General features: G+C 40.0%; 2 protein-coding genes across 2 annotated transcripts; one reads left to right on the forward strand and one right to left on the reverse strand.

The window, feature by feature from the left end:
* The first annotated feature begins 1,776 nt into the window (after positions 1-1,776).
* On the forward strand, positions 1,777-22,291 carry LOC143650545 (uncharacterized). The gene is made up of 13 exons (XM_077121443.1): positions 1,777-1,883; positions 2,484-2,597; positions 4,896-4,917; positions 5,643-5,731; positions 5,998-6,075; positions 6,511-6,580; positions 6,748-6,865; positions 12,456-12,516; positions 12,629-12,664; positions 12,744-12,811; positions 12,910-13,007; positions 14,642-14,715; positions 16,959-22,291. The coding sequence occupies exons 1-13, from the start codon at positions 1,806-1,808 to the stop codon at positions 19,509-19,511; spliced, it is 3,459 nt and encodes a 1,152-aa protein (XP_076977558.1). The 5' UTR covers positions 1,777-1,805; the 3' UTR covers positions 19,512-22,291.
* A 16,653-nt stretch (positions 22,292-38,944) lies between these two features.
* On the reverse strand, positions 38,945-39,885 carry LOC143649177 (olfactory receptor 7G3-like). Its single transcript, XM_077119377.1, is given in 2 exon segments — positions 38,945-39,366; positions 39,369-39,885. Coding segments are annotated over 2 exon segments (930 nt in total). The 5' UTR covers positions 39,877-39,885.
* Between the last annotated feature and the right edge of the window lie 32,204 nt (positions 39,886-72,089).

A 72,089-nucleotide genomic window follows, 5' to 3' on the forward strand; every position in this document is an offset into this window, starting at 1 on the left:
GTAACCCTAGGACACAAATGCACAGAGGCACTAGTTCAGAATTATTCTAGCAGATCAGCTCTCCTGGCCCACATAACCCAGACTTAGAATGATTTCTGGATGAGAGAAGCGTTGTGAAAGGAGTTAGAAAGGCAGGCGATGCTACTGTCGTTCTCCTGGAGATTATGCAACAAAGTCTCAACCTTCTGGACCCTCGCACAAGGGGCTGAACTCAGTGGCCTCTCTAGGGGTGTAGCATTAGCAGCTGGGAAGAATGTTAATCTGTCTCGCAAGTTTCAAACAGATGTTGCAAACGACCACAGTGTGCCAAGCCCAAACCAACAGTAGTTTTAAAAACCTTATGGAGTGCTCTAGGCTCTAAGTCTGTATAAAAGCTTTTCTTAGTAAATGACTTTTTTCCTGAAGATTGACAGGATGATCAAATGAGAGGGAGCAGATGTAAATAGAAGTTAGGATGTAACAAATAACTGTGACTCTGACTTATTATGTAGATATTTATTTTTAGTGTCTAGTGTTTTAGAATAGCCAGAAAGAAATACTTGAAATGATTTAACCCTAACCAGTACTGGACTTTGATATTGATTATAAAACTACATAGCAAAAACAAACAAACAATAAAAGTTGGCTGCCCTTATTGTTTGGAGTTACTTCTGGAGGTTTTATTACTTTTAACAGATTCAAATGTATTTCTGACAATACTAAACTGTCTTAAAGAAACTTAGGTAACCTACCTCTATGGCAAGTCTTAAAATTTCATAGAGTCCATATATATATGTAATAATACTACACTCTCTTAGGTAGCCTTAGGTAACCAATCTCTATTTTCATTGATGGATATTTGCCTTATTTCCAGATTTTGGCCAATCCCAACGAGGCTGCTATAAACTTCGGGTCTGTGCTTTCCAGCGCTCATAAGCACTGATATCTGAATAACATATCTTACTGAGTTCAAGTTTAAAGGGGAACCACCAACTTATCCCCCTAACAGGGGTGCAGGGGCGTTCCCATTGCTCGGAGGCGTCTGAGCACCTGCTATGGTTGGACACTTTCATTTGTAACCGGTTGGGGGTGTGCAGATCTATCAAGGTGGCTTTGTGATTCCCCAGTGACTCCTGAGGTTCAACAGTTTTCATGAATTGATGCATTTGTATTTTCCAAATTATTTTGCCCATCTTTCTGTAGGACTGGCAACGTTGCTCTCACGGATTTGATGGGCTTTTTAAAAGTGCAAGTATTTAGAGAGGGACAAGGACAAGAAATCAGAAGTTCCCTAACGGTTCTGGAGAGGAACTGTCGTTGGGATGGCATGGGGGGGCGGAGGTGGGGGAGGGGCATTCTAACAACACTCACGGGGCGGGGTTCCACTGTCACGTGCCAGGAGGAAGGCTTCTGATTGGGCGAGGGGGGAGATATAAGACGCCGGGTTGCTAAGGTAGCGGCCAAACGGGAGAAGGCGGAGAGGAGGTCTGATCCTCCTCCACCTGCTCCTAGTGCTCCTGAGCGTCCGACCGTACCTGCTTCTGTATCCTGACATTTCACCTGCTGACCCGATTTTGAGCCCATTTTCCACACTCTCTGCCTAATTTCCCCACTCAGAACCCTCTGCCTTTTCCCCTGATTCCTCCACTTCCATCCCCCATCCCAAGTACCAGTTCCGTGCCATCCTTCCTGTCCTTTTCCTCCCCTTCCTCATTCTCTACCCTTCCCCCCTCCTCACCCACCCCTTCCCCCTCCTCACCCACCCCTTCCCCCTCCTCACCCACCCCTTCCCCTTCCTCCACGGGCCACCCCTGCCCTCCTCCAAAATGGGGTCTCTGGGGCTCCTCTTTTGGCTCCTCTTGGTCCAGTCATCCTGGTCAATGTTGGGTCACCCAAACGCCAGTGTGAGTAAATGTTGCGCTTGCCTTACTTCATTTTAACTGGGTTGTCACATTGCAATTTTAAATGATGAGTTTCCCTGGGGGTATTTGAGGGGAGATAGGTCCTCTTTGCAGGGGTGCTGGACAGCAACCCATCTGCCATCTGTCAATATAGATTGATAGTCATTTTGTAGAATATTATATAAAAGGAACGTATAGTAGGTAGCTTTTTTTTTTTCTGGGCTCTTTTACTCATAATAATCATTTTGAAACTTAGCTGATATCGCATGTATTAACAGTTTGCTCCTTTATCAGTGGGTTTTACTCCATTCGTGTATATAACAACCTGTTAATCCATGGCCTTGTGGAAGGCACGGAGACTGAGTCTTCCACTTAAAGGTGCCACATTCACAATTTCCAGTAACAAAGCCAGCTAAGCACAAAACACGAAGCTCTCAACGTTCCATCTTCCTCGAAACAGTGGAATCCATTGGAGATTTTTGAGGGACATGGTTATGTCTTAGAGCCCATTTAAGATTTCTATGAGTGTTTTTTTGTACCTCTTATATTGTACAGTTTTTGTTATTTCAAGTATTGCTGTTTCAACTAGTTGATATCTTATAGGACCATTTTCGAATTGGACCCGATATTTATGGATTTCCACTGGTGGCTGTCAATGTTGCTGTCTTCTTGGGCATTATTTCCATTGTCATGTTCTTAAGGATATGTATTCCAGATGTGAGTATTTCAATTAACTCGCAAGCATACTGTAAGTCATAATAAACCTAAACGTTTTATAGTTGTGGTCTTTTTGTTTCTTTTAGGGTACTAACTTGAATGCAAAAATGGTGTTTGAAATTGAAGCTAAACTGGTAATATCATTAGTTTAAATTTTGGAGGTAAAGCACTTGGGGAGCCCCATCGACTTTCAAACAAACAAACAAGAAAAGAAAAAGAAGCAAATGAAAAACCAAACAAAAATTCAATAAATGTTTTCTCTAATAAGGGGATACTCACATAAAATAAGAATGAAATGTGACCCCCACCATACAACATCCAAGAAATAAAATAAAATAAAAAGGAACTCAGGGAACAAGACAGCTGTATAAGATCAAAGTGAAAACTTCAATTTAAAAGTGCTTTCTATTGAAAGTGAAATACTGAGTATTAGCTGGGCACTTTGATTTACTGTTAGTGGAACTGTGAATCCTTACAATACTCCTGGAAAGAAATTTCGTATTATCTAATGCAAGGCCTTAAAAATATTTACACACTTTTATCCAGCATGATCCTACTGCTAGAAACCTACAAAGTTTACCTTCCTACTTTTTTTTTGATTGCACTTTTGAAAGTTCTTATAAACACTGAGACAATGTATTTCTCTAGTCATAGAGATACATAGAAAAAGAAGAAATCGTTTCATGTGCTAAAATAATTGCATCATAAATTTACAATATAACTGGATAAAACCTGAAGTCCTACTTAACCTGAGCCCAACACTAGATCCTTGAATTCACAGTTCACTCTTATGTAGTAAAGATACTCCAGGCATAGAAGCATCTTCCTCTACATGCTTTTTGCACATCCCCTACTCTCTCCTTCGTTACCCTTGAGAACTTCCTTCAGATGAAGAGTGCTTTCTAGGCTGATCTTCCTGGATGCATTGTTCAGTAACACTATATGTTTCCATGCTACAATAAGTTTCCATTATTACAAGTTTTTTTGAGCTGCCTCAGCAGCTAATCGCCACTTACAATATTTGAATGGGAGAATATGTTCTAGGTAATAGACTGTTCCTTTACCTGGTGTTTCAATAGGTTCCTGCTTATATTTGATGGAGCTATACTTCAGTGATGTCATTTGGGGATAGTTGGGGTTTTGGAAGAACATTTTGCCCTCTCCAGAAGATTTTTTCATATTGGAAGGGTCTGTCATTAAAGTGGGTTAGGCAGATGGAAGTATCTGATGTTCTGGAGAGGCTGAGCCCTCTAGGTTTCAGGACTTCACTGGACCAGGATCCGTGTGGAAGTTGCAGGTTTCTGGACTTGTATGGAACTCTTGTGGAATCTTATATATCGCCCCAGGTGTTCTTTAGATTGGCTGGATGGTTTTGGTAGGGGCTTGGCAGGTTATGACAGGTAACAAGGTCTAAGTGAAGCTTGCATAAGAGCAACCCCCAGAGTAGCCTCTCGACTCTGTTTGAACTCTCTCTGCTACTGCTACTTTATTCGTTACAGTTCTTTTCCCCCTTTTGGACAGGATGGAATTGTTCATCCCAAGGTGCCAGGGCCGGATTCATCCCTGGGAGTCCTCTCCCACGTTGCCAGGGAGACTTTCACCCCTGGATGTCATGTCCCACGTAGGGGGGAGGGCAACGATCTCACTTACAGAGTTGGGCTTAGAGAGAGTGAGGCCGCATGTGAGCAACAAAAGAGTCCTCCAGAAGTAACTCTTAGGCATGCCTATAGGTAGGCTAAGCTTCTCTGTTATCCAAGTCCATGATATTGCCTTTCCTTTGTTTGCTCACGGGCTTTTAAAACAATCCTGGTTCTGAAACTCATGTTTTCATCTGGATGTGGACAAATAAGTGCTTTGAGGTTATTGATGCTTTAGTGTATTTATTATAAAAACGTCTCCCATTCTCATTATTAAAAATGAGTAGATTTGTTCATGTTTAGAAATGAGGAGAAAGATTTTTATCCCCAAACTGGGGATAAATTTTATCCCCAAATTAGGGATAAGGTAAATTAGGTATTTACCTTAGTGCTTTTGTCAGAAAATGGTAATGAAGTATTACATACCATTTAAATTATGTTTTAAAAATCTTTCTTTTTTTTTCATTGTTTGGATTAATTATCCTAAACCCACCCAATATTAAAACTTCACTTGGACATAATTTTGACAGTTTATCTGGAATTAGCAGATTTGTAATTCTTCTAACCAGTTTGCAATTCTTCTAAAGTAAAAATCAGTCTCTCATAAGAATATTCATTAACTATTTTGACATTAAATTTAATATTATTTACTTTCTTCTAGGTGGGGCACAGATTATATTCAGGTAAGATTTTAGCTTATGTTTTCTGTGAAAGAGTTTCTCAATATTGGTGCTTGATGTGGGTTTTAATTCAGTTAGAATAAAATGCCATGAGTTAAGATGTCTGGTTTCTTGATAACTGGAAAATGTTAAAATTCCTGGTCTGAATGAAGAAGAAGGTAGCATTACTGCCAACAGGAAAAAGGGACTGAGAGGAGGGACAAATTATGGGGGTCTGAAGAACAAAAGTTCAGTTTAGAAAAGCTTAGGGAGAAATTGATGACATTAGTCTGAGTTTTGGGGTGATAGGTGACTGGCACAATCTGGATCTAGGGACAAATGAGACACTATTGGTGTATGCCAAGGAAATTCAGGCTCAGAAAAGGTTCCAGTATTGCTGGGTAAAGTAGATGTGTAATAGATGTTTGTACCAGATGATAAGAAGTTTAAGTGGTGGGAACCATTAATTCTAGTGGAGAATGATTAGAAATGGGCATGATGCAAAATGGGGGTAATGAACTCCACACACGCATCATATGTCGGGGTAATTAAGTATTGATGTCTGTCGAAACTCAGGGTTCCAATACATTGCATATCAGGGTCTGATGTGAGAAGTAAATGCCAGTCAGGAAAGTCTGAAATTCTAGGTGCTATTCGAGGCTCTTTGCCTCCATAATACCAGGTCATGCCCCTTTACTGCTGGTACATCAGGGCAATTCCTTCTTATTCATTTCTTCTAATCTTCTTAGGGACAGTTTTACAAGTCAAAGAAGAAATCTCAGAGGCTCTGAAGGAACACAAAATAATCAGAGAAAAATTATCTGAATACAAAGATAAGGTATATATAGATTTTGCTATTTCCAGGTTTCAATCTTGAGCTCTTTCCATGGGTCTTATTATTCCATTCTTATTGTAGGATTTCTTTCATTACAGTGTCTTCTATCACAGTTTGTTTTCTATAAGCATTCTAAATCTGCAGCCAGCATCATAAGTATAGAGTATTGTGTTCTTTACTTCTGTCAGGGCTCATGTACTCGGGGCTTGGTTTCAACACCACTGTCATTTATATTTTGAACTCTGAGTCCTTTATTATATTTTTTAAAGATCATCAGACTGAAGGATGATGTGGGGGAACTCCGCAGAGTAAAAATCAGTCTCTCGGAAGAACTGAATTCATACAAGGTAAAAGTATCTTCTTCATCCTGGATCACACCTTAAAAATGGAAGTAAAAGTGTTGCATAATCATTACTAACCTGAATATGTTTCGTGTAGGGTAACAACAAAATGCTCAGTGGGGGGTGGGCCATGGTGGCTCAGCAGGTAAGAATGCTTGCCTGCCAAGCCCGAGGACCTGGGTTCGATTCCTGGTGCCTGCCCATGTAAAAAAAAATTAAAAATTAAAAAAATAAAAAAAATAAATGTTCAGTGGAATCATCAAAATCATAAGTGATGTGTTTGAAGGAATGCAAGTCCCATCGGAACTGGAGGGAGGTCAGAAGATCAAGGACCAAGAGTTGGTAAAAGTGTTGTTGCTAAATCTTTCCACGTTTTGGTGTTTGAGGTTTTGTTTGCACATTGGGTGCAAAATTTCTCAAAATCTCTTTTGCAATTTTTAGGCAAATCGTGCAGTGCCAATGTTCCAATACGGCCTGCGAGGCTTGGCCCCCAACCACTGTACCCTGGAAGGTAGGTGCTTATTGAGGAGAAAGTGTGGCTTAATGTAAATGCTCCCACATTGGAAGGTAAGGAATGGTTTCCTGATTTCTGGACTTGGGCCCTTTCTTTCAGCCTCCCAACCGTGTTTTCAGGTCCCTGTGGCCACAGTGCAGTACCCAATCTTCTCTACTTTTCAGAATATATTAAAGAAGTGCAAGCTGAACGTGATGCATTGCGCTCCGAGATCAGGGCATTAGAAGAGGAAAGCAAAAGGCTGGCAGTAAACATAGAGAAGCTCCGAATGTACCTGTCAGAGTAAGATATTCTCGTGTTCGCTGCCTCATATAGTCTTGTGTGAACGACTGTGTGGACCAATATAGATAAGTTTGTCATTTTTCAGAGAAGTTAATGCCATCTATGTTCCATATATAATCAGTATAAAACTATTTTTTTTCCCTTCCTAACGGTGTCTGAGATTCTTGCTTGTAATTTACTTTTGGAGGAAGGAGTTGGTTGCCACCAGTTTCTCCTGTTCAGATGCTATTGTCATTTCGATCATCCATACTCTTTCATAAATTTCTGCAAATTATTTCGCCCTTGCATTCTCTGTGACCAAGTTAACATTGGGATTTTTCTTTCATTTACTGTACTTGGCCTTAAAACTCTTGAGTGTTTGGTGTGAAGCGTTCAGAATGAAATCTTTAAAACAGTGTAAAGAAAAAATAGCCATCGACCATGCCATGTATTTCAGACTTACTAGATGGAAAATATTCAGAAGAAATATTGTATAATATCACAAAGGTAAGGGGTTGGGAGTTACAAAATACAAAGACATCTTTGCAGAGTATACTTGGGTAATTCATTAGGGTATTGAAATATACATCACATTTTGAAATTAGGTAACTTCAAAATAGATACAACTTTATAGTGCATTTTGAAATCTCACTCTACAAAATAACTGATTTGACATTGGGATTTCTGTCACCGTTGCTGTTTCTGTCTACTCCTATTCTTTATGTTTTCTGTGTATATGACCATCACTGAGAACAGTTTAGTATTTTCTTTGGACTCAGGCAGCTACTGCCTGATGCTAGTAAACACTGAAACTGGACTACCCACTTTATCCCTCTCTCTCTGCTTAGCAAACAGCCAGTTTATTCTTTCTCCAAAACTTTTTGAGGTTCACACTTAATGTCTGGCCTTGACAGACTCAGGTCTCTTTGCAGTGTTTGTTTTTAGGGCTCAATCTCTCCACCAGTGGTCATTCAGTCACCTAAAGAAATATTGTTTTCCTTCTTGGTGTAGATTTGGTGCCTCCAACAACCATTCAGTTTGCTGTTTCATGGCTGCCCTATTCTCCTTCCCACAGCCACTTCCTTAGCTCAGGGTCAATCATCTTTCCTGCCCAGTCTCCTAGGGACTTTGTCTGCAATTTCACGTCCCTCTTGCATCTTCAAAACCTCAATCCATCCACTCCACAGCTGCTGGAGTGAAATGTCTAGACTACATACTAAGTATATCATTCCAAGATACAATCTATATAGGATGCTCTAGGGTGCATGGATGGTTCAGTGGTATAATGCTTGCTTTCCATGCAGGAGACCCGGGTTTGTTTCCTGGACCATGCACCTAAAGAAAAAAAAACCCATATATAGGATGCTCCATGCAGCCACGCAGCTGGGTCCAAGTGTAACTGTGCTTTTCCTATAGCTCCCTTCTAGGAATGAGTTACAACCAACCTTCAGAGTCAACAGGACCACCAGAAACCTTTTAATATCTGTGTCTGCTGTTCTCTCCTGAGCAAAAATGTCCAGTTACATTCTTAGTACACAACAACCCCCTGCCCACTGAGGTTAAGTCCTTCTGGAGAAGGATGATGCACAAATAGGCAGATAGATACTGAGGACTCACTGATACCTAAAGTAAACCCTGAATGTATGGGTTCTAAATTGGTCCCCATACACGGGACCCATCTTCCAGTGTTCTAAATCTGTCTTCAGTGTGCTCAACTCTGCTGGGAAAATCATTGATTGCATTTATAAATTCAGTTACTTTATTTTTCAGAATTATAGCTATTAGTTCTTCAATGAATTTCATAATTTTGACTTCTAATTTCCAGAACATAGAGACACACTTAAACTTCCCATTACTTACGTGGTGGTTTCTTTGTCTGGGAACCTCTGAGTCTATTTTTATTGTACTTTGGTTTCTAGTACATCACAATACCTTGTCCTGTCCTTTTTATTCTCGGTTACTTTTTTTAACTTTTTTTATTAACAGTATGACATATGTACAAAACAAAGAAATAAAAAAGCAATAGTTTTCAGAGCACTCTTCAAAACGTAGTTACAGGTCAGATCCCAGAGTTTGTCATGGGCTACCATACGATCCTCTCATATTTTTCCTTCTAGCTGCTCCCGAATATAGGAGGCTAGAGGGCTTAAATACTTTTTTATCATCACAATCAATTTTTTCCCCTTCTGTTTTGGTGAACAATAACATATATACAAAAAAGCTATAAATTTCCAAGCACAGCACACAATTAGTTGTAGAACATATTTAATACTTTGACATGGATTACAATTTCACAATTTTAGGTTTCTGTTTCTAGCTGCTCTAAAATACTGGAGACTAAAAGAGATAACAGTTTAATGATTCAGCATCATTTGTTAAGTCCTATCTTCTATGTGTAATTCCACTGTTATCTTTGATCTTTCCGTACATCTCTTTGGGGTTGTTTGGGCTATGGCAATTCTAAATTTTTGATATTGGAAAGGTCTGTCACTAATATGGGGTAGGGAGAGAAACTGGGCTAGGTTTCAGGACTTATCTGGACCAGGCACCCATCAGAGGTTGTAGGTTTCTGGAAAGTTACTCTAGTGCCTGGAACCCTTGTGGAATCTTATATATTTCCCTAATTGCTCTTTGGGATTGGCTGGAATGGTCCTGGTTGGGGGTTGGCAGGTTATGATAGGTAGCAAGGTCTACCTGAAGCTTGCATAAGAGCAACCTCCAGAGTAGCCTCTTGACTATTTGACTCTCTCTGCCATTGATTATTTTATTAATTACACTTCTTTTCCCACTTTTTGTCAGGCTGTTATTGTTGATCTCATGGTGCCAGGTCTGGATTCATCCCTGGGATTCATCTCCCACATCTCCAGGGAGACTTTCACCCCCTGAATGTCATTTCCCCCATAGGGGGGAGGACAATGATTTCATTTGTAGCATCGGGCCTAGAGAGACTGAGGCCACATCTGAGCAACAACAGAGGTCCTCCAGAAGTTACTCTGAGGCATGCCTATAGGTAGTCTAAGCTTCTCTGCTCCCTACATAAGCTTCACAAGAGTAAGCCTCATGATTGAGGGCATGGCCTGTTGATTTGGGTATCTGCTTACTTACTTTTTTACTGACCATTTGGGCAAAAAAATTTGAAATTGAGGCATGGGATATTAATTTGAAAGAGAAAAGACTGGAATTTATTTTTGGTGGGTGATTAGGAACATTAGAAATCTTGGAGCCTTTTGAGTCAATAATTGTGATTTTTCAAAAAGGCTCAATCCCTAGAGCAGCCAGTGTATTTACTGGTCACCAGGACTCCTAATTTGTAGCTTTTCAAGTTCCCAAATGCCAGGGTGCCACCTTCTAAGCACATGCACATGTAGAAACTCTACCAAACTTGCTTGTATCTCAGCAGTCTCTTCTGGAATTCATCAGCGAACCTAGGGAAAAGTACTTTGAATGCCAGTGTGACCGTAATCCTTCATTTCTTTCCACTCCTGCATCTTGCATTCATGATGCTTCACTGCAATGTCAACTCAGAGATGATTTTGCTCACATGGGTCATATTACTTGATTCTTTTTGTTCTCAGGGGCAGATCAGGTGATTCAGACCCATTGACCCATGGCCTGTAGGAAACTCTCCCTGAAACTTCTCTCATGACTCAGGTTCCTGTTTATCCCTTCTCAAGATCTGGACCTCAATGGTACTTTTTATGTACCACCCTGAAAGCTCTTTTAGGGTGGGGTCTGTGCCCATACCCATCTGTATCCTGTGACTTTTCATGGCATCCACCACCGTGTAGCCCCTGCAGAGAACATCTCTGGGAGTACTGGTCAGGTAGTTAGAAATGAATGCATAAACCTTCTTCCTCTCTTGGGTGTTATTGTCCTTGATGCCTGGAGTCATTTGTGTTCCTCCTGATCCATAGAAAATCACAAGTCAAGTGGTGAATCTTTAGAACCAGAACCATGAATAAAATACAAAAGCACGAGCAAATAAATCTCAAACCTTCAGTGTCAGTGAACACAGTCTTGTTAAAGTAGATTGATGCACTGAACTCAGAGGTTTTCCAGATAAATCTGTTTCTGGGACATAAAACTCTGATGATGTGTCAGTTCAGATCACATTCAATTCAGTAGTTCCTGCCAGTACTAGTATTTCTTTGGTCTCAACCATGAACCTTGGGGTAGCTGGCAGGAGTCCCACATGTGAGCTGTGGACACTCGAGGATTGAGCAGTGTTTAGCTGCCATGCCCGGAAGGGTCTCGCTTTGTCTGCCAGTCTGTGATGGGGCCTCTGGCCTTGGACTGAGAAATGTGGAGAAATCAGAGGCATCAGCCCGAGTCAGCCTCATGTGTCGGTTTCTGGTGACTTGGTCCATCCTGATTTTCTACAATGGAATAAAGAGAGCTTTCACCCAAGAAACTGGCCCCAGGCAGGCACATAATGTGGCTCATACTTCCTTTTTAGATTTGTTCATGCTATGTCCTAATGAATAGGAGAAGAGAGCTATGAGGGGAAGCTCTGAAATGCAGGTGAAGGAGCCAGGAATCCCAAGTTCTGACTTTTATCTCTTAACAGAAAGGCTTGGATTCTTTCCTCTGCTTGTGTTTGTAAATCCACTGGTTTATGTGGGAGGTGTGAGGGGACATTTGAATCCAGAACTCAGACTGCTGGGAGGGAAACAAAACAGGATTTTACTGAGGGAACTAGCAGTGTCATATGTTTCTTCCCTGTTCCAGGCAGCTGGAACTAAAAGAATGCAAGAAGCGGGAATATGAGAGGCGGCCATTAGCTGCAAAGGAGAAGGCAAAAGCAGCCATGCAAGCAGTTCAGAAATACAAATGAGTTCAGCTGCTGAGCAGCAGTGGCTCTTGGAAACCCTGCTTGTGTGTTTTTTCTGTTTTAATTTTTAATCCTTTGTGCATTGGTCAGACCCAATTACCACAGAAGCATTCATAAATGGTCAGAAGACAGGTATCTTGAGAATATTCACAAGCAAAAATAATTTGTTAAGTTGACCAATTAAAGAAAAAGTTATCAGACATGTCCTGCTCTCCAATGATGGCCCAGCTATCAAGAACTTACTTCATGCAAACATTTCTGGCGGTGTTCTAAATTATCATAATTCCTTGGGAAAGCAGTTTGGTGTTGGATGAATCAAAATCCATACAGATGGGTGGGCCACGGTGGCTCAGCAGGTAGAGTTCTCGCCTGCTATGCTGGAGACCTGGGTTCGATTCCTGGTGCCTGCCAATGCAAAAAATAATAATAATAAAATCCGTATAGATGATTTTGCCATTTCATAGGACCAGCAGTTACAGCCTGGGGAAATATGCAAAGAATATAATGATGGAGGATACACAATAACAGAATTACTCAGGGACAGAGTGAGAGCAGTTAAAGACAGTATAGCATATCAACTCAGAATCCAGGCAGCAAATGTTAAATAAGTTAACTAGAAATACCTTTGATTCTCCTGCTCTATAATCATGTGAAATGTGTTTTTACATGTAGATAAAGTCCATCGGGGTACGGTTGTGAGGGCGATGAGAAGATGTTTAGAGTACTTATATTTGCATTCAGTGTTGTGCTTTAACTGATTAAAATAATTATAATACATAGGCGAAGAATGGAAGAAATGAAACGAAGAATGTGGAAGTCAGAGAGCTCGTTCAGACATCAGGTATCCTCCCCTGCCTGACAGTAGCAGAATTCTGTAGCACCTAATGCATGTGATTCCAGCGAGTCTCAGAACCCTAAACATGGTTTTTTTTTTGATGTGTTGTCTTTTTCAGATCATCCTTCATGAGGAGAAGGCTCATGACAACTGGGTAAGCATTTTTTTTTCTTTCATTCTTCTTCTGCATAATTGACCACCACACTAAATATAAGTGTGTTTGTCCCCCTTAGCTCAGAGCTCGTGCTTTACAGAGGGAGGTGCTTGTGAAGGACACTGAATCTCATGAGTTGAGACAGAGGTAAACAGTTTTTAAGGCTAAGCAGTTTGGTATCCAAGAAAAGACTTGGGTTTCTGTATCTTATTATTATTATTTTAAAATCTTTCTTTATATTCAAGATTATTGGAAGAAACTGAAAAAAACAATTTGCGAGGAGAATGCAGGATTTGGAAACCAATGCCAGGAAGATATGACATACAGAAATCTCCATGGAGAGGTAAGGAGCACAGTGCCAAGAGCAGGTATTATTTTCTGCAGCCAAATCCACATAGTGTGGGTTATCATTGTGCTGCTAGAAAACCATCCCAAAGACTTAGTAAAGACCTCATAGTGCCTCATGGGGTGAGAAGACAATGTTCCCCTCCTCCTGCCCCAGCCAGAATGGCTATTTGCACCCAACCCCTGGGACTAGGGGGTCATGCTCTCCCATTAATGTTGAATCACAGCTTACTGGACGCCTCCCCCAGGTTCAATTCTTAACTAAAGAGATATGACTAGAAGGGAACTGGGTCAGGACCCACCTCCCACCATGCAATACCCAGTTTGAAGGATTTATTTTACCTTTTTTTTTTTTTATAAAAATAACATGAACTGCATTTTAGAATGTGGGCTCTATGTCCTGCCTAGAGAAGAAATTTTCATGCTTTGTGTTTTGGCTATGCTTTGTGTCTACTTCAACAGGGCTTTAAGGCTGCCAACAAGGATTTCTTGTTGTTGGATGTCCTTTTTTTCTTTCAGTTTAATTTTTATTGTGATATGAAGTATTCATCATACCTTTAATACCTTTGTAATTTGAATCCTATGATGCTATAAATGTAACCTCAAGTCATACCATTAGTGCCCTGTGGATTGTTCCTTTTCTACGGCTCTAATATTAATGCCTATAAGTACATGCTGTCCATAAGCATTTATATACACCTGGGCAGATACAGAAGTCAGATTAAATATAAATTGAAAGGACCGACCAGTGCTGATCCATGCATAGGTTATTCTTCCTGTCCAAAGCAGTTCTTATTTTTATTTTATGTTTCTTTATTAGAGAAGTTGTGGGTTTACAGAATAATCATGCATAAAATACAGGATTCCCATATACCACCCTATGATTAACACCATGGTTTAGTGATTGGAATGGAACCTTGTTAAAAATGATGAAAGTACCTTTTTTTCCTGCAATATTAACTACAGCCCGTGGTCTGTCTTAGGGTTCACTGGTTGTGTAGTGTAGTTCCAGGGATTTAAAAAAAAATGTATTCTGATACTACGTATTGAAATATTCCCCTTTAAATCACATTCATATATATGTTTCAGAGCTTTTAATTACATTCACAATATTATGCCACCAGCACCAGCATCCATCACCGAAACTTTTCTATCATTCCGAATGGAACACTCTACATTCTAAGTCTGAAATTCCATATCCTATCCCTACCCCATCCCATAGTAATCCGTATTCTCGATTCTGACTCTATCAGTTTGCTTATCGTAATTGATTCAAGTCTGCCTATAAATCATTCACCCTTCCCATACTTACTGAGAGACTCTTGTTTTAGTGTTGAGGTCAAGATACAGTTGAGACCTAACCTGTCCTCAAGTGCTTTGCATGTTGTAATAACACCTGGGTTGGCAGGCAGGGCTTTATGGTGTCCTTCTCAGGGATCAGGGGACAGTCCCTGTCCTGGTCATCAGGGGTCATCTAAGGCACCTAGGAAACCCTGGGTCTCTTTTGGAGACCTGAGTGTGTAAAGAGTCTAAGGCAGTGAAAGAAGGGTGTGTAGGGGCAGTGAATCTTCTGAACAGAATGTGCAAGTCAGAATAAAGCTGAGACAGTTCTCCTGCTTCTTTCTGACCCAGGACCTGGTGCAGCACCCCTGTGGAATGGCAGCTCAGGAAGACCACTCCCTACCGAGGCAACGGAGAAGGGCAAGGTAAATGCTGTGGGCATTTTCAATGACAAGATAACCCCCTCTTCTGTCCTCACCTCTGGGTCTGGGATATCTTGACCATCTCAATTTTCAAAATGCAGCAAGCTTGGCTTCTCCAAGCCCAGCTTATCACCCGTGGGGAGCCTCCAGAAGCTGTATTGCTTAGAGGCTGAGTAGGACCTTCAGTGTTGTATTTCTGTGATGAACACAAGGAGAACCGCACTTAAATCCCATGGCACAACTGACTCCACTGATTTCCTTTACTGTAGGAGGGTGCTGGGTTATCAATAGGAGGTTGCTATTGTTTTTGAGTTTTAAAAACTTCTCAGTTTTGGGCTGGGTGTAATCCATATAACTTTACAAGATGAAAAATCATCCCTCCAACTTTTTCTTGTATGCTTCATTCAATTGTGAATGCTAGTCAAGGTAGATTCATTGTAAATTTCATAAGTCAGTTTGTCCCACCTCTGTTTGGAAATGTGCTGTGGAAGAATCCCAAAAGATTTTTCTACTAGGTATAAGTATTTTGAATGATGAGAACTTATGTATTAGTGTTCTAGTTTACTAGCTGCCAGAATGCAATATACCAGAAACGGAATGGCTTTTAAAAGGGGTGATTTAATGAGTTGCTAGTTTACAGTTCTAAGGCCGAGAAAATGTCCCCATTACAACAAGTCTATAGTAATGTCCAATCAAAGGCATCCAGGGAAAGATACCTTGGTTCAAGAAGGCCGATGAAGTTCAGGGTTTCTCTCTCATCTGGAAAGGCACATGGTGAACACGGTCAGGGCTCCTCTCTCAGCTGGAAGGGCACATGGCAAATACAGCATCATCTGCTAGCTTTCTCTCCTGGCTTCCTATTTCATGAAGCTCCCCGGGAGGCACTTTCCTTCTTCAACTCCAAAGGTTGCTGGCTCGTGGACTGTGCATCATGGTGCTGCAGGATTCTCTGCTCTCTCTGAGTCTCTCATTCTCCAAAATGTTTCCTCTTTTATAGGACTCCAGTAAACCAATCAATACCCACCCAAATGGGTGGAGACATGCCGTCTCTTAATCCAGTTTAACAACCATTCTTGACTAAACCACATCAACCAGGGAGATGATCTCATTACAGTTTCAAATATACAGTATTGAATAGGGATGATTCTACCTTTATGAAATGGGATTTATATTAAAACATGGCTTTCTTAGGGGGCAAATATCCTTTCAAACCAGCACAATTAGTAAGAGCAAAGGTACACTAAACTGAGACATTGAACATTGACAGTCATTCCCTGTTGGGCTAATTCCAGCAAAGGTCTTACGTTGAATTATGTTCACCATCAGCATGATCTCTTGGGGCTTGTGCAGGCAATAAAGCTGGTGGTTCCCCTGATCATACCTCATGCACCTTTCCTCCTTGAAGTAGAACATTTATTGAATTCTGTTATTTAGAATTCCTGACTCAGTTTTCATAGAATAAAAGTAATGTGCATCTCACAGTGTACTAAACTGCATTATCACCTAGGACTTAAGATAAACAGTAAGGCTGAGCCTAATTGTTTTTATCAGAAAACACTTTCCACATTCTCTTGCAGGACTCTGGGGATACCATCTCCCCAGAGATCATGAGCCTATGGGCAGAATTTCTGGAGAGTAGAAGACCCTTCTGTCAGGGAAGGAAGCAGAGGGAGACAAGCAGATCTTGCAAGCAGAGCTGTTGTTGAATCAGCTCTGCCTCTTAAATTTGTGTACCTCTGGGCAAGTGCTCTAGTTCCTCTCTGTGGTTCTGTCCCCTTCCAACAAGAAGGGGACTGTTCCACTTAACACACAGAGTCTTGAGAAACAGAGATGAGCCAGGAAAGGCTGGAGGAAGGTTCTCTGAAAAGGAGCTATTTCATTTCTTTTAATTCTGTGTGTTCTTGATAGCAAATAGTGAGCTTCTGTGGTGGAGGTGAAGGGAGGAGGGTCAGGTGGTCCTTGGAATGGATGCTTCAGGTGGGAATACTCTGTCTTTATTCTTTGGAATTGCCTCTGTTAGTTCCCAGAAGAGCCCCCACCACACATGTCTGCAGACATGGCCGTGACCTGTGTGGTGACAGCTGTTCACTCTGTGCCATCAATGAACTCTTCCGTGACTGAGTGGGAAGTTGGAATTTCCAGGCCCTGAGGTTGCTCAGAGGGGAAAGGTGCCAGGCTTTGACAGTTGCTTCCTTGGGTTTCAGCTTTGGTCTGTAATATGTGAACTCAACTCCTTCTGTCTTCAGGTCAAAACGACTGCAAGAGGGCCACCTCTTTTCCCAAGACCACCCTTCATGGACCACCCTGTGAGAGAACTTATGTCACCAATGGAGAGATATGGGCTGTCTCCTCCACCTTGGGAGTGTTTTGGGCCTTGGCTTCCACCTTCACTTCCAGCTGGACCTCTGCCTCTACCTGCATTTCGACTGCCACCCCCACCTGGAACACAACCTCCACCTCCACCTGGACCACGACCTCCAGCTCCACCTCCACCTGCACCACAACCTCCAAGTGGAACACCACCTCCACCTCCACCTGAAGAACGACTTGCAGCTCCACCTCCACCTGGACCACGACTTCACGCTCCACCACCAACTGCACCAGAATCACCATGTGGAACACGATCTCCACCTCCACCTGGACCACGACTTGCAGCTCCACCTCCACCTGGACCACGACCTGCATGTGGAACACCACCTGGACCACAACCTCCAGGTGGAACACCACCTCCACCTCCATCTGGACCACGACTTTCAGCTGTACCTCCACCTGGACCGGAACCTCCATTTGGAATACGACCTCCACTTCCACCTGGGCCACGACTTCCAGGTTCACCTCCACCTGGACCGCGACTTCCAGTTCCACCTCCACCTGCACCACAACCTCCAGGTGGAACACCACCTCCACCTCCATCTGGACCACGACTTTCAGCTGTACCTCCACCTGGACCGGAACCTCCATTTGGAACACGACCTCCACCTTCACCTGGACCACGGCTTACAACTACACCTCCACCTGGACCACAACCTCTAGGTGGAACACCACCTCCACCTCCACCTGGACCACGACTTCCAGGTTCACCTCCACCTGGACCACGACTTCCAGTTCCACCTCCACCTGCACCACAACCTCCAGGTGGAACACCACCTCCACCTCCACCTGAACCACGAATTCCAACTCCACCTCCACCTCCACCTGGACCACGACTTTCAGCTATACCTCCACCTGGACCGGAATCTCCATTTGGAACACGACCTCCACCTCCACCTGGGCCACGACTTACAACTACACCTCCACCTGGACCACAACCTCCAGGTGGAACACCACCTCCACCTCCACCTGGGCCACGACTTAAAACTACACCTCCACCTGGACTACAACCTCCAGGTGGAACACCACCTCCACCTCCATCTGGACCACGACTTTCAGCTGTACCTCCACCTGGACCGGAACCTCCATTTGGAATACGACCTCCATTTCCACCTGGACCACGACTTCCAGTTCCACCTCCACCTGCACCACAACCTCCAGGTGGAACACCATCTCCACCTCCACCTGGAGAACGACTTCCAACTCCACCTCCACCTGGACCACAACCTCCAGGTGGAACACCACCTCCACCTCCACCTGAACCACGAATTCCAACTTCACCTCCACCTGGACCACAACCTCCAGGTGGTACACCACCTCCACCTCCACCTGGACCACGACTTTCAGCTATACCTCCACCTGGACCGGAATCTCCATTTGGAACACGACCTCCACCTCCACCTCCACCTGGGCCACGACTTACAACTCCACCTCCACCTGGACCACAACCTCCAGGTGGAACACCACCTCCACCTCCACCTGGACCACGACTTTCAGCTATACCTCCACCTGGACCGGAATCTCCATTTGGAACACGACCTCCACCTCCACCTGGGCCACGACTTACAACTGCACCTCCACCTGGACCACAACCTCCAGGTGGAACACCACCTCCACCTCCACCTGGACCACGACTTTCAGCTATACCTCCACCTGGACCGGAATCTCCATTTGGAACACGACCTCCACCTCCACCTGGACCACGACTTACAACTACACCTCCACCTGGACCACAACCTCCAGGTGGAACACCACCTCCACCTCCATCTGAACCACGACTTTCAGCTGTACCTCCACCTGGACCGGAACCTCCATTTGGAATACGACCTCCACTTCTACCTGGATCACGACTTCCAGTTCCACCTCCAACTGCACCACAACCTCCAGGTGGAACACCACCTCCACCTCCACCTGGACCACGACTTTCAGCTATACCTCCACCTGGACCGAAATCTCCATTTGGAACACGACCTCCACCTCCACCTGGACCACGACTTACAGCTCCACCTCCACCTGCAGTGCAACTTCCATTTGGAACACGACCTCCACCTCCACCTGGACCACGACTTACAGCTCCACCTCCACCTGCACTACAGCCTCCATTTGGAACACGACCTCCACCTCCACCTCCACCTCGACCACGACTTCCAGCTCCACCTTCACCTGAACCACAACCTCCATTTGGAACACGACCTCCACCTCCACCTGGACCTCCCCTTGGACCTCTGCCTCTTCCTGAATTGAAGCTCCCACCTCCACCTGGACCTCCCCTTGGACCCCCATATCCACCTGGATTTCGTCCTGCACCTCCACCTTCCCCATGTGGTCTTAATTTGGGGCTTTTCAAAAAAGCAAAATATCTGTGCTTTTTTATAAGTACTGTTCTACATTCAGGGCATATTAAGGAAGACATGTATTCCCTAGTGTAGCTTATGGTTAAATTTATTCAGTAATGCTTGAATCATTGTAATCAAGAAAATTGTTCATTCGAAATTTAAATTACTGAATAACAAATGAATTTTAGTTGTTAAGTGCAATCGAGTATCAGGGAGGACACATTCCTCTCTAGCAAGACAATGAGGGAGGTGTATCATAGAACAAGTAGTAATCTAAAAGAGTTCTCAATGTCAAAGCTACAACAATTTAAGCAACAATTAAATTAAGTGGTATTGCTTATGTCTAAGTTTGTCATGGCTTCTATAACAAAATACCAGAAACTGGTTGGTTTTAACAAGAGGACTTGTAGAATCACGGTTTGGATGTTAGAAATCCAAAGTCAAGGTATTAGCAGAAGAGTCCTCATAGTCTATAGACCTCTGTTGGTAGTTTGCCAGTTATTAAAATTTGCTCGTCACATGGCCATCTCTATTTCTACCTCCTTCTATGGCTTCTATTTTCAGGTATAGATTTCCTTTGCTTATAAGGATTTCAGTCATGCCAGATTAAGGACCAGCCTGATTCAATCTGACCTTATCTTAATAGGATCTTCGAAGACCCTAATCATAGATAACTGCATATGTCCATGGCTGGGGTCAAGATCCCATTTATACATGATTTCACACTCCAGGGCCAGGGGATACGAATTGAACATTTCTTTCTGGGTGATGTGATTTAATCTAGTGCAGATTATAATGCAAAGTATAAAATAAATATCCATGAGTCCATACTGATATAAATAAAATAAATATGTGAGAAGAGACACAACTCCTTTGCAGGAGAATTCCAAATAATTTGTGTAAAAGCTCTCCTTAAATTGGAGCACAATTCCCGATTTCTTAAGTGGCTTTCTTCCAAAAAGTGCAATAGTGAATAGTGAGTTTCTTTCTGTAAGTACAATCAGGAATCAGGTGGGGAAAGAATAACTTTACAGTTGAGAAACATGACAAATACAACCCTCGCCAGGTGTTAAAGCCAACATCAGCAGTGACACATCACATCGATGGTGCAAACCTTTGTGGTTTTTTTTGCAAGTGCAGGCACCAGGAACAAACTTTTGATTTTATGGGGTGAAAATGGCATTTTGTCTCTGTGGTCTTTCTCCCGGTAGTCCATGATTCCAGTCTAATAATGAGAAAAACACCAAAAAATTCCAGTTGATGGACCGTCTACAAAATACCTGACCAGTACTCCAGAGAACTCTCAATGTCATCTCAAACAATGCTAACCTGAAAAATGTCCCAGCCAAGAGGAGCCTAAGGCTATGTGGTAAGTAATGTAATGTGGTGTCCTGGATGGGATTCAGGAACAGAAAAAGGCTGTTGGCTAAAAACTAAGAAAACCGAATAAACTGCAGGCATTAGTTAACAACACCTTAATGATATTGGTTCATTGATTATAACAAATATATCATAATATACTATGTAATAATAGGGGAAACTAGGTGTTGGGTTTATGAGAACCCTTTATAATTTCTTTACAAATTTTCTGTAAGCCTAAAATTGTTATTAAAAAGTTTCTTAAGAGGGGTGAGAGGGTTGTTCAGTGGTAGAATTCTCGCCTGCCATGTGGGAGACCAGGGTTTGGTTCCCCACCCATGTACTTCCCAAACAAACAAGCAAACAAGCAAAAAACAGATGAAAAAAAAATTCAATGAATGGTGCTGCAACAAGGGGATGCTGACATGGAAAAAGAATGAAATGTGACCCCTGCCATACAGCATACAAAGAAAAAAAAGTTTCTTAAATATTGTGTTTCAATACTTTTATTTATGTTTAGAAATGACACTTAATTTAAGGCAGAAAGCTGCTACATGTAATGCTACAGCACTTGTATACATCTGGCATTTTAATTTATGAAGGAGACATTGCTATTAATTTTTAAACTCGAATTGGAGATATATTTGAAACTAAAAGAGAAGCATCAAAATATTAATGGCGATTATCTCTGGGTGACTGGGTTGTGAAACTAATGGGTGCATTAAAAAAAACAACTTCTAATGGTATAAAATGACCCTGAAGGATGTGTACAATTAGAAAACAACACACAAAATGTTATTGCAAGAGGAAAAAAATGCACCTGTCAGAAACAGCCTTCCCCTGAGAGTTATGTGTTGTATAGCAGTCACACATTAGTTCCTTGGTTTAAACTTGCTTTACTTCGACCTTGAGCTGACCCAGCTCCACGACCCCATTCTAATACCTCTAGGAACACCTTCTATTTTTGCAGAAACTCAATTGCATGCTAGACCTGATAGCTTTTCTGAAGATGTATTTCCCTGGGGGCTGTATACAGGGTTTTGTCCGATTTCATATCGGTATTTTAAGGCTGGTGGATCCTCTCCTTCCTTCTCTAGACCAGACTCTTACACACATTCACATACACACTCTCTTCCAGAAACACTCGCAATTTTTCTTTTGTCAGCTCTGTAAAGAATGCCAGAAAGCCAGAATGGTCTTTTTTCTGAATGAATTCTGATATAGGCCAGTGAGAAGATATCTAGGATGGGAAGAGATAAGATGCATCTTATTCAACAACTGAACGACTGACAACAGACAGGAAAAAAAAGCTTAAAATCTCTTCAAGCATTGCAAGCCAGGACTTGGTCCTCCCAAATGCAATGACTGCCAGGGGCTTATCTTTGGAGAGATCATCTTATCGGTCACAAACTCAATTCTCTGTTAATTGAGAATTTTGCTCACTTATCTCCTCTGTTTTCTTCCCAAATATTTTGTTTCATTGTTATTTTGTGTTATTTACCTAGATCTTACTTCCAAATCATACTTTCTAAAATTAAGCTTGTTCTGCTACAAATAATTAAATCTCTAATAATCACTTTATTTTGAAGTCGCATTTCCATATTCTGAATCTGATCAGTTTGCAAATATATAAATTTCAAGTTGGCTCCTAATTTAAGCGCATGTAAATATTAACTTTATAAAAATCAATACTTTCTGTATACTAAATTTTTTTAAAGAAAGTCACAATTTCAGTGCAATTTTATTGAGATATAGTCATACATCACACAATCCATCAGACGTATACAATCGGTAGTTCACAGTATCATCACATAGCTATGCATTCATCATCATGACCAATTTTGGAACATTTCATTACTACATAAAAGAAAAAAATCCAAAGCAGCCGTACACCTTATTCCACCATTATTGACCCCTAGTATTGGTGTTACATTTGTTACTGTTGATGAAAGAATATTAAGACATTACTATTAACCATTGTCCATAGGTTGCGACATGTATATTTCCCATATACTCCTCTATACTAAATGCTTATTAATGGTTATATGTAAGAATCTGTAGGAATGTTTTCTGTAAGAGACAGACCGAAACAGAAGGACTGCAGGGATCAACTAAATAATTGTTATCCCTTTTTAGCTATCAGGTATTGACTACTTGCTATTTGCCAAGCTCTGTACTCAGTCCTTTGCATGGACATTCTCATTTAACACTATAAAGTATTAATTTCATTTCACAGTGGATGACATTCCATCAAGGTTAAGAAATTTGACACAAGTCAAACAGCAAATGCAAGGGTCAAACTTGGACCTGGGAAGTTTTATTTAGAAATCAGACACCTCCCACCTCCCTGTGGTTTGAAGGATAAAATATGGGTAGCTTCAAATAGAAAATATGAAATTATGAGTTCAAAACCAATGTATTAAAAGAAGGTAGATGTATTAAAAACTGATGTATTAAAAGCATTATTTGGGAGGTGCTCAGGATAGAGGTAAAAAGCAGTGACCATTCAAGATTTTCAAAGGTTTTTGGTAAATGCTCTCCATCATGATAATGATAGGTAGATGTTAAAAGCTTTAATAACATTATTTTGTTTAATTTTCACAACTGACTTTGTGAGGAAGTTGTATTTATTATATGCGCTTCTTAGTTGAGGACCTAATGGTTAGTTAACATAGTCACAGTTTCCCAAAGTCCCACAGCTAATAAATGCCATAGACAGGAGTTAAATGCTATTTAAACTGACATGGGGGCTTTCACCTTTATCAGCTGTATGCCATTGAAATCTTTCAAAATGTTAGGCTATAGAAAGGATAGAGGTTATTTACTGTTTGTGTACAACAACCTGATAAATTCTACATTTAGTGAAAAGCCACATCTTTTGTTGCTCAGAGAGAGGTCACATCTGGGCAATAAGAGAGGTTCTCTGGGGGTGACTCTTAGGCCTAATTTTAAGTAGGCTTAGCCTATCCTTTCAGGAATGAGCTTCATAGGGGCCACTCTCAAGATCGAGGGCTTGACGTATTGATTTGGTTGTCCCTGCTGCTTGCTAGAATATCAGAAATGTTCCAAATGGGGAAGTTGAATATTGCCTGTTCTCCCATCCCCCAAGGGGACTTTGCACATACTTCTTTATTCACTGTCCAAATCTCTCTGGCGTTTATCAGGGCATCACACTAACTCGGACAAACCAACAATGTCTTATGCCCTATTCAAGATTCCATGTGCTTATGGTGTTAACTAAACTGATCATACAAGTTAAATTAGGAAATGCACTACCCAAAGTATTAATTTTGCACCAAATAATCATCTCTCCTTTTAGTCTCAAACAGAAGTTGATGTTTTAAAATGTGAACGATACCATCCTTTCCCCAGTCTTCTGATATACCTAGTCCTATCCAGTTCAGCTTCATTCATATCTCTGCTCAATGTCTGATCACTTTTTCAACTTCTTAAGCAGTTCCTGTATGGGGCAGCGCTGACCTTCATAGCTTCAGAGCTCTAACTCTGGGTCTCAGGTGTCACATAAACCCCTGAGGTTTCTTGGAAAGGCCATGTTATATACAAACAGCTCAGTATCTCAGAATTTAGAATTAACAGTCACACTTCCTGAATAGATGTGACTGCTGTCAGAGCTTATAATCTAGTACACTTTACAGTAAGCCCCAACCTGATAACCCATGCTCTCAACTTTAGTTTACTGAATTTTTACATTATAGTGTGTCCATAGGGTCACACATGTCACACAGGACAATATTTGCCTTTTTGTTTCTGACGTTTCATTCATCATACAGTTTTTAAGATTCATTCATCTGGTTGCATGCCTCACAACTTTGTTCTTTCTTGTGGCCACTCAGTAGTCCCTTGTATGTATACGACCATAGTTCCCCCTTCCATTCCTTAGTTGTTGTACCTTTAGGGCACCTCCATTCCTTGGGGATCACGAACATTGCCACCAGCCACACCAGCGTGCAAATGTCCTTTCATGTCCCCACACTCAGTTCCTTCAGGTGTACACTGAGCAACCGGGTTCCAGGGTCTTACAGCAACCTCACCCCTAGCCTCCTGTGGAACAACCACTCCGCCCTCCAAGGGGCTGCACCCCTCAGTTTCCCTACCGATGTTAATAGGTACATCTCTCTCTCCGCATTCTCTCTACACTTGTTTCTCTTGTTCATTTTTGAACAGTTTTATTCACACATCAAGCAATCCAGCCTAATTGTATAGACATGCCATCACCACCATACTCTATCTGAAGACATTTCATTTTCTTCCACACAGAATCCCTACCCCTTTCCCCATCCCCCTGCCTGTTGACATTTAGCTTTGTCTTAACACTGAATTTGTTACATTCAGTGGAAACATAGTACAATGTTACTGATGATACCAGACCCCAGCTTACATTGCTTGTACTTTTTCCTATATACGATTTATTTTCAACACCCTGCAATACTGACATTCATTTGTTGTCCCTCATGCAAAAACAATTTTTAATTTGTATATTAAATGTGGAACACTTCCACCTGGACCACGACTTCCAGCTCCACCTGCACCTGCACCATGACCTCCACCTCAATCTCCAGATCTCATGCCACCTCCAGTTGAACCTCCATTTCTGCCTCCACTTCCATTTCCACTATTTTGTATCATCATCTGACCTGTAAGGAACTGGCTCATAAAGTTTATTCACCTTTCCTTCATCCATTTCTGTAGAAAGTGTTAGAGTTACCAGGGCAAGGCTTGCAGTGTGGTTGAGGAACTGGTAGACTTCCCAATATTTCATAGGATGCACGAGGGGCTGCAGCATCTCCCCACACTAAGCAGGTGTCTCTTGTGGGCAAGGAAACAGTTTGTTCATAGAAATCCAGAAATATCAGCATTTCAGGTGTGTATTAAACATAGTCATGTGCCAGGCTCTGTGAGGGGCAATTCATAGCCCTGACTTCGAGTCAAGCATGCGATCTACTCAGGGCTGTTTCAAGGATGTTCATATGACACACAAGTGACAGCGGAATTATCTAACACACCTTGGTTACTACCAGGCTTTCAGTTGATGACAGGAATAAAGATCACTTGTTTCCTGTGAAATTCAAAAAGGTTTTGAATTTGTATGAAAAAGAAGACTCTGGAGGTTTGGGAAATTTAATTTTGTTCTGATAGGATATAGTATGTGCTGGCATTTATTAGGCCCCAGTCCCTCTAAAGGTGAAGATAAAATCTAGTTCTCAGGGGCCAAACTTAGTGTTATTTCAGGTCCCTTCCCTGAGCTACCACAGCTGAACTTCTCTTCTTCCACAGCATCCTCTAATTCCAAGCCTGACTCTCAGCTCTGCCTCTCCTAAGCATAAGATACAATGCCCAGATTCTTTCCCAGAGTTATTGCCATCTCAGCACGTGAGACTTGTTTCTCTGGGGCCCACTCAGAACCTCCGTGTTCTTATCCAAGAAACGGGAATAATGTCTTTATGAAGTCATCATGAGGATGAAAAGATAAAGTAAATGGAGTATGGGACAAAATCTTTGGTACCTGTTGGGCACACACGCTTCTCGCAGTTTAGGTGAACATGCACCTCAAAGATCATCAAAATATTTCAGTAAATTACAGTAAGTTAAACTAAGGTGATAAACACTGGTTGCCAGGAAAGTGCCACTTCTGCTTCAAAAGATAAGGTAAAGGCAACTTAAACTCATACCCTAGAAGATGTGTACACAGTTGGATTCAGAGCTTTGTATCTGAGATCTCAAGACTTGTTTGCCTTCTTCAGTCCATATATATAGAGAGATATAGGCACACACTAAAATTATCATTGCGACCCAAAAACTATTATAAGAAGGCAAAGTATATAGTAAAAAATGAGATGGGATTGAAATAAAAAATCTTTTTGCCTTGCAAGACAATCAGTCTGAGATGGGAAGAGGACCTTTCCTGGTGGTCAGCACTCGGGCTTTCGTGATCTCATGTAATGAGGGGTCTGACCCTATTTCATGACCTTCTACGTGACAACTTTTAATCTTCACCCCCTCTCCTCCCTTTTGTCCCACAACTGCATACCTGGTGCGAACTCTGTATGCGCCCTACTTCAGAGCTAGGAACCCTCGCAGGGCCCTACTCACATCCCCAATAAAAACCCAAGCCCAGCTTCCTTTCTACCTCTGAGCCATCTCAGACTCCTTGAGAGTATTGTCTCTCTTTATCCCCAGACTTTAATGAAGTAAATATACATTTTAATACCCTCTTGGTGTGTGTGGTGACATCTGAAACAAACTTTGGCTGAACCTCAAAAACCTCCTGCCCTCACAGGATGCCCAAACAACACTTAAGAGACAAAGGAGGCTCTAACATTTGTTACAATATTAGACAAGATATTATTTACATGAAATAATTTGAATTGTCCATATTTCAATAGAGCGCCATTGCCCCCTGTCCCTACTACTAAAAAGATTTTTTTACCTTGTCATAGAAGATGTTTGTGAAAAAGACAGCTTCAGAAAGGCTAAATACTGATTTAATTGAGAATTGTATTTAAAAAGAAAATATGCTTCTCTTCCAGTTGGCTCTTTTTTAATTGTGTAAAATAACACATATACAGAAAGCAATAACTTTTAAAGCACAATGCCTCAAATAGTTGTGGAACAGATTTCAGAGTTTGGTTTGAGTTACAATTCCACAATTTTAGGTTGTTACTTTCAGCTGCTCCAAGACCTGAAGACCAAATAAAATATCCATATAATGATTCAGCAATCATACTCGTTTCTTAAACCCTATCTTCTCTGTATAACTCTACCCTCTCCTTTGATCTTTCTCCCAATCATTATGGTTATTTAAGGCTGTACCAATTCTAAGTTTTCCATGTTGGAAGGGGCTGTTGATAATATGGGGTAGGGGGACAGAGCTAGTTGCTCTGGAGAGGCTGGGCCTAGGTTTCTGGAAAGTTACCCTAGTGCTTGAAACTTATGTACACATTTTAAAATGCCCTAGGTGCTTTTTTAGGACTGGCAGGAATAGTTTTGGTTGGGGCTTGGCAAAGTATGATAGGTCTAACTGAAGCTTGCATAAGGGTGACCTCCAGAGTAGCCTCTTAACTCTATTTGAGCTCTCTCAGTCACTGATACCTTATTTGTTCCACATCTTTTCCCTCTTTTGGGAAAAATGGCATTGTTGATCCTATGGTGCCAGGGTCTGGCTCATCCCTGGGAATCATCTCCCACATTGCCATGGAGACTTTCACCCCTGGATGTCATGTCCCACGTAGCGGGGGTGTGGTGTGGTGGGGGCAGTGATTTCACTTGCAGAGTTGGGATTAGAGAGAGAGAGGCCACAACTGAGCAACAAAAGAGGCTCTCCAGAAGTAACTCTTAGGCCTTACTGTAGGTTGCATGTATCTTGAGACACTGGTGATGGCACTCCACTGCCCCTTCTTCAAGCCAAGTAGAAGGACACTTCGGACCAACTGCCTGACACGGAAAGAGAGTTCTATATCTAAGTGATGACAAGACCAACACTGTACATATCCCATCTCTCTGGGTGGCCACAGCATATCACCTGGCCTCAAACACCCTTTTTACCCAAGAAGATTATTTGGGGTCTGCACAGTTGGCAGAGCTGGAAGTTGTCTACTTAATACGTCAAGATGTTCTGAGCCAAGGTCCAGATCTTCACCGATTCATGGGCTGTGGCCAAAGAACTGGCATGGGGAGTCAACCAATGGAAACAAAGTGATTTTCTCATACAAGGAAGGCCCATGTGGGAGACTCCACATCTGAAAACAGCTTGCAGGATCACCCATTTCCACATATAACCCCTCACCACACCAGTGTCACTATTCAACACCACTGCTGATAAACTACCTAAAATTCATTCTTGCATATATCTGGCAGGTCCTTCAGAGACCACCCATTTAGCCATAACACCCCCGCTTCCTTACCACTGGCAGTTTGAGCCCATACCGCTTCAGGCCTAAGATGTTTCTCTACCCTGGTGGAGTGGGTACATAGAAAGGGATTGCTTCTAGGCGCATCAGTGGCCAAAAATACCTCTTAAGTCCTGTGACTTAAGTTCCAAGTCAAAGTATCGGCATTCCATAGATGGGGTCATCTTCCACAGAGAGTGGGTGATAAACCCTTTTCTCATTTCATACTAGTTACATCGACCCACTTCCATCACGGCTGGAGCCAGCAGGAAGTAAAACTTATTGTTTCCAAACCAAGGAGTGGAACAGTCTAGACCACCTTTAGAAGTAAAAGATAAAAACTATGGTGCATGCCAGCCACATAAAAAAAATTGCCTCCTTTTACCCTGCTATGAGGGCCTATTCACCATTCAAGGCACAAACATTAAACATGAGCAAGCCCTGAGAGAAAGCGTTATCCAGTCTGTCAGGAAAGGAGACAGATCATCACGTCCAGGTGTCCAGACACGGGTACCAGCCCCATAAGGTGTTCCTTACTGACAGGCACAATGTCAGAGGTTGCCCTAGTTCTGGGTGTTTGTATTTTTCTGGTTGCTTCCCCACAAGGCCTCACCATGCAGGACCAGGAGTGCTCAAACAATGCTCAGCCAATCCTAAAATTGTACCCAGGAACGGGATAGAGGAAGTTGCTCCTTAACCAACTGTTCCCAACCTGCCACCAAATGTGGCTAAGGACCCCAAAATAACCAACCTATATATCAAATGTGCCTACCAGGAAAAATCATAAATGATTCCTGAGCCAGGTATAACCTAAAGAAGAGTTTCATACTGCACCAATGGCCTCATGAGTATAATCAAGTCAAAACTGCCTGGCTAATTGTCTTCTACCCCGTCTTGAGAGATACATATCCTAAAACAAGAGATTAGATTGCGAGGAGGGTCTACAAAGAATTAATACCTGATGAGCATTTAAGGGTAAACAAAACATATTCTCCCTATGGAGGGAAGTGTGTGAGGCTGCACAGAAACACACAAGCAAAGCTCTTGCTCAATGCATCCTAAACCATCCCCTAAAAGTTATGTCACTCGGTAGTGACAACTGTTTAATAGATATAATGACCATGGATGATTGACTGTATCTTAAAGCTCATGACAAAATTTCCCACTTTTTTTTTTTTTTTTTTTTTTGCATGGGCAGGCACCGGGAATCGAACTTGGGTGCTCTGGCATCGCAGGCAAGCATTCCTGCCTGCTGAGCCACTGTGGCCCACCCAAAGTTTCCCACATTTTTTGAATTGCTTCTGTCATAGTTAGGGACATGTGTCAACTTGGTCAAGTTGTGGTACCTGTTTATCTGGTTGGGCAAGTGCTGGCCTGTCTGTTGCGATGAGGACATTTCATAGAATTAGATCATGATCACGTCAGCTGCATCCACAGCTGATTCCATTTGTAATCAGCCAAAGGGGAGTGTCTTCTGCAATTAGTGATTCTTAATCTAATCACAGGAAGCCTTTTAAGGAGGATTCAGAGGAGACAGGTTCCATTCCTGCTTCAGCTGGTGAGCCTCTCCTGTGGAGTTCATCCAGACCCTCCATTGGAGTCATCGGCTTCACAGCCTGCCCTGTGGATTTTGAACTCTGTGTTCCTGCAATCACGTGAGACACTTTTATAAATTTTATATTTGCAAGTGTTCCCTGTTGATTCTGTTTCTCTAGAGAACCCTAACTAATACAGCTTCTTTGGAGAACAGCCCCACCCTGGGTTGTCCCCCAACAATCACCCACCTCTCCTCCAATGGTAATGCCCCAGTGCATGAATTTGCCATTTGAGATGACCTCAGCTCGGAGAGTACCAGCCCAGCCCATGATACCATCCAACACCACCACTGAGGGTCACCCACTGCTGCTCCTGTCACCGTGGTGAACCAGAGCCATTCCCATGCTCAATCCAGCTCACAAACACAGATGCTGCCTTGAGAAATAGGAAGGGAAAAAAATGTCAGAATACTCCTCAGCTAGAATTGAGAGACTGCCTAACCACGGGCCCATCTTACTTATGTGGTGCTTGTCTTTATAACACCCCACAACTGAGTCACACCCTGTGTTGAATCCTTGCCCCCGTGATTGTAAATGTCCCTTGCACTCTGCCTGCCCCCACTCACCATCTAAACCTTGCTCTTTACTATCACACAGCTGAGTCAACCTTCCAACTTCCAGAGCGCCCGCATTTACCCTTGGCTCCTTTTCCTACGTTCCCAACACGTTATATTCCCTGGCCAGGGAATCTGTTTGTTGTTGTGTTGGCCCTTATTTAACATTCCTGATACCTTATTTAGATGTTTTTGGATAATTTCCTACACTTGGACTACCTCTTGGCCCAAAATGGGGTATCTCTGCAATAAAAGCACCTCTTGCTGCATGTGTATTGAAAATTCAGTTTGTTCCCATCTTTTGGCAAATTTGAATCATCTGCTTCTGGAGGACCTCTTTTGTTGCTCAGATGTGGCCTCACTCTCTCTAAGCTCAACTCTGAAAGTGAAATTATTACCCTCGCTGCTACATGGAACATGACATCAGGGATGAAAGTCTCCCTAGCGACATGGGAGATGACTCCCAGGGATGAGCCTGGCCCTGGCACCGTGGGATCAACAATTCCATTCTGACCAAAAGGGGGAAAAGAAGTGTGACTAATAAAGTATCAGTGGCTGAGAGAGTTCAAATAGAGTTGAGAGGCTCCTCTGGAGGTCACTCTTATGCAAGCTTCAGTTAGACATTCTACTTATCATAACTTGTCAACCCCCAACCAAAACCACTCCAGCCAATCCTAAAGAATATCTAGGGCAATTTATAAGAGTCTATAAAGGTTCCATGCACTAGGGTAACTTTCCAGGAACCTACAACCCCCAGATGGGTCCCTGGACCAGATAAGTCCTGAAACCTAGAAGGTCCAGCCTCTCCAGAATATCAACTAATTCCTTCTCCCTACCCCATATTATTGACAGCCCTTCTAACATGAAAAAGTTAGAATGGCCATAGCTCAAATACCGTAAAGAATGCAAAGAAAGATCAAAGGTGATGGTGGACTTATACAGAGAACGTAAGATTTAACAAATGAATGTGATTGTTGAATCACTGAATTTATATTTCTTTTAGTCTCCAGTATCTTAGAGCAGCTAGAAGTAAGAGTCTAAAATCTGGAATTGTAACCCATACCAAACTCTGAGATCTGTTCTACAACTAATTGTGGTGCCATGTTTTGACATTTATTGCTTTTTTGTATATATGTTATTTTTCACAAAAAAGAAAAAAATGTCGATTATGATGAAAAAAAATTTATTGCTTCTCACGTCCTATATTCTGGAGCAGCCAGAAGGAAAAATCTGAAAGGATCATGCAGTAGCCCATGACAAACTCTGGTATCTGTCCTGCACTACTTGTTGAAGAGTGCTTTGAAAACCATTGCTTTTTTATTTCTTTGCTTTGTATATATGTTAAACTATATAATAAAAAAGTTAAAAAAATGCAATTGGGTATTTTTTAAGTGAAAAATATGCCAGAATTTGAAAAATATGAAGCTCTGGCTCCTGTACTAGGAATAGGTCCCCTCTATCAGAGAGGAACGAGTGTTCTTTCTTCCAAACCTATCTTGGTTCCAGAAAGAAAACAGAGAGAGAATCATTGATTTCTCCTCATAACAGAGATGGAATTCATCTGTAAATTAGCCAAATGTGCTATTCTTTGAAGGGGTTTTTGTACAAGAACTACAGTGGGTCCTGGGGTTATACATGAGCAATATTTCACTTTACAGCTCAATCTGTAGTCTGAGAACATAAATATTCCCTACAGAGATGCAAATATCATATGGAGCGTTCATAAAATCACTCTTACTAGATTGACATCAGATGTACTTCTGATTCTGTAGCTAAACAATAAAAGCAAGTAGTTACTGATGTTTGATTTTTCTATTTTTAGACAAATATAGGAACATAATAGCACAACTGAAGTTGAATTGATTATTACTACTTATACAAATATGATTTATGCATTTGTTTTATAGAAAGTCTCACTTGTGTCAATGGAAGAAGGAAGAATTTTCAAAAGTTTATTGAATGAAGAAAATAAATGGGCAAATAAAATTATGCTCATTCCCCAAGCAATACCGTGCATCCATCAAATTAGATTTTAACTAGACGTATGTAACTTACAGAGACAAAGAACACAATATTGGAGGTAATGAGAACATGTTGGGGATGATGTGTATATTAAAAGACTAGGAAAACACTTTATGAATACTTAAATCAATACTAACATTAAGGAGATATTATTATGTAAATGTGCCAATCACACTGATGACAATGGTTGTCTGAGATGGACAGAAATGCAAAGAAAAAGGATAACATAGACACAGGAAGAAAAAATCAAATGGCATTGGCCATAGCTTAAAATCATAACATGAAGCAAATATTTCAAATGTTTGCATTTTTATATAGTGCTTGCTATAAATGATAACAATAATAATAGGTAAAACTAATGGAACCTTTAAAAAGTTCCTAACATTATTCTAGCAAAAGTTCTTAAATCCATGTACTTAGGATTACCAATGGCTTTTCTACACATGAGCTTCTGATTTTATGGGTTCTTAATTAAAGTCTAGAATTCAGCATATTTTAATAGACTCATCGGTAATTATAAAGTTCAATTGGGAGAGAGACCTACTGCATTCAATATTCTGTATATATTATTTTCCTTAAATTCTTCCAACAAAACTCTAATGTAAGTTTAATTATTATATATAGATATAGGCTCCTAAAAATACTTGCATTTAGGATAGAATCAATGTTCTGATTCTAGGTTTTTATGATTATTTTGAAGCCACAGGATTGACCAACACCCAAACTTTGATTCAGATGTCCAAGAATGTCTGGAAAGGTCATTGCCTGCATAAAGAGATTGTTTGTGTGGAGCAGGCTAGACTCCCAAGGCTGGTCAGACGATGGCTGGTCAGAAAGGTTTGAGGGAGCAAGATAAGTGGGAAGATTTGAGTTTCTGTTGTGGTTAGTGGAGAGACTGGGTTAAGAGTCCTCATAATAGGACTTTGTCTTGCCTGGTTTAAATCTCTGCCTAATGTAAAAATAGAGACTTGGAACTCTTATCACCATAACCATAGGTGGGATGGAAGCAACGTCGATGGTGAGCCCTAAATGCAGTCAGAATCAAACATTCAAAAATGGGATCATATTCTTGATTATGTACTTATAATTTTTATAACATTTGTTGCATTTTTTTTTTTTTTTGGCATGGGCAGGCACCGGGAACTGAACCTGGGTCTCCAGCATGGCAGGCAAGAACTCTGCCTGCTGAGCCACCATTGCCCACCCAACATTCGTAGCATTTTTAACAGCATTTTTAAAGGAGAAGAATATTTCTTATTCCTTATGTTTCTTCATAGAGGAAAGAGATATTGAAGTGTCTTCACAGAGTTTTTTCAGCTCTATATCCTTATTTCTCTATAGTGGGACTACAGAGGAACAGCTGACAAGCAAATAAATCAGTGAGAAGTGGTTCTGAAAAGAATGCGTTTGTAAAGACTCAAAAGTGTTGCTAAGCTATCAGGGTATAGGCTCCTCGAGTATGAATGCTATATGTAAGTATTACTTAAATCTGAAATAAATACACAGTGCTGAGTGGCTGTATACTGTTTCCTTATAACAAAACACTATTTTCTTTTCCAAATATGTCTCTGCTTCGTGGAACCACAGAATCTAAGTCCTCTTCTTAGTCCTCTGAATTGACCCAGAACCACAACTCCACCTATTTGCGCTGTTTTTGTCCACGTACCTGGTCACCTGGCTGGGGAACCTACTCATCATGCTGGCCGTCAGCTCTAACTCCACCTCCACACCCCCAGGTACTTCTTCCTCTTCAAACCTGTCCTTGGCTAACATTGGTTTCACCTCTACCACCATCACAAAGACGCTTTTAGATAGTCATGCCCGTACGATAGTAATTTGCTATACAGGCTGCCTGATACAATTGTCCTTTCAAAAATCATTTTGGATGTTTGCATGGTCTGCTTCTGATTGTGATGACCTATGACAAGTTGGTAGAAATCTCTCACCTCCTCCCACATGAACTCTCAGCTGTGTGGCCTGATGGTTCTGCTGTGTTTCATAATCAGCCGTTCTAGTTCGCCAGTTGCCAGAATGCAATATATCAGAAACAGAACGGCTTTTAAAAAGGGGAATTTAATGAGTTGCTAGTTTACAATTCTAAGGCTGAGAAAATGTCCCAATTAAAACAAGTCTATAGAAATGTCCAATCAAAGGCATCCAGAGAAAGATACCTTGGTTCAAGAAGGCTGATGAAGTTCAGGGTTTCTCTCTCAAGTGAGAAGGCACATGACGAACACAGTCAGGGTTCCTCTCTCATCTGGAAGGGCACATGGCAAACACAGAGTCATCTGCTAGCTTCTTCTCCTGGCTTCCTGTTTCATGAAGCTCCCCAGGAGGCATTTTTCTTCTACATCTCCAAAGGTCACTGGCTGGTGAACTCTGCTTCTCGTGGCTATGTCGTTCTTCTCTGCTGCCTCTGAATCTCCCATTCTCCCAAATGTTTCCTCTTTTATAGGACTCCGGTAAACTAATCAAGACCCACCCAAATGGGTGGAGACATGGACATGTCATCACCTAATCCAGTTTACCAACCACTCTTGACTAAATCACATCATCCAGAGAGATGATCTGATTACAGTTTCAAACATACAGTATTGAATAGGGATTGTTTTGCCTTTAGAATTTGGGATTTTGATTAAAACATGGCTTTTCTAAGGGACATACATCCTTTCAAACCTGCACGTCAGCCTTTTGTCAATTTTACTGCTCTCAAAGAAACAAGTTTTGGTTTTGTTCATTCTCTCTATCGCTTTTTTATTGTCGATTTAATTTCTTTGTGCTCTAGTCTTTGGGCTTTATTTTCTTCTGCTTGTTTTAGGATGAGTTTTTTTGTTCTTTTTAGAGTTATTATAGGTGTGCAATTAGGTCTTTGGTTGTAGCTCTTTTGTCTTTTTTTAATGTAGGCGTTTAGGACTATAAATTTCCCTCTCAGTCCTACATTTGCTGTATCTCATAAGTTTTGATATACTGTGCACTCTTTTTCACTCATCTTGAGATGTGTGATGGAATTCTCTTGCAGTTTCTTTAATCCTCTGATTGTTTTACGTGTGTGTTGTTTAACTTTCATATATCTGTGAGTTTTTATTTCCTGCCTGTTTGTTATTTCCAGCTTCATTGCCTTATGGTCAGAGAACATGCTCCGTATCATTTCAGTCATTTCGTATTTACTGAGAGTTGTTTTGTGACTCAACGTGTGGTTTATCCTGGAGAATATTCCTTGAGCACCTGAGGAAAAGGTGTATCCTGCTGTTTTGGGGGTAATGTTCTGTGTATGTGTGTTAGGTCTAGTCCTTTTATCATATTATTCAAGTTTTCTATTTCATTATTGAACTTCTGCCTAGACCTTCCTTCCAGTTCAACTTATTCTAGACCTCTAGCATAGCTTCTGTTGAACTCATCAGAATTTTTTAGTTCTTATTTTCTGGTTCGTGCCCTGCTATATAGAACCTTTTTTAAAGAAGAGTTTCCTCAGTTAGGATCAACCCCAATCAGGTTTTCTCCTACCAGAAAGGCCCAGGTCTCAGGAGGAGGGTGTAATCAGTACCAAGTGCCCCTGATGGTGAGACCCAGAAGGTTGTCAGACTTTCCTGTGAAACCTCTGAACTCTGTGCTTTTCCTATCCTGCCCAGCCAGTCATAAAGTGATGTGGTGCCTTCTCTGCTGAGAAGCAGACCTTCCTTGCCAGAGCCATGATTGAGACTGAAGCTGAGGTAGAAGGTGGGATTATGTTGCTTCTGATTGACAGCACCTGGGCCTGACATCCCTCTGGCTGACCATCAATTAAGCTGGGTGCTGGCCTCTATTTTCTTGGAGAAGGCATACCCCTTAGGGAATTATCTCCCCACTTGACTCATTACTTTGTCTCTCTGACCTACCTTAACTTAGCCCTTGCCTGGGTCCTGCTGACAATTGAACCTGCCTGGGGCTTTCTGTAATGAACCACTTAGAATAGTTTAAAGAGAAAGGAAGAAAAATGCCTTCTCAGAGCCAATCCTCAGCCCCAAGGTTTGCCAGTCATGTAGTTGGTACCTCGGAGTTGGTACCTGGTTCTATGTGCTCCTCTTCTTTTGAAACAGCCTCTTTCCAGTATTCTAAGCTCAGCCAACTTCAAAATCCTCTGCTTTATTCTTTTTAATTTTATTTCATTTTAGTTTTTATCAGCCTTGCCTCCTCTCTGATGATATTAAAACCACAAATGGAGCTTGGCTGAGTTTCCTTCGCTAATTCCCAGTATAGACTAAAAGATACGCCCTTTAGGGAATTATCTCCTTTACCCGGACTAGTTACTTTGTGTCTCAAACATACCTTAATTCTTCCCTTGCCTGGTGCAATGCAGAAGCCTGAGAATGCCCACAGCTCTGTCTCTCTAATGGGAGTTCTGTGTGGGATCTCAGCCATCCCACCCACTCCAGACTGGTGAACAATGCGTGTCCAGTCACTGAAGTCTGCTCCTCCCACCCCTAACAGTTCTTCCAAACAGATCCTGACTATGCACTAGCAGCCCTAGAAAACTAAATTCTACACCTTTCTGTGCCGCTATCTTGCCCCACTCCACATCGTCGTTCAATATGAAGAAGAAAGCAGAAACAAATAAACCTTCAATGAAGTGACTCCAAATGGCATCTTGCCCACCAATAAATACCAACTTTATTTTATTATTCAGTCCAAACATGAAACAACTCATATATATTTAAATTAAAATGCACTGGGTTAATTTCTGAACCAAATGACTAAAATACATTAAATCAGAAGGAATGAAAGGAACAGAGGTCTAGACGTAGAATGAAATGGTTCCAGCTCGCATTCATTGACCGTCTTTGCTGCGACCTCATCAAGTGGCAGGCACACTAAGTACTTGTAGCCATTGTGTTGCTTGATCTTCAGTCTTTTCTCATCAGAAGATCCATCTAAGCCACATGCCGTCATCAATTTCCTCTTGCCAAGAAGCAGTACTGGAAGGAGCATGTGTAGGCCAAATAATGGCCCCAAGACAGCCACGTTCTCACCCCCATGACCTGTGAATGTCCTGCCTGTTATGGTGTAAGAAACTTTGCAAATGTAATTACTTACCTTAAGGATCATGAAATGAGGAGATTATCCCGAGATACCCAGTGGAGCCTAAATCCAACTAAAAGTATTTTTACACAGGAGATGCAGAAGAATGTTGGAAGAGGAGTGTATATAAAGACATAAGTAGAAATTGGAGTGATGCACTCTGAAGATAGAAGAGACCATATACAGAGGTGGCCACTAGAAGTTAAAGAGGCAAGCAAATAGACTGTTCCCTCAGAGACTCTAGAAGGAACCAGCTCTGTTGACCCTCTAGCTTTAGTCGAGTAAAACTGATAAGATTTGTGATCTTCAGAATGGTAAGGGAATGAATTTGTGTTCTTTTAAGCCACTAAGTTTGTGAAATTTTGTTACAGAAGCCCTAGGGAGCGAACATAGTGTATATGTCCCCATTTCAGGCTAATGAGAAACAAAATGTCTTTTGGATAATTCCTCGGAAAGATTTTCTCTCCATTACAGAGAGACCCAAGGTGAGGCAGTAAGTTGCTTCTCTCTGGGTTTCGTGTAAAATGACCCCTGCACAGCTGCAGCCATTGATTACCATCAGGGGATCAACCTTTGAAGTCAATAGATGAAACAGTGAAATGAAGTCCTGTGGTTCTGATCTACAGATCAGAATTCATCTACCCTGTCTGTGGGTGCTATGTTAGGAAATATGATATTTACATTTATCATTGACTCAATCTGAGTTGAGAGTGAAGCCTTATTTAGAGCCTAATGCAACTCACTGATAGAACTCGAGGATCTCAAACATTCCTAAACATGTGAGCCAATATGATTATGCCAACATTACAGATGAACAAGCTAAGATCAGTGGGTTGACGTAAAGTGTCAAGGGTCACACAGCTATGACAGAGCAGAGTAGGATTCAAACACCAGGGTCAAGATTCCAAAACTCTCACCCTTAACCATGATGATTTCTGGTCTCCTGTACTCAAAAAACTTGCTCAGGCTTTCTGGAGCACTCATTATTTCTTTTTTCCCAGCATATTTGGAAATGGCTCAAGGCCATTGCCACATCAACGGAAAGAAGATATTCTAGAATTTCTCAAGGCTGCCATCATGTCTTTGTTCCTCAAACTGTAGATAAAGGGGTTCATCATGGGTGTGCCTACAGTATACATCAGTGATCCTATTGCACTTTTATTGGACGAGTGATTACCTGCCGAACTAAGGTCCACCCCAAAGCCTGTCCCATAGAACAAGGAAACAACTCTTAAGTGTGACCAAGAGGTGGAAAAAGCCTTGTACTTTCCACCAGCTGATGGGATTTTCAGGATGGAGGAGATAATTCAAACGTAAGAAAAAATGATCCCAGCGAGAGGAACACCACCCGAGAGACCAGTCACTAAATACACCAGGATGTTATTAATGAGGATATCGGAACAGGTGAGCCTGAGAATATGAGCTAGTTCACAGAAGAAGTGGGACATTTCAAGCCCGCACAGAAGGACAGCTGTAGGGACATCAGAGTGTGGAGCAGTGCGTCCAGAACACTGATGATAAGGGACAGCAGAACCAGCAGCCCACACAGTCTGGGTTTCATGATGACACTGTACCTCAGTGGGTGGCAGATGGCCACAAATCGGTCGTAAGCCACCATTATGATAATTCCATTTTCCCATCCGGCAAACGTCAGCACGAAGCAGATCTGAGAGAGACAGCCTGCGTAACTGATGGATTTGCTCTGTGTCTGGATGTTTACGAGCATCTTTGGGATGGTGGTGGTGATAAAGCAGATGTCCACAAGGGACAGGTTGCAAAGGAAGAAGTACATGGGGGTGTGGAGGTGGGAGTCAGACATGATGGTCAGGACGGTGAGCAGATTTGCAGTCACAGTAACCAGGCACATGGATAGAAACAGTCCAAACAGGAGGGGCTGAAGTGCTGGCTCCTGTGAAAGTCCTAGAAGGAGAAATTCAGCAGTATCTGATAGGTTTCCTGGCTCCATGTTGTTGATGGATCTAATAGAAAAGACAGAGGGACAAGAAAACAAAACTGAAGAGAAAACTCTTTACTCTTGTCTATATTTTGAAATCAAAGCAGTGACAGATCCTTCTCTTTGCCTTTCTCTTACCTCTCCTTACCTTATTTTGTTCCTCTCAATTCTCCCTGACTCCCAAGGTTTATTTACCACCTATTTTTTTTTTGACAAGTAAGGACACTTGATGAGAATAAGATAGGAATCAGACATTGCCCTGACCCACAGGATTATACTAGACCTTCAAGTAAATATTCATTCTAGAATAAAATTTTCAGAGTGTATTCCAGAACACAGGGTGACAAAATACAGCCTGTGTGCCAAATCCTGCCTGCTATCTACTTTTGTAAATAATATTTTATTGCAACGCAATCATCCATTTATGCATTTCTATAACTGCTTTTGCACAACAATAGAGGTGAATAGTTGCAACAGAGGCCATATGATAAAACTAAGGCTAAAATATTTACTATCTGGCTCTTTGCAGAATAGCAGTTTGCTATTCCTGATGTAGAGACTTGATTAGGGCTTGATTATATTTAGGTATAATTTTTGACAATTATTCTTATATATTGTCATGAAAAAGTACATACTGTTTGTTTTACCAGTTTTTGTGGTGTTTATTGCCTGGATCCATTATTCCATTCAGAGATATAAAATTTTGATATTCTAATTCTTTCCTCTCTTATTGAGTTTCTGATTTATTTCCTCACTTACTGAAATATTTTCATAAAGAGGGACTTTCCTTAATCAAAACCATGTTCTCCTTAAGGCAAAGTTTTCATAAGAAAGAGAGAATGCATCTTGATTCCTGCATCCAATAATAAATTGGTTCCCAGAATTATCCAAAGATGAACATGTATCATTATGAAACTTTGGATTCTAAATGCATTTGAGGTATTATAATCCCTTGCAGTTATTATTTGCATTGATTCTCAAATAGTCCCATCTTTGGCCAATGGAAGCCTCTTCAACTTGCCTCTTGAGTCCTTTTGAAATGAACCTAGTATTCTCATATCTCTTTTAACTTTGGTAGGTAAGATATTCTAGGGCCATCAGATATCTTTCCATCCCATATTGAGAAGCAACCATTTCTCCATGGAGGCCAGTTTCTCTTAAGTGGTGAATAGTAATTTAGAAATCACAGATTGGCCATGAGGGGGCTCTTAGTATAACTGGATTGGTCACTGTTCTTAGCCCTTTTCAGTGGGCAATCGTACAATAGGTCTTTTTAAAATATCGATGGAGCCCTGTTATAAAACCTAAAGAATAGGTGCCATTCTCATTAATCTGTTCTTGAGGAAATTGGAGAATGGAATGTTTAGTAAATTGCCCAAAGATAAAATGAGTAGATGGCACTATGGAATGACTTTCATTCCATAGTTAACGTGATTCATTTTATGGCACTGTGTCCAACAAGTCCAGAGTTCATCTTCTTGTGAGATCACTCAATTTCCATCATTTTACTTTGACAACTATAATCCCTACCTGGTCTTCAGTCTTCCACATTCTAGCTCCCGGAGTTAGTGGAGTTTCAGTTGACACCATCAAAAGACGACACATCTTCTGGGCCCGAGGAAAACATTAGAAAATGCTGCTGGAGAAAATGAGGCTTTTATGAGTCAGAGAAGCAACCTGCATATGGGACTGATTTTAAGAGATACTGGTCCCAATGATCTCTGCGCCAGAGATAGTCCAAACATGGTGGCCTTAAAGCCATGAGTGTGATGGTTTAAAAATGTGTCCACAAATTATTTGATATTTCTTTTTAACAAGCAAAGAAAGAGAGGGATACTCAGCAAATATGACTTTCTTTTCATTATTATTATTGTTTTTTTGTATGATGTATGGCGGGGGTCACATTTCCTTTTCCATGTGAGTATCCCATATTGCAGCACCATTGACTGATGTTTTGTTTGGTTTGTTTTTTTCTCATTTGCTTGCTTGTTTGTTTGTTTTTTGGGAAAGTGCATGGGCCAGGAAATCGAATCTGGGTCTCCCACACAGCAGGCAAGAATTCTAACACTCAGCTACCCTTGCACCCCCCCCCCCATTTTCATTAGTTGAAAGTTAAAATATCCTCCAAAGCTAAGGTGAAACATTTTTTTCCATAACAGAATTGTGGGAGAGAATTATATACACATACACACACGATATGTACATAGTACATATATGTCATACATATGGGCTCTCTATACACATGACTATGTATACGCTACCTATGGCTACATATGGGGTATTAGCCAAATTAAAGAAAATAGCAATAATATTTAAGTATTAGATCTTTGTGGTCTTAGAGAGAAAATGTGCCATAATTAGCTAACTTTGATATCCAGGCCATTAACAGGTAAGCAAGCCCCCAGACGCCTGGCAGAAGGAGAGAAAGGAGGTTGAAGTCAATGCAGCTGGATTATTACTCTTACAGGATAATATGGTGACTTATAAATATTTAAAGTTTTTGGTGTGATGTATGCACATAGCAAAACCATCAGCACTCGTTCCCTAGTTTTATCTTTCTGTCTGGGTGAGAAGATAAGAGATTTGGTTTTGGAAGTTCTTTACCTCTTTTTCAACAGTAATTTCTAAAACAGATACCCATGATATTTTCTGTGTAACTACCTTTGACCACATGAATGGAGGTTAAAGAAGGGGATATAATTAATTGCAAAAATTTCACATATCTGCAGGATTTACGTTTACTCGCCATGTATGGATTAGTAGTCTGGGTAGATCCATTTGGCCTTTACTTTACTCTCTTTATAGCATATTGTTGGTGTCTTTCTCTCTCCTTTTCCCTTTTTTATTGTAGTTTGTGGAAATAACCCCCACACCAGTAGCATAGGTGCCTCCCTTTAGTTTTACTTGTTTTCACCCATCCCTTTCATTGACATAACTAATAGACAGTACTGGAAAAGAAAATGTTAAGAGTAAATAATAGAAGATTAGACCCTCCTTCTTATTTTTCCTGGTCTGGCTGCCGCAGCCCCTGGTTCAGGAGTCTTTGCAGCAATTCCTGGAAGAGTCCATGGGATCAGCAAAGCACTAACTCCATGCCTCTCCTATGCCTTTTCTGCTTCCCAGATCCATGAGAAATGCATCTTGGAGCTTTCAAAGAAGTCAATAAAGGTTTGGCATGTGCTGGGAATGTCAGAGCACCTGCCTACTCATCTTATAACCTAACAATTTAGGACTTTGTGTAATAGTGTCTCAGGGATCAGTGAAAACGTTCCATGGAATCACAGCATGTGTTCAGTTAAATGGCACAGCGAATTTCCCTAATCCAAGCCTTTTACTTTGCAAATAGAGGCCCTGATCAGTGAGTGCAATTATCCTGGAGACAGATAAGTGATCATAAAAATGTCAAACATTTCGGGATAAGACTAAGACACTCTTTGTTTCAATCGTGAATCCCCAGTTGCTAGTTCTGTGACATGGGAATGTACCTGAATCTCTTTGAGCAGTGTCAGTTTCCTCATTTGTATAATGGGTACTTCTGTAAAAATGTACACAGTTGTTGCAGAGGTGATGAATGAATAGGTGAGAAGCGTGAAGCCCAGTGTTCAGCATACGCGGCGCTTTCTTGACCTTTCCTATTCTTACTGTCTTTAACTGTAGACATGTCCTGATGGTAGGAGGGAAGCGAAGGGTAGAAGAGAGAACACTTAAAAATAATGTCCTAGATCTTTAAAACTCCTACTGATTGCCCGCCTATTGTTAGGAGGCAGAGAGAAGAAATAACCTAAACAAATATCATTTTACAAATGGGCATGTCACATATAAAGATATTCAAAACCAAAATATTTAATTTCTAGATGTATAAAATCAAAGAATGAAAAAATAAGAGAAAAACAATTTCTACAATGATAGCTATAGCATGGTGAATTTTATGTAAGTATATATACCCTCAACTCAACCATTGCCTATTCTTATAATGTCGTATTTCAAGCGTACTGAAAAGTAAAAAGAGTGAGAATGAAAGACTTGAACCACAGTATGATCAATGCGAATATTGTAGCAGACTTGTTTCTGGTTTTGTTTGCTAGTTTTGTTTAATAAATAAAATAAGACAGGCATCACTGAAGCCCCGGTATGTTACCACATGGTCTCAATTCTTTCTTGCTTTGCCATGGGGTAACCATGATACTGTATTTCACGTGCATCATTCCCCTGGGGAGGTTTATATGAGTTATGACATATAAGTGATATGTTTATATATTACATTAAATGGCATTTTTACTCTGTCATTCAGCAACTTTATTTTTTAGCTCAATTAACAATATATTAATATTGATATAAGAAATTTGGTTCATTCATTTAAAAATCCAATTCTTGGTTTGATCATTTGGGTTTGTTACAATTTTCTACAGTAGAGGAGTATTTGGGGAGACACTTTCATGTGTAATAATGATGTTAAATAAAACATGGTGAATAACACCAAATCATAGAGAGTGGTGGCCTGTGGGAACAGAAGGAGGCTAACAACAATAAAGAAGGTTTGGTTTGTGTATGTAATATTTGTAAAAGTGTCTGAAGCTCTAAGACTGGATTGAACCAAACGTGGACCCACCAGACATGTGCAGTAGCTTAGACTTCAACCTACAAGCCCCTAGACCTCACTCCACCATTTTCTTTCATCACAGATTATATGAAGGTGCCTAGTAATAAACTCTATCTCTGGAAAAAAATGTCTGAAGCTAACCTGGCAAAATGTCAGTATTAATATATTTTGGAAGGCATTCACAGGACGTTTATTTTATTGCTTACCATGCTATTCCATTTCTTTAAAAGAGTACATAATTTTTGTTTTTTTAAAGAGAAGCAGACCAGCCGGGAAGGAGACTAACAGGTTTTCATAGGTCTCAACCTTCTCTCTTAGAGTCTGTTCCAGGTAATGGGCCTCATATTCAAGGATGAAATCAGGATAAGGAATGGGAAGACTGAAAAGCCAAACCCACCTCACCATGACCAAAGGATGAGAGAAACCAGAGAACCGTAGAACACTTATCAAGCTTCTGAAGGGGTTAATATATACTTAAGTGAGAAAGAGTCCCTGGAATTTCATAGGCAGAGTAGAAGATGGAAATAACGGAAGATGGTCACAACGTGAATGAAAGGAGAAAGCAAATATGAAAAAGAGGGTCATGAATTAATTTAGAATTTATGTATAACTTCAACTGTACTTACTCCTTCCACTCTGATGTCCTCCAGATAGCCTGGTTAAAAAAAAAAAAAGACCTGTTCAAATTTAAACAGCCTTTACAGAGACACTTTGGATGACCTTGGAGTCATCAGTGTGGAATTCTCCACTTCTCCTCTGGATGTTATTAGTGGAGACAGAAGCCCTGTTCTCAGGAATGCAGAAGGACTCTGTAAAGTAGAGGCCCTGGGGCAAGATGGATGGTATCTGGGGGGAGCAGGTGTGCTGCTTCCTAACCTGAGCAGAGATTAGGAAGTGGAGTGGTCACTGGCAGATAATTTGCAGTCTTTGTAACCCTGGAAGCTCACTTTCCAAATTTCTTCATTAGCTAAATGTTCACTGTCATTTCTTCCCCAAGGAAGCACAAATCCTTAAGGAGCTCAGCTCATAAAGAACTCCTGGATGGCTAACTCCCTAACCCTGAAAGACTGGATATGCAATTCTCTTCCCGTCACAGGTCTCCTCTCTTCGCCAGGGGATCTTGCTCTTGGGTCGTTGGATCTGACCTTCAAGGAACTGCTGGGCTTCTCCTTAGACCAGATTCCAGCTATCTCAGCCAAAGATGATCTCAAAAGGACAACAGAATGAGAGTGGTGCCAACCTCCAGAGTCACAGAGACTCAGGGACGCAGAGATTGTATCATGGGATTGTCTCCAGAAAGTCACACAGGAATTTTTCTCTTTTCTTAGAGTCCCTTCATGAATGGGCCCCGAGCCATTATAGGAAAGAGGTAACAAAGAAATTAACCAGCCTAATAGTCACTTGGGAAGGCTTTTAGGGGTTGCCTGCCTGCAAATATAGGCATCAAAACCAACCATCTTATTGTAAGTATATTCAGGAGTTGTAACTATTATTTCTAAATTCTGAGATACTCAGCTATTCGTATATAACCTGGTGGTTCCTTGAAACTTTGGGTGTTTATGAGACTCAGAGTTTGAACTCTGTAGCTATGAAAGTCAGCACTACCCCATACAGAAACTTTTAAAAAAAGTTGTAAAAGGGATCAGACTTCGACTAGAGATATGAATGAAAGTCATCTGGGTAGGACTAAGGTAAATCAGAATAACAGGATAAAGGATGATATGGTCTATATTTTAAAACTTCAATTTCTGTGTGAGATGAAAGGGAGAGATGTTTATTTGGTGAAAAATTTGTATTTTTGGTAGCACATTACCTAATTTAACTGCTATGGTCAGTTTAGTTGAACACCGTAAGTACATGGAATCTTGAATATGGCATGAGATCTTGTTGGTTTGTCTAGGTTAGTGTGATGGCCTGGTATATTCCAGAGCAATTTGGGCAGTGGATAAGAATGTATTTGCAAAGTCCCCTTGGGGGACTGGAGAGAAAGGAGGAAATATTCAACTTCCCCATTTGGAGAATTCCTGATATTCTAGCAAGCAGTGGGGACAATCATATCAATAGGCTGAGCCCTTAATCCTGGAGCTTATTCCTATGAAACTTATTCCTGCAAAAGATAAGGCATAATTATAAGATAATTAATTAAAAGATAAGGCATAATAAAAGGCATAATTATAATTATGCCTAAGAGTCATCCCCAGAGAATCTCTTTTGTTGCTCAGATGTGGCTTCTCTCTCTAAGTCATCTTGGCAGGTGAACGCCCAGCCTTCCCCCCCACCCCCTACATGGGACATGACTCCCAGGGGTGTAAATCTCCCTGGAATTGTGGGACAGCACTCCCTGGATGAGCCAGGACCCAGCAACATGGGACTGAGAGAGTCTTCTTGACCAAAAAGGGGAAGAGAGAAATGAGACAAAATACAGTTTCAGAGGCTGAGATATTTCAAACAGAGTTGAGAGGTTATCCTGGAGATTATTCTTATACATTATATTGTTATCCCTTTTTAGTTTATGGTGTCTTAGAGAGGCTGGAAAGAAGTACCTGAAATGTTGATTTGTGTTCTGGTAGCCTTAAATCTTAAAGATGATTGTATAATGATATGGTTTTTATAATGTGGCTGTGTGATTGTGAAAACCTTGTGTCTAATGCTCCTTTTATCCAGGGTATGGACAGATGAGTAAAAAAATATGGATAAAAATAAATAAATAATAGGAAGGATAAGGGGTAAAATGAATTGGGTAGATTGAAATATAAGTGGTCAAAGACAGGGAGGGGTAAAGGGTATGGGATGTAGAGTTTCTTTTTTCATTTCTTTTTCTGGAGTGATGCAAATATTCTAAAAATAATCATCATGATGAATATAGGACTCTGTGATGATATTGTGGGCCATTCATAGTACACTGTCCTTGGACTGTATGAGTTATGAAGATTTGTCAATAAAAATAAACTTATATTTATTTTTCTTGGGTGCATGTTCCGGGAATTGAACCCTGGTCTCCCACATGGAAGGCAGGCATTCTAACTACTAAATTAGTCATGCACCCAAAATGTTTTTTTTTTTAAAAAGAAACAAATCATCTTAAAGAGGCTACAGATATTTAGAAACACTAACTATAAGGGAAAAGATTGATTTGTTGACTACATTAAAAATGGGAACTGCTAAGGATTTACAACTTTTTCGTAAGTCTAAATTTAGTTCAAAGTTAAAGGTGAAATGTTCAAAAATTAAAAAAACAAAATACAGCACTAATATGCACTTGTCAAAATGCCCAAAATATAGACAACAAAATATATTGGCAAGGTGGTGGGAATTGGTGCAACTACTTTGGGAAATTCTTTGGCATTAATCAGCCATTCTGACCATAAATATTGTCTAATGAGCCATAAATTCCACTCCTAAACATGCATCCAGCAGAAATGTGCATAACTGTGCATCAAAAACATCTGCAAGACCTTCGCGGTAGCACCAAGGTAGAATACCCCAGCTATAAACAATCCATGCACACAGCAGTTGAATGAATAAATGGTGCATATTACACAGTGGAAAACTATGCAACAATGAGAGCAAACCCGTGCTCTCTGGAACAACGTGGATGAATTTCACAGAAAAAGCCAGATGCAAACTGCTCATGTGAGATCAGGTACAATAGTGCATATACTCTGTTAGCATACTAAAAACTGCTGACTTGAGAACTTCTAATGGGTGAAGTTGTTCAAATGTAAACTGTATTCCGGTAAAGCTGTTTAAAAAATACATATGGAGACTTCCGGAGAAGATGGCGGCTTAGTAAGACGCGCGGGTCTTAGTTCCTCCTCCAGAAAAGCAACTAAAGAAACAGAAACAATACGAAACAGCTCCCAGAGTCACGACAGAGACCAAAAAGACAGCGTACCCCATTCTGGAACGGCTGAACGGGTAGGGAGAATCCGCTGCGGTGAGATACCCAAGGGGCGCGCATTTTCCCGGCCGGGGTGGCTGGCGACTGGGGTCCCCTCCACGCACGTGGCTCCCCGGTCCGACTGGGAACGTTGGATAGCGGGGCCCTCCCATCACGCTTGGCGTCTCGGGCCAGCTGGGCAATTTGGACCGGCACTCCCCCAAGCCGTGGCGGCCAGCGACCCCCGCCTCCACGCGCGGTTTCCCGGGCCGACTGCCCCGCAGACAGACGAGCGCCACGAGCGCCACCTACTGGGCAGGAAAAGAAAAACAGAGCCCAGAGATTTCACAGAAAAACCTTTCAACCAGCTGGGTCCCACACCCAGGGAAATCTGATTAAATGCCCAGACACCAGCAGAAAATAATGGATGATGCTCGGAAAATTGAAGATATGGCCCAGTCAAAGGAACAAACCAATAGTTCAAATGAGATACAGGAGCTGAGACAACTAATGCTGAATATACGAACAGAAATGGAAAAACTCTTCAAAAACCAAATCAATAAATTGAGGGAGGACATGAAGAAGACATGGGCTGAACAAAAAGAAGAAATAGAAAATCTGAAAAAACAAATCACAGAACTTATGGGAGTGAAGGACAAAGAAGAAAAAATGGAAAAAACAATGGATACCTACAATGGTAGATCTAAGGAGACAGAAGCTACAATTAGTGAACTGGAGGATGGAACATCTGAATTCCAAAAAGAAACAGAAACTATAGGGAAAAGAATGGAAAAACTTGAGCAGGGGATCAGGGAACTGAATGACAATATGAAGCGCACAAATATACGTGTTGTGGGTGTCCCAGAAGGAGAAGAGAAGGGAAAAGGAGGAGAAAAACTAATGGAAGAAATTATCACTGAAAATTTCCCAACTCTTATGAAAGACCTAAATTTACAGATCCAAGAAGTGCAGCGCACCCCAAAGAGAATAGACCCAAATAGGCGTTCTCCAAGACATTTACTAGTTAGAATGTCAGAGGTCAAAGAGAAAGAGAGGATCTTGAAAGCAGCAAGAGAAAAACAATCTGTCACATACAAGGGAAACCTAATAAGACTATGTGTAGATTTCTCAGCAGAAACCATGGAAGCTAGAAGACAGTGGGATGATATATTTAAATTACTAAAAGAGAAAAACTGCCAACCAAGACTCCTATATCCAGGAAAATTGTCCTTCAAAAATGAAGGAGAAATTAAAACATTTGTAGACAAAAAGTCACTGAGAGAATTTGTGACCAAGAGACCAGCTCTGCAAGAAATACTAAAGGGAGCACTAGAGTCAGATATGAAAAGACAGAAGAGAGAGGTATGGAGTAAAGTGTAGAAAGAAGGAAAATCAGATATGATATATATAATACAAAAGCCAAAAGGGTAGAGGAAAATATTATCCAAACAGTAATAACACTAAAAGTTAATGGACTGAATTTCCCAATCAAAGACAGAATGGCAGAATGGATTACGACCCAGCAATACCACTGCTAGGTATCTACTCAAAGGACTTAAGGGCAAAGATACAGATGGACATTTGCACACCAGTGTTTATAGCAGCATTATCTACAATTGCAAAGAGATGGAAACAGCCAAAATGTCCATCAACAGATGAGTGGCTACACAAACTGTGGCATATACCTACGATGGAATATTATGCAGCTTTAAGACAGACTAAACTTATGAAGCATGTAATAACATGGATGGACCTAGAGAACATTATGCTGAGTGAGTCTAGCCCAAAACTAAAGGACAAATACTGTATGTTCCAACTGATGTGAACCGACATTCGAGAATCAGCTTGGAATATATCATTGGTAACAGAGACCAGCAGGAGTTAGAAACAGGGTAAGATAATGGGTAATTGGAGCTGAAGGGATACAGACTGTGCAACAGGACTAGATACAAAAACTCAAAAATGGACAGCACAATAATACCTAAGTGTAATGTAACTAGGTTGGAACACTGAATGAAGCTCCACCTGAAATATGGTTTTTTGTTTGTTTGTTTGTTTGTATCTTTTGTTTTTGTTTTTTTATTTTTCCTTTTTATATATATATACTTTTTTATTAGTATTATTATTTTAATTCTCTTCTCTATATTAACATTCTATATCTTTTTCTGCTGTTTTGCTAGTTCTTTTCCTAAATCGATGCAAATGTACTAAGAAATGATGATCATACATCTATGTGATGATACTAAGAATTACTGAGTGCATGTGTAGAATGGAATGATTTCTAATTGTTGTGTTAATTTCTTTTCTTTTTTTTGATTAATAAAAAAATAGTTCAGAAAAGAAGAAAAAAAATCATAGCAACAAGCAGCAGCAATGACTGGACAGGGCAAGGAAGTAATAGCACCTTGAAGAATATTTGCTGAATAAATAAGTGAATGTGTTATCGAGTTAACAGATTTATATCATTTACAGTTTTACTTCATAGTATTCCATTCTGTGACTGGAAAATAATTTGCTAACTTCCTCACTAACAGTCATTTAGTGGTTCAGAAAGAAAGAAAACAATCAAGCAAATGAGATAAAATGTTAACAATCAGTAGATCTAAGGGAAGGGCATGCAGAAATTTTACTCTTGCACTTTTTCTTTGCATTTGAAATTATTTCAAAATAAAAAGTTAGAAAAAGTAAACCTTTAAAAAAAAATACATATGACTCCCCAGATTACTGACAATCTAGTGGTAGAAATAAGAGTGATAAGAGAAAGAGAGGGTGTATCCAGAGGTGGTTCTTGAGTGCTAGGAATATTCTCTATTAACCAGTGTGAGTGGTGGTTTACACAGCTGTGTATATAAAATAAAAACAACTGACCTGCCATGAAGAATATCAGTTACTGAATATATTCTGTTGGGAGTAAAAGATACAACCCCTGTACCCCACCACACACACACAACCACATTCAAAAGACAGTGGCTTGGTGGGACCCCTCCATGGACTGTCCTTCCAGGACACCCATTAGAAGTTCTCCTGGTCTTTGAAAAGCTGCACTGAGCCTTTTATGCTGTGTGTGTTTGCTGTGTTCGTTGTCTATGGTTTATCTATTCAAATTCTCATATTTATTGCAGTGCTGGGTAAGATGCAGGGTCCTTGGCCACACTTTGTAGATGGCAGGAGCTTCCCCTAAGGCAGAGTCGCTGGGGCATCCTCAGAGCAGGCTTGCCCTGCTGTGTCCATCCTGGTACAGCTGTTACCTGAGCACAGCCTGGAGGGGACAGGTCACTGAGGGGCCCCAGGAGACCATAGAGATACCCCAGCCTGGGTGACACAGTGCCCCAGCTTGTAGGCATGCTACAGGAGCTGCCAGGTCCAGCTCAGTCCCTGGAGATTGCACCAGAAGCAACGATTTTGTGTCTGTGTTCCTTTTATTTTGTCGATAAACAGGACTTGAACTGCTGCATGAATTTTGACCTATTGTCATTGCCAGTGTAAAGAGCCATGTAAGGAACTTATCCCATTTTTATACCAATTTGGTAAACAAACTGTTCTTGACATTCTGTTCCACCAGTCTACCCCATGATTAAAGTGTGTGTGTGTTTAAGAAATGGAAAAAGAGATCAGACTTCATTTAGAGATTTGATTGAAGCTGATCAGGTCAGGACTAAGGTAAATTGGAATACAGGGTTAAGGAGGACATTGTATTTTAGAACTTCACATACTGTATGAGATCAAAGGAAGAGAGGATTATTTGTCCACGACTTAAATTTTCTGTAGCAAATAATCTAACTCAACCTGTCTGAATAGTCCATTTAAACAACCCAAACACCTGGAGCCCAGAATGGGAATGAGGGCTTGTAATTCTGTACTGCTTAATGTAATGCCCAGATATATCCCAGAGCATATTGGCCAGGTAAGTAAAAGCATTGACAAAGTCCCCTGAGGGATGAAAAAAAATATGGAACTATTAAGCTTTACCACTAGGGAAACCCCTGATGCTGTCTCAAATCTTGTTCTTGTTGCTTGCTCTTGTGACGCTTATTTATGTAGCAGAGAAGCTAAGCCTGCCTTTAGTTATGCCTAAGAATTACTTTCAGAGGATCTCTTTTATTGCTCGGATGTGGCCTCTTTCTCTTTCTCTCTCTTTTTTTCTCTCATCCCAACTATGCAAATAAAATCCTTATCCTTCCCTGTACATGGGACATGACATCCAGAGGTGACAGTCTCACTGGCAATATGGGACAAGACTCCAAGAGATGAATTTGGCCCTGGTACCATGGGATCCACAACAACTTTCCTGACCAAAACAGGGAAAAGAAGCATAACAAAACATGGTATCAGTGGCTAAGAGAGTTCAAAGAGGGTCAAGAGGCTACTCTGGAGGCTACAAGCTTCAGCTCTATATTTCTAATTACCATGGTTTGACAAATCCCAACCAAAGCCATTCTTGTAAACTTAAAGAATACCTAGCGCTGTATCTGAGATTCTGCAAAATTTTCACACTAAGATTGCTTTCCAGAAATCTATAATCTCCAGAAGGGGTCTAAGGCCAGATAAATCCAGGGTACCAGAATCTCCAAGAACATCAACTAGTTCCATCCCCCCATCTGCTATCATAGATACATCTTTCCAAAATGAAAAATTTAGAATGGTCATAGACCAATACCTGTAAAGATTAGGAGAAGGATCAAAGGAGATGGAGTCGTTATTACAGAGGAGATAGGATTTAACAAATAAATATGACTGCTGAATCACTATGCTGATATTTCTTTTAGTCTCCAGTGTCTTGGAGCAGCTAGAAGGAAAAACCAAAAAATGGTGGAAATGTAACCCATACTAAACTCTGAAATCTGTTCTATACCTACTTGTTATAATGTACTTTGAAATACATTGCTTTTTTTTCTATGTATATTTCACAATAAATAAATGATTTAAAAAATAATGTTTTTTAAAAAAAGATACTTAAAGAGAAAAACTGCCAACTCAGGGTTGGAGCTGTTTATCTAAAAAAATGTCCTTCAAAAATGAGTGAGAGTTTTAAATACTTTAAGACAAGCAGTTATTGAAAGAGTTCATGAACATGAGACTGCTCAATGAGAAATACCAGAGAAAGTGCTACAGGCAAATAGGAAAAGACAGGAGAGAAGGTTGTGGAGAAGAGTGTAGAAATGAAGGTTATCAATCAGGGTAAAAAAATAAGATATGACATGTTTCAGTTTGTTAATGTTGCTGGAATTGCAATATACCAGAAATGGGTTGGCTTTTGTAAATGAAATTTATTAAGTTACAAGTTTACAGTTCTAAGGCTGTAAAAATGTCCAAACTAAGGCATCTAGAGAAAGATACCTTGACTCAAAAAAGGCCAATCTGGGAAGGCATGTGGTTGGCATCTGCTGTTCCTTTTGCTTCTGGTTTCAAACAACTTCCCTGGGGGCATTTTCTTTCTGAATTTCCAAACATCTCTCTGTGTCAGCTCTGAAGCTTTTTTCAAAACAGTTCCCTTGTAAATGACTCCAGTAAGCAACCCAGCTTGAATGGGTGGAGACACATCTCTATGGAAGCTACCTAATCAAAAGGTCCCGCCCATAATTGGGTGGGTCATATTTCCATGGAAACAACTTAATCAACATGATCCCACCCACAGTTGGGTAGTCCACATCTCCCTGGAAACAACCTAATCAAAAGGTCCCATTCCAAACAATATTTAATCAGGATTAAAAAACATGGCTTTTCTGGGGTACACAATAGTTTCAAACCAGCACAACATATAAAATCCTAAAGACAAAATGGTAGAAGTAGTGCCTTTACAGTAATGAAATGAAATGTTAATGGGTTAAACTCCCTAATAAAAACACTTCGACTCCAGAAAACATATAAAAGGAAAAAAGAAGAACCCTATACATCACAAACCCCTTAACCCTTCCTTTCATTCAGCACTAGTTTTGCAATCTAGCTAATTTTTAAGACTCAAAATGGAGTTAGGTTAAGCAGAACATTGCAGTATTCACAGTCTAGTATTGTTCAGTGGAAAAAAACCATGCATCCAGATGTATATCTATAAAAAATGAGCAACTGACTTTTTTTTTGCAGTGTAGTTATGCAATCATTATCAAAGTTAAGGGCTAATGGATTAAAGTTCAACAACTTCAGATATTTCCTTCTATATATTCTAAAACATTAGACTCAGTAGCCAGAGTCATTTTTAAAATCCTAATTTCTCAATTAAACTTTTTTCCCATTCAATCATTCTCTCACTCTTAAGGGATATCCTGTGTGCTGGTTTGAAAGGATGCATGTCCCCTAGAAAAGCCATGTTTTAATCCTAATCCCATTTTGTAAAGGCAGCTGTTTCTTCTAATGCCTATTCAGTATTGTATGTTTGAATCTGTAATTAAATCATCCCACCAGAGATGTGATTTAATCAAGAGTGGTTGTTACACTGGATTAGGTGGAGGCATGTCTCACCCATTCCGGGTGGTCTTGATCACTTTCCTGGAATCCTATAAAAGAGGAAACATTTTGGAGACGGAGATTCTGAGAGAGCAGAGAATGACATAGCCATGAGAAGCAGAGTCCACCAGCCAGCGACCTTTGGAGCTGAAGAAGGAAAATGCCTCCCGGGGAGCTTCATGAAACAGGAAGCCAGGAGAAGAAGCTAGCAGATGATGCCATGTTCGCCATGTGCCCTTCCAGATGAGAGAGGAACCCTGACTGTGTTCACCATGTGCCCTTCCACTTTAGAGAGAAACCCTGAACTTCACTGGCTTTCTTGAACCAAGGTATCTTTCCCTGGGTGCCTTTGATTGCACATTTCTATAGACTTGCTTTAATTGGAACATTTCCATGGCCTATAGACTGTTAACTTGCAACCTATTAAATTTCCCTTTTTAAAAGCCATTCTGTTTCTGGTACATTGCATTCCAGCAGCTAGCAAACTAGAATATCTTGCAATCAGTATTTTAATTTCTTTGTCCTCCAAAGGAGTGTTGACCTTCTGGAGTAGAGGAATGAACCTGGTTGTTGCTCTTGGAAAGACTGGTACCTCTTGGTTTACAGGACTTATCTAGTTTAGGCTGAATCTGGAGACCTTAAGTTTCTGGGAAAATAAACTGAATAAGAAAAATTTTTATAGAGATTTAGGTAGAGCCCAGGGAACTCAGGAATACTAGTAGTTGATTAGTGTTGCATGATATACTGTGGTAGTTTGATATATCTGGCTAAAGCTTGCATAAGAGGAACCTCCAGTATGACCTCTCAATGCCATTTGAAATCTCTTGGCCGCTGAAAATTTATTTTGTTTCATTTATTCTCCACATTTTGGTCTTTCTCATGCCCATGATGCCAGGGGCAGGTTTATTCCTGGGATTCATGTCATGATGCCAGGGAGACTTATACCCCTGGGAGTCAGGTCCCACATAGGGAAGTGGGGATTGAGTTGAAGTGCAGAGTTGGCTGAGAGACAGAGGCCACATTTAAGAACAAAGAGTCATGACTAGAGTCTCTAGTCATGACTCTTAGGCGTTATTATAAGTAGGCTTAATTTCTCCTTTGCAGGAATATGTTTCACAAGGGGAGGCCTTAAGATCAAGGGCCTGACTTTTAAAATTGGGAGCCCCTAATGCTTGCAAGAATATCAGGGATTCAAAAAGTGGGGAGGTTTAATATTTCCACATTTTCCCCAGTCCTTCAGGGTACCTTTGCAAATACATTTTTTATTTTCTATAGGAAATACTCTGGGTCGTATCAGCCATTACATTAACCTCTGCAAAATAATAAGATTTCATTCCCTATTCTAGGTTTCATGTAATTATGTTGTTTAAGTAAACTGGCCATCCACTTTAGATAGTGTGCTACAGAAAATATACATTTTATACTAAATAAACTCTCTTCTTTTGTTCTCACTGAAGTTGAAGATAAAAAACTACAGTCAATATCATCCTATACCCTGTGCTCAATTTACCTTAGTTCTAACAAAGTCCTTTTCATTCATATCTCTAATTTCAGTCTGATATATTTTCAGCTTCTTTAACAGTTGCTGTGTTGAATAATGCTGACTCTCTGAGCTGCGGGACTCTGAACTTGAGTGTCATGGTCAGGTTCATGTGTCAACTTGACCCGGTGGTGGCACCTGGCCATCTGGTCAAGCAAGCACTGGTCTGTCTGTTGCTCTGAGGACATTTCATGGACTTAAATTACGATTATGTCATCTGTATCCACAGCTGATTGCATCTGGAATCAGCTAAGAGGGGTGTCTTCTGCAATGAGTGATGCTTAATCTAGTCACCAGGAGGTTTTTAAGGAGGATTCAGAAGAGACGGTCACTCCTCCTGCTTCAGCCCATGAGCCTCTCCTGTGGAGTTCATCCAGACTCTTCATTAGAGTCACTCTTCATTAGCTTGCAGTCTGCCCTACAGACCTTGGACTCTTCCATCCCCATGGTTGTCCAGCCAGCCTCTCCTGAGAGTTCATTGCAGACCTTTGTCAGAGTTGCCAGCTTATGGCCTGCCATAAAGACCTTGGACTCTACATTCCCACAGTTACTTGAGACACTTTTAGACATTTTATATCTACGGATATCTCCCACCGATTCTATTTCTCTAGAGAACCCCTTCCTAATGCACTGAGTCTCAGGTATCACACCGATGCCCAAAGTTCAAAGGAACTTACCAGGATATACACAAAGAGCTCAGCATCTCAGAATTTAGAAATAACAGTCAAAAGTCAGGAATAGATGTGACTGTTGTAAGAGCTTACAATCTGGTAAGTTTTACAATAAACCTTATTGAATATTCTGTACTCCTTAATCACTGATTGCACCATCTCTGTCCACATTCTCTCCCCTAATAACCTATGCTCTCAAATTCAATTTTCAGAGTTTTCTCATTATAGTCAGTTTACATTAGTGAGGGCTTATGAATCTTTTTCCTTTTATTTTTGGCTTATTTCACTCAACAAAATGTCCTCTAGATTCATTCACCTAGTTACATGCTTCAGAATTTCATTCCTTCAGCAGCCACTCAACATTCTGTAGTATATGTACACCACTGTTCACCCTTTTGTTCTCCAGAGATGCACTCCTCATCTACCTCCATCCATTGCAAATCATGAATAATGCTGCCATAAATACCAGCATGCAAATATCTATTCATATCCCTGCTTCTAGTTCTTTCAAGTATATACCAAATAATGTGGTTGAAGGATCAGATGGCAACCTTATACTTAGCCTTTTATGGTGCTTCTACATTGCCCCCTTGAGGGGCTACACCAATCTACTTCTCTACCAAGAGTGAATAGTTATATGTCTCTCCACATCTTCTCCAGCACTTGTATTTTTCTGTTTATTTTAAAATCAGTTGTATTCACACACTGTACAATCCATCCTAAGAAACCGTCAGTGGCTCCCAGTATGATCACATAGTTATGCATTCATCACCACAATCTTTTTTTTAAACTTTTTTTATTAATTAAAAAAAAATTAACAAACAAAACATTAAGATATCATTCCATTCTACATATAAATCAGTAAGTCTTAATATCATCACGTAGTTGCATATTCATCATTTCTTAGAACATTTGCATTGATTTAGAAAAAGAAATAAAAAGAACAGAAAAAGAAATAAAACAATAATAGAGAAAAAAGATTATACATACCATACCCCTTACCCCTCTCTTTCATTTACCACTAGCATTTCAAACTAAGTTTATTTTAACATTTCCCCCCATTATTTATTTTTATTCCATATGTTCTACTCTTCTGTTGATATAGTAGCTAAAAGGAGCATCAGACACAAGGTTTTCACATTCACAGAGTCTCATTGTGAAAGCTATATCGTTGTTCAATCATCATCAAGAAACATGGCTACTGGACACAACTCTACATTTTTCAGGCAGTTCCCTCCACCTCTCCACTACATCTTGAACAACAGGTAGATATCTACTTAATGCATAAGAATAACCTCCAGGATAACCTCTCGACTCTGTTTGGAATCTCTCAGCCATTGACACTTAGTCTCATTTCACTCATCCCCCTTTGGTCGAGAAGGTTTTATCAATTCCTTGATGCTGAGTCTCAGCTCATTCCAGGATCTCTGTCCCACGTTGCCAGGAAGGTCCACACCCCTGGGAGTCATGTCCCATGCAGAGAGGGGGAAGGTGGTGAGACTGCTCGTCATGTTGGCTGGAGAGAGAGGCCACATCTGAGCAACAAAAGAGGCTCTCTTGGGGGTCATCACCACAATCTTTATGAGAACATTTCTATTTCCTCTGCAAATTAAGAAGAGAAAAAATAAAAAATAATTAAAAATTTAAAAGAAAATATAAAATTAAAAAAATAAAATGAAAAATGACAATAGCAAGAATCCTAAGTCCCTCTTTTATATCTTCCTCTTATTGACATTTAGCTTTGGTATATTGCTTTTGTTAAAATAAATGGAAGAATACTACAATGTTACTGTAACTATATGCCCTACTTAAGCATCGATGGTATTTTTTTTCAATATACCATCCCATTTTCAACACCTTGCAATGGTGGGATCCATTTTTTCTCCCTTATGCAAAAACTTTCCATTATTTGTACATTTAACAACATCATTGTCCATTCTGGGTTATCTTTAATCTTTAATTCTGGTGTCATACATGCTCACAGCCTTTCTCTTTCAATCATATGCAAGCTCAGCATTGCTCATTAGACTTACAATATAGTGCTGCTGTCAGATTGCATTGGCCTATCCATCCCTGAATCTTTACACTCGACCCTGTTGAACGTTCTGTAGTCCTTCAGCATCAAATGCCAAATCTCTACCTTCTTTCTATCTCCTGACAAACCGTGCCCTTAACTTTAACTCTCCAAGTGGGTTCAATGTAGTTAATTCATATTACTGAGAACAATACAATATTTGTTCTTTTGCTTGAGCTAATTTTGCATAACAAAATGTTCTCATGGTTCAACCATGTTGTTTGTAGTTGTCTTTGAGTATGGCTATTAGTATCTATTCTGCTTGGGGTACATGGCACTTCTTGGACCTGTAATTTTATGTTCTAAAATTGATCATGATGAGGAATACACAACTAAGTGATGAAAATATGAATCATTGACTGTATACTTTGGATAGACTGTATGTTGTGAGAAGATATTTAAATAAAAATGCATTTGAAAAACAAAAAGAAAAGACATAGACTGGAAGAATGAATTGAGAAAAGGACCCATCTATATGCTACCCACAAGAGACTCACTTTAGAACAAGGACAAAGATAGATTGAAAGTGAAAGTTTCAAAAAAGATATTGTATGCAAATAGCAGCCAGAAGAGGGTGCAGGTAGCTATACTAATATCAGATAAATTAGACTTCAAGTGTAAAATGATTAAAAGAGACAAAGGAGGACACTATATATTAATAAAAGGATACAATTCATCAAGAAGACATAACAATGGTAAATAATCATGCACTGAGCCAGACTGACACAAAATACCTGAGGGAAACACTGAATAATAATTGTAGACTTCAAAAGCTCACTCTCATCAATGGATTGAACATCTAATAAGTCTAGTAAGAGGATCACTAAAGAAACGGAGCTTATGAACAGCATGATAAATGAACCAGACTTGGACATTCACAGAACATTTCACCCAACAATAGCAGGATACACATTTTTCTCAAGTGCTTATGGATCATTTCCGTGAGAGGCCACATGTTGTGTCACAAAGCAAGTCATTAATAAATGTTAAAGGATTGAAGTTATACAAAACATTTTCACAGGTCATAAAGGAATGAAGTTGGAAATCAATTACAGGTGGAGGCTTGGAATATTCACAGATTTATGGAGGCTAAACAACACACTATTAAACAATCAGTTGGTCAAAGAAGGAATTACAAGAGAAGTCAGTAAATATCTTGTGACAAGTGAAAATGAGAATACAGCATGTCAAAACATATGGGAGGAAGCAAAGGCAGTGCTGAGAGAGAAATTTATTGCATTAAACACTAATATTAAAAGAGTAGGGTTAGCTATACTAATATCCAAAAAATTAAATTTCAAATGCAAAACAATTAAGAAACATAGAAAGACACTATGTATTCATTAAAGGGACAATTCACCAAGAATAAATAAGAAAAATAATTATTTATACACTGAGCCAGAGTGTCACAAAATACATGAAGCACACACTGACCACAGTGAAGGGAAATTAGACAACTCTGCAATGATCGCTGCACACTTCAATAATCACTCTTGTCAATGGATAGAACATCTAGACAGAGGACAAATAAAGAAACAGAGATGTTTTAAATAGTACAATATGTGGACTTAAAAGACATTTATGGAACACTACATGCCACAACAGCAGGGTACACATTTTTCTCCCATTCTCATAGATCATTCTGCAGGATGAACCACATCTTGGGTCACGAAACAGGTCTCGGTTAATTTTAAAAGGTTGAAATTATACAAACCACTTTCAAGGATCGTAATGGAATGAAGCTGGAAATCAAGAAAAGGTGGAAGACCCCAAACTTCACAAGTATATGGAGGCTAATCAACACATTCTTTAACAACAAGTAGGTCAAGGAAGAAATTACAAAAGAAATCAATAAATATTTTTTTTTTTTTTTTTGAATTTTTTTTTTATTAATTAAAAAAAGAATTAACAAAACAATTAGAAATCATTTCAATGTACATGTACCATCAGTAATTCTTAATAACATCACATAGTTGCATATTCATCATTTCTTAGTACATTTGCATCGATTTAGAAAAAGAAATAAAAAGACAACAGAATAAGAATTAAAACAATAATAGAAAGAAAAAAAAACAAAAAAAACAAAAACAAAAAACCTATACCTCACATGCAGCTTCATTCAGTGTTTTAACATAATTGCATTACAATTGGGTAGTATTGTGCTGTCCATTTCTGAGTTTTTATATCCAGTCCCGTTGTACAGTCTGTATCCCTTCATCTCCAATTATCCCTTCTCTTTTTTTTTTTTTAATTAACAGAAAAAAAGAAATTAACCCAACATTTAGAGATCATACCATTCTACACATGCAATCATTAATTCTTAACATCATCACATAGCTGCATGATCATCATTTCTTAGTACATTTGCATTGGTTTAGAAGAACTAGCAACATAACCGAAAAAGATATAGAATGTTAATATAGAGAAAAAAATAAAAGTAATAATAGTAAAATCAAAACAAAACAACACAAAACAAAACAAAAACCTATAGCTCAGATGCAGCTTCATTCAGTGTTTTCACATGATTACTTTACAATTAGGTATTATTGTGCTGTCCATTTTTGAGTTTTTGTATCTAGTCCTGTTGCACAGTCTGTATCCCTTCAGCTTCAATTACCCATTGTCTTACCCTGTTTCTAACTCCTGCTGAACTCTGTTACCAATGACATATTTCAAGTTTATTCTCGAATGTCCGTTCACATCAGTGGGACCATACAGTATTTGTCCTTTAGTTTTTGGCTGGATTCACTCAGCATAATATTCTCTAGGTCCATCCATGTTATTACATGGTTCATAAGTTTATCTTGTCTTAAAGCTGCATAATATTCCATCGTATGTATATACCACAGTTTGTTTAGCCACTCTTCTGTTGATGGAGATTTTGGCTGTTTCCATCTCTTTGCAATTGTAAATAATGCTGCTATAAACATTGGTGTGCAAATGTCCGTTTGTGTCTTTGCCCTTAAGTCCTTTGAGTAGATACCTAGCAATGGTATTGCTGGGTCGTATGGCAATTCTATATTCAGCTTTTTGAGGAACCGCCAAACTGCCTTCCACAGTGGTTGCACCCTTTGACATTCCCACCAACAGTGGATAAGTGTGCCTCTTTCTCCGCATCCTCTCCAGCACTTGTCATTTTCTGTTTTGTTGATAATGGCCATTCTGGTGGGTGTGAGATGATATCTCATTGTGGTTTTGATTTGCATTTCTCTAATGGCCAGGGACATTGAGCATCTCTTCATGTGCCTCTTGGCCATCCGTATTTCCTCTTCTGAGAGGTGTCTGTTCAAGTCTTTTTCCCATTTTGTAATTGGGTTGGCTGTCTTTTTGTTGTTGAGATGAACAATCTCTTTATAAATTCTGGATACTAGACCTTTATCTGATATATCATTTCCAAATATTGTCTCCCATTGTGAAGGCTGTCTTTCTACTTTCTTGATGAAGTTCTTTGATGCACAAAAGTGTTTAATTTTGAGGAGTTCCCATTTATTTATTTCCTTCTTCAGTGCTCTTGCTTTAGGTTTAAGGTCCATAAAACCGCCTCCAGTTGTAAGATCCATAAGATATCTCCCTACATTTTCCTCTAACTGTTTTATGGTCTTAGACCTAATGTTTAGATCTTTGATCCATTTTGAGTTAACTTTTGTATAGGGTGTGAGAGATGGGTCTTCTTTCATTCTTTTGCATATGGATATCCAGTTCTCTAGGCACCATTTATTGAAGAGACTGCTCTGTCCCAGGTGAGTTGGCTTGACTGCCTTATCAAAGATCAAATGTCCATAGATGAGAGGGTCTATATCTGAGCACTCTATTCGATTCCATTGGTCGATATATCTATCTTTATGCCAATACCATGCTGTTTTGACCACTGTGGCTTCATAATATGCCTTAAAGTCAGGCAGCGCGAGACCTCCAGCTTCGTTTTTTTTCCTCAAGATGTTTTTAGCAATTCGGGGCACCCTGCCCTTCCAGATAAATTTGCTTATTGGTTTTTCTATTTCTGAAAAATAAGTTGTTGGGATTTTGATTGGTATTGCATTGAATCTGTAAATCAATTTAGGTAGGATTGACATCTTAACTATATTTAGTCTTCCAATCCATGAACACGGTATGCCCTTCCATCTATTTAGGTCTTCTGTGATTTCTTTTAGCAGTTTTTTGTAGTTTTCTTTATATAGGTTTTTTGTCTCTTTAGTTAAATTTATTCCTAGGTATTTTATTCTTTTAGTTGCAATTGTAAATGGGATTCGTTTCTTGATTTCCCCCTCAGCTTGTTCCTTACTAGTGTATAGAAATGCTACAGATTTTTGAATGTTGATCTTGTAACCTGCTACTTTGCTGTACTCATTTATTAGCTCTAGTAGTTTTGTTGTGGATTTTTCCGGGTTTTCGACATATAGTATCATATCGTCTGCAAACAGTGATAGTTTTACTTCTTCCTTTCCAATTTTGATGCCTTGTATTTCTTTTTCTTGTCTAATTGCTCTGGCTAGAACCTCCAACACAATGTTGAATAATAGTGGTGATAGTGGACATCCTTGTCTTGTTCCTGATCTTAGGGGGAAAGTTTTCAATTTTTCCCCATTGAGGATGATATTAGCTGTGGGTTTTTCATATATTCCCTCTATCATTTTAAGGAAGTTCCCTTGTATTCCTATCTTTTGAAGTGTTTTCAACAGGAAAGGATGTTGAATCTTGTCGAATGCCTTCTCTGCATCAATTGAGATGATCATGTGATTTTTCTGCTTTGATTTGTTGATATGGTGTATTACATTAATTGATTTTCTTATGTTGAACCATCCTTGCATACCTGGGATGAATCCTACTTGGTCATGATGTATAATTCTTTTAATGTGTTGTTGGATACGATTTGCTAGAATTTTATTGAGGATTTTTGCATCTGTATTCATTAGAGAGATTGGTCTGTAGTTTTCTTTTTTTGTAATATCTTTGCCTGGTTTTGGTATGAGGGTGATGTTGGCTTCATAGAATGAATTAGGTAGTTTTCCCTCCACTTCGATTTTTTTGAAGAGTTTGAAGAGAATTGGTACTAATTCTTTCTGGAACGTTTGGTAGAATTCACATGTGAAGCCATCTGGTCCTGGACTTTTCTTTTTAGGAAGCTTTTGAATGACTGCTTCAATTTCTTTACTTGTGATTGGTTTGTTGAGGTCATCTATGTCTTCTTGAGTCAAAGTTGGTTGTTCATGTCTTTCCAGGAACCCGTCCATTTCCTCTAAATTGTTGTATTTATTAGCGTAAAGTTGTTCATAGTATCCTGTTATTACCTCCTTTATTTCTGTGAGGTCAGTAGTTATGTCTCCTCTTCCATTTCTGATCTTATTTATTTGCATCCTCTCTCTTCTTCTTTTTGTCAATCTTGCTAAGGGCCCATCAATCTTATTGATTTTCTCATAGAACCAACTTCTGGCCTTATTGATTTTCTCTATTGTTTTCATGTTTTCAATTTCATTTATTTGTGCTCTAATCTTTGTTATTTCTTTCCTTTTGCTTGCTTTGGGGTTAGCTTGCTGTTCTTTCTCCAGTTCTTCCAAATGGATAGTTAATTCCTGAATTTTTGCCTTTTCTTCTTTTCTGATATAGGCATTTAGAGCAATAAATTTCCCTCTTAGCACTGCCTTTGCTGCGTCCCATAAGTTTTGAAATGTTGTGTTTTCATTTTCATTCGCCTCGAGGTATTTGCTAATTTCTCTAGCAATTTCTTCTTTGACCCAGTCGTTGTTTAGGAGTGTGTTGTTGAGCCTCCACGTATTTGTGAATTTTCTGGCACTCTGCCTATTATTGATTTCCAACATCATTCCTTTATGGTCCGAGAAAGTGTTGTGTAAGATTTCAGTCTTTTTAAATTTGTTAAGACTTGCTTTGTGACCCAGCATATGGTCTATCTTTGAGAATGATCCATGAGCACTTGAGAAAAAGGTGTATCCTGCTGTTGTGGGATGTAATGTCCTATAAATGTCTATTAAGTCTAGTTCATTTATAGTAATATTCAGATTCTCTATTTCTTTGTTGATCCTCTGTCTAGATGTTCTGTCCCTTGATGAGAGTGGTGAGTTGAAGTCTCCAACTATTATGGTATATGAGTCTATTTCCCTTTTCAGTGTTTGCAGTATATTCCTCACGTATTTTGGGGCATTCTGATTCGGTGCGTAAATATTTATGATTGTTATGTCTTCTTGTTGAATTGTTCCTTTTATTAGTATATAGTGTCCTTCTTTGTCTCTTTTAACTGTTTTACATTTGAAGTCTAATTTGTTGGATATTAGTATAGCCACTCCTGCTCTTTTCTGGTTGTTATTTGCATGAAATATCTTTTCCCAACCTTTCACTTTCAACCTATGTTTATCTTTGGGTCTAAGATGTGTTTCCTGTAGACAGCATATAGAAGGATCCTGTTTTTTAATCCATTCTGCCAATCTATGTCTTTTGATTGGGGAATTCAGTCCATTGACATTTAGTGTTATTACTGTTTGGATAATATTTTCCTCTAACATTTTGCCTTTTGTATTATATATATCATATCTGATTTTCCTTCTTTCTACACTCTTTTCCATATCTCTCTCTTCTGTCTTTTTGTATCTGACTCTAGTGCTCCCTTTAGTATTTCTTGCAGAGCTGGTCTCTTGGTCACAAATTCTTTCAGTGACTTTTTGTCTGAGAATGTTTTAATTTCTCCCTCATTTTTGAAGGATAATTTTGCTGGATATAGGAGTCTTGGTTGGCAGTTTTTCTCTTTTAGTATTTTAAATATATCATCCCACTGTCTTCTAGCTTCCATGGTTTCTGCTGAGAAATCTACACAAAGTCTTATTGGGTTTCCCTTGTATGTAATGGATTGTTTTTCTCTTGCTGCTTTCAAGATCTTCTCTTTCTCTTTGACCTCTGACATTCTAACTAGTAAGTGTCTTGGAGAACGCCTATTTGGGTCTAATCTCTTTGGGGTGCGCTGCACTTCTTGGATCTGTAATTTTAGGTCTTTCATAAGAGTTGGGAAATTTTCAGTGAAAATTTCTTCCATTAGTTTTTCTCCTCCTTTTCCCTTCTCTTCTCCTTCTGGGACACCCACAACACGTATATTTGTGCGGTTCATATTGTCCTTGAGTTCCCTGATACCCTGTTCAAATTTTTCCATTCTTTTCCCGATAGTTTCTGTTTCTTTTTGGGATTCAGATGTTCCATCCTCCAAATCACTAATTCTATCTTCTGTCTCTTTAAATCTATCATTGTAGCTATCCATTATTTTTTCTATGTTTGCTACTTTATCCTTCACTTCCATAAGTTCTGCGATTTGTTTTTTCAGTTTTTCTATTTCTTCTTTATGTTCAGCCCATGTCCTCTTCATGTCCTCCCTCAGTTTATCGATTTCATTTTTGAAGAGGTTTTCCATTTCTGTTCGTATATTCAGGATTAGTTGTCTCAGCTCTTGTGTCTCATTTGAGCTATTGGTTTGTTCCTTTGACTGGGCCATATTCTCAATCTTTTGAGCGTGGACAGTTATCTTCTGCTGCTGGCGTCTGGGCATTTATTCAGATTTCTCTTGGTGTTGGACCCAGCAAGGTTGTAATATTTTTCTGTGAAATCTCTGGGTTCTGTTTTTCTTATCCTGCCCAGTAGGTGGCGCTCGTGGCACACGTTTGTCTGCGGGTCCCACCAGTAAAAGGTGCTGTGGGACCTTAAACTTTGGAAAACTCTCGCCGTCCTGGGGGTTCGCTAGCCGAAACGGCTTGAGCCGGCCCGGGGTCCGAACGCAGGGAGGGTTGCTGGTCGCCGCAGCCCGGGAAAGAGCCCGTCCGAATTTCCTAGTCGGCCCTGGGCCACAAGCGTGGCGGGAGGGCGGCAGCGGCCCGCCCGAGAGAGTGCACGTTCCCCGGGAGTCACGGGTTTGGAAGGGGCCTCCCCCACCCGTCACCGTTCTCCGCGGCCTGGGGGTTTCCGATCCAATTCTCTCAGTTGGTCCGGGGGCTGCGTGTGGTGTGGGCACCAGTCGCCTTGGTTTCAGGGGACCACCTATCCAATTCTCCCAGCCGGCCCGGGAAGGGGGAAGGGAGTAACTCCGGCCGCTTGCCACCCCGCCCGGTAAGGCCCGCGCGCCTCGGCGATCTCACCCGAGCTGCTTCTCTCAGCCAGCCAGCCGTTCCAGGATGGGGTACGCTGTCTTTTTTATCTCTGTTGTGGCTTTGGGCGCTTTCTGTATCGTTTCTACTCCCCTAGTAGGTGTCCTGGAGAAGAAACTAAGATCCGCGCGTCTTACTAAGCCGCCATCTTCCAGGAAGCAATAAATATTTTGAGGCAAATGAGAATGAGAGCACAACATATCAAAATTTATGGGATGCAGGAAAGGTCGTGTTGAGTGGAAATTTATTGCCCTATGTGCCTATATGTAAAAAGAACAAAGCGAAAAATTCGAGGAATTAACTGTTCTTTCTTGAACTAGAGAAGGAACACAAACTAACCTCAAAGCAAAAAGAAGGAAAGAAATAACAATGATTAGTGCAGAAATAAATGAAAATGAGAACATGAAATTGAGAGGTGGGATAGGGGACACCACTACTGGTCCCACAAAAATAAAGGAGATAATTAGAGAATACTATAAGAAACTATTTGCTAACAAACTAGATAATGTAGACAAAATGTACAACTTCCTAGAAACGCACGGACAACCTGGTGCATACTGAAACAACATGGCTGGAATTATCCTGGATTTCCATCTAGCTAAGCTGGGCTGACACAGATGTAGAGAGGCAGGTCTGAGGAGAAGTGGATGGATGCGAGTGCCATCTGCTGGCATGAACGCAATCTGGCAAACTGCCTATCTGTGTAGCCTCAAACACATCCCCAAGTAGGGCTGCATTTCTTACCTGATGTCTGAGCCTTGGTTTGGCAGGGAATTATGGACAAAACAAGTACAATAGGAGACCTTCAAGGCAAACCCAAGCAAATACAAAACCTTAGATGAGTGATGGAAGTCAAAGTTCAAAATAACCCCATAATGATAAAGAAATGCCTTTAAGCCAGTAAAAATCACAAAGCATATGAAGATGCAGGCAGATAGGGCCCAGCCAAACGGTCAAATTAAGACACTGAAAGAGTCACAGACTTACACCAATCCTGCTCAAACACTTCAAAAAACTGAGGAAAAAAGAACACTATGTAATTCATTTTATGAAGCTAACATTACTCTTAATACAAAATCTGGATAAATATGGTACAAGAAAGGAAAACTACAGGCCAATCTACCTAATGAAGATAGATGCAAAAATTCTCAAGAAAATACTAGCAAATCAGATTCAGTGAGGCATATAAAGAATTAACATCATGAACAAATTGGGATTATACCAGGAATGTAAAGGTGGCTCAACACAAGAAAATCAATCAGAATAAAAAGCACATTAACAAATCAAAAGGGGAAAAAAATCATATGATCATTCTGATTGATGATGAAAAATCATTCAACAAATTTCAACATCTATTTCTGATTAAAAGAAACAATTCAAAAGCTATGAATCAAAGGAAACTTCCTCAATATGATAAAGGGCTTATATGAAAAATCAATAGCCAGCCTTATACTCAATGGTGACAGACTGAAAGCCTTCCCCATAAAATCTGGTAGGAGTTAAGGATGCCCTCTATCACCAATGTTATTCAACATTGTACGAGAAGTTCTAGCTATAGCAGTCAAGCAGGAAAAAGAAATAAAAGGTATCCAAATCAGAAAGCAAGAAGTCACTTTCATACTTGCAGATGAAATGATACTATACTTGGAAAATCCTGAGAAATCTATGACAAAGCTTTGTGCTGGTTTGAAATGATGTATGGACCCTAAAAAAGCCATGTTTTAATCCTAATCCATTTTGTAAAGGCAGCCGCTTCTTCTAATCCTTATTCAGTATTGTATGTTTGAAAATGTATAGGAGAGGTGATGTAATCGAGAGTGGCTGTTAAACTGGATTAGGTGATGACCTGTATCCACCCATTTGGGTGGGTTTTGAGAAGTTTCTGGTGTCCTATAAAAGAAGAAACATTTTGGAGAATGGGAGGTTCAGAGAGAGCAGAGAAGAACGACATAGCCATGAGAGCAGAGAGCCCACAAGCCAGTGACCTTTGGAGATGAGGAAGGAAAATGCTTCCCAGGGAGCTTCATGAAACTAGAAGCCAGGAGATAAAGTTAGCAGATGACACTGTGTTCACCATGTGCCCTTCCAGCTGAGAGAGAAGCCCTGACTGTGTTCTCCATGTGCCTTCTCACTTGAGAGAGAAACCCTGAACTTCATCAGCCTTCTTGAACCAAAGTATCTTTCCCTGGATGGATGCCTTAGATTGGACATTTCTGTAGACTTGTTTTAATTGGGATATTTTCTTGGCCTTTTAGAACTGTAAACTAGCAACTTAAATTCCCCCTTTTAAAAGCCATTCCATTTCTGGTATATTGCATTCCAGCAGCTAGCAAACTAGAACGGATTTAAGCTCTTGAGCTAACAAACAAATTCAGCAAAGTGGTGGGACATAAGATTAATATGCAAAAACCAGTAATGTTTCCATGCACAAGCAATAATCTCAGGATACAATTAAGGAAAAAATTCCATCCCAAATCACCACTAAAAGAATCAAGTATCTAGTAATAAAATTAACTAGGGATGTAAAAGACCTGTACACAGAAAACCACATAACATTGATAAAAGGGTTCAAAGAAGTTCTAAGCAGGTGGAAAGACATTCCCTGCTCATGGATAGGAAGGTTAAATGTAGTGAAGATGTCAACACCCAAATTGACCGACAGAGTCAATGCAATACCAATCAAAATTCCAACAACCTACTTTGAAGACTTGGAATAGCTAATTATCAAATTTATTTGGAAGGAAAAGAGAACTCAAATATCTAAAAGTATCCTAAAAACAAAAGCAGCAACAAGTTTTTTTTTAAAAAACAAAATGGGAGGGCTAAAGCTTCTAACTTTATAGTTTATTATAAAGCCACAGTGGTCAAAACAGCATGGTAATGGCACAAAGATACTAATATTGACCAAGGTAATTGAGTTGAAAATGCAGAGATAGATGACCAAGTCTATGCTCAACTTATCTTTGACAATGTCCCCAAGTCCACTGAAATGTGACAGAATAGTCTTTTCAATAAATGGGCATGGGAGAACTGGATATCAATAGAAAAAAGAATGAAAGAAGACCCTTAACTTACACCCTATATGAAAATCAACTCAAAGTGGATCAAAAACCTAAATATAAGAGCCAGTACCATAAAAAACTCCTAGAAGAAAATATAGGGCAACCTCTATAAGACCAAGATATCGGATGTAGCTGCTTAAACTTTACACCCAAAGCACAAGCAATGAAAGAAAAAAATAAATTAAGTGGAACTCCTCAAAATCAAAAGTGTCTGTGCCTCAGATGACTTTTTCAAAATGTTTAAAAGGCAATCAACTCAAATGGAGAAAATATTTGAAAAACACACAGATAAAGGTTTGATATCCTGGATACATAAAGAAATCATACAACTCAACAGCAAAAGAACAAAAAATGCAATTATACAATGGTCTAAAGATATGAATGGACAGTTTTCTAAAGAGCAAATGCATGTGGCTAAAAAGCATATGAAGAGACGCTCATCTTCATTAGCTGTAAGGGAAATAATGAGACTACAATGAGATACCACATCAAATCTATAAGAGTGGCTGCTATTAAACAACTACAAATGTTGGAGAGGATGTGGGGAAATTGGAATACTTTTGCACTGCTGGTGGGAATGGATAATGCTGCTGTGGAAAACAGATTTGTGGCTCCATAGAAAACTAAATATTGAGTTGTCCTGTGACTCAGCAATACCACTCCTCAGTATATACTCAGGCGAACTGAAAGCATTGTCATCGAAAGAGGTTAAAGTTAAGGAAATGGATAGAAGGGAAGGCATTTTGTTAGTGGATTTATAAGTAATATTGCCGTTTTGAAGATGAACATGAGTGAAATGGGGTGTAGAGAGCCATGTATCCCACCAATTATCACTACAAATATAAATAAGTTCTTGCATCAACTACTTCGAAGGTATGAATCTTCTACAAAGTATCACTAATAGGCAGGTATAGGGGAAAAACTACTATTAAATGCTATGGCCTATATTTAAAAGGGAGACATCAACAGTACCACAGCAATACCAAGGGACAAGAGTAAAGTGGAATTTTGGATGTTCTATTTGGTGAGATTGTGTTTATCTGTTATTTTTCCTCTTCGGAGAAATGAAAATTGTCTAAAATTGAGAGTTTTGATGACTGTACTTCTAAGTGAGGTGAATGTGAGACATGGTTTGCTGACTTCGGACGTTATACATGATGCCCAATGGATGGAGGTGGCTCAAGGATAAATTGACTGAGAAGCAGAAAGGTGAAATCTAATATATACATATGATGGAATATTGTATGGCTACAGAAAGGAATAGAAATCATGAGGCAGGCAATGAGGTCATTGAATCTTGGGGACATTATGCAGTGCAAAATAAGCCAGAATAAAAAGGAGAAAGATTTTATGGTCTCTTTTAGAAAATACTTATAAGGAAATTGGGGCCTAGATTGTAAACTCTTACAGTAGTCTCTTTTAGTATGGAGCTGTAAATGTTATTTCTAGAGTTTGATAGCCGTGCAATATATGTATATACCTCCCTAAACTCTGGATACCTAAGAAGGTCTCAAAGTCAGTATTGCCACATACCAACAAGTGTTAAAGAAACCAAAATAGAGATCATGCTGCAATGACAGGTAAGAATGAAGCTGATTGGGATGGGATTAAGGTAAATCAAAATACAGGTGTAAGAAGGACAGAGTCTGTATTTTAAAACTTCACCTAATATATGAGACCAAAGAAAGAGAGGTTTACTTTGTCCAAAATTTAAAGTTTCTGTAGCATATAATCTAACTCAGCCTGTCTGTATAGTTCATTTAGACAACCCAAAGACATTGAGCCCAGAATGGTAATGAGGGCTTGTAATTCTGTACAGCTA

Source organism: Tamandua tetradactyla, chromosome 11 (genome assembly GCF_023851605.1).
Source record: "Tamandua tetradactyla isolate mTamTet1 chromosome 11, mTamTet1.pri, whole genome shotgun sequence".
Classification (NCBI taxonomy): Eukaryota; Metazoa; Chordata; class Mammalia; order Pilosa; family Myrmecophagidae; genus Tamandua; species Tamandua tetradactyla.

Excerpts from the sequence above, each read along its gene's own strand:
- LOC143650545 (XM_077121443.1), top strand. The coding sequence starts at position 1,806 with ATGGGGTCTCTGGGGCTCCTCTTTTGGCTCCTCTTGGTCCAGTCATCC. Across the intron at positions 4,918-5,642 it reads GGGGCACAGATTATATTCAG|GGACAGTTTTACAAGTCAAA; the intron begins GTAAGATTTTAG and ends TAATCTTCTTAG. Across the intron at positions 6,076-6,510 it reads AAGAACTGAATTCATACAAG|GCAAATCGTGCAGTGCCAAT; the intron begins GTAAAAGTATCT and ends TGCAATTTTTAG.